We start from the raw sequence: 72,089 nt of genomic DNA on the forward strand, positions 1-72,089 counted from the left end.
AGCTTAACCAAAAATAAAGGATGTGTTTAGAAATAATGCCTATATTATTCATTCTGTCCACAAACATTGCTGAGTGACTAAAACATTCCAGGCACAGCAAATGCCAAAATGAGTGAAATCCCAAACACAAGGAACCCCCAGTGGACATTTCAAAGAAGACCAGAAAATCCTCTTGACTCAAGATTATCTTTGTTCCCCCACTGGCCTTGAGATTTGTTGATGGTATTATTACTTTTGACTGACTACTTTGGAAAGATTACCTTGTTGGCAGTAGCTGGTTTGTTGTCTTTTCTAGGACCTTCCGAAATGGTAAAAATGACAATATTGTGATAGCATTATTTCCACCTGGCTTTGTGCCGCTTTGTACTCTCAGGCTCTCCTTCAAAGAGCAAACACCCAGGATAGGGACCATCAAGCTCCCATCCTCAGCTTTGATGCATTCATCAGTTTATCAGATTGATTTTTCTTGTGCCCCCCCAATAAAAACTGGACAGGGATATGATGAGGAATAAAATTTTTCTTTTTAAAAAAAAGGATTACTAGGGTCAGATAGGGAAAGTGGCAGGAAACAGGGAGGCCACGGCTGGAAAATACGACTCAGGGGTCACAAACAATGTTGACGCACTGAGATGAACTCGCATCCGACGTCACGGGCTTCTCTTTCTCAGTCTGCGTTTTCATGAATGAGTGGACTTTTCTTCTGCAGCTCTAATATGTTCAGCTGACTGTATCATACTGGCCTCAAATACTAAGTTCAGAGCAAATTAATTGTTTTTATCCAGCTATCCTATAATTAACACAAGTACACATTTATCAACTGGGCAGAATTTACAACTGGCTGGTTTCCCTTCAACGGTGCAGAACGGGACCAACGGGAGGCAAAGTAAATAGCCGGGCCTTCATGAGCACAGTCTGCAGCAAAGGGAGGGACTCAGGCAAAAAATGCGTGGCAGAAGACGGCCACGGCCAGCAGGATGATGCCGTTGATGTTCACAATTGTCCTCCACAGGGGCTTCTCGGACGTGTCTGTCAGCTTTAGCTTCATGGCTGCCTCCTCTTCCTTGGTCATCTTCGGGCCCTTCTGCTGGTCCAGGCCACAAAACAGGTCATAGGCTTTCCTGCAGCATCCTTTCTCCTCCTCGAGAACTTCTGTGTTGGGGAAAGGAATGAAAGAATTGTTGGATACAGAAGCAGGAGGGACTAAAGTAGGTTTTCAGGGGCCGGGGAAGTGCCATGCCATGACCAGCTGCCATTCTGCAGGGACTTCCTAAGTGTCTTATTCACAGGGATGGAGATGGTACAAAATGTTCATGTGAACTTAGTTAATTACAAGGTAATGTTAACAGATGGATTCTGTATCCTTATGATCAGCCAGCATACATTTTTATCTCTGTCAGACCAAATGCAAATACATTTTTGACTTAGAACCATCAGAAGCCAACAGGGAATAGTTCATGGGAGATAAATGTTAACAATGGGCTGGGAAGCTGCGACACCTCTGAAACATATAAACATATCTGTTTGCTACATCACTGAAATGCGATGAGAATTTCATGACTTGGGAGTTCATTGGTTACACCTGGAAATTCTAAGGCTTCACAACAGGTTCAGCCATGTAGTAAGAACTGGTCTGAACAGGGCAGCAGTGATCGACGCTTCCAGGGCTTAAAATCTGATGTTGCATATCAACACTGCTAAATTAAACCATCCAACTGGCCTGCCGTTCAAAGCGGATGCCCACCAAGGGAACTGATTCTCTCACCTGAGTCCAGGTATGGCATTGGAGATAGACGGACCAGAGTTAGAATGCCAGGTCTAAAACTCACTAAATAGGAAATGAAGCCAACTGTGTTTTCAGCACCATGATCAGGGACAGCTGCTCTCTACTCTCCCACCTTTACATCACAGAATTTTAGAACTGGAAAGAACCTCAGTAAGTGATCAACAACTGGAACCAAAACCCAGCGTTAGGACCTTATTGACTCACCTCTCATCTTCTGTATCTGTAAAACTGGGTAAATGATACCTCCTGCGTTATAAGTTTGAATGAGAGAGGGCCCAGTACCTAGTAGGTGTCAAGAAGTGTTAGTCTCCTGTCTCTCGTTTCACTATCACAAATATAAGAAAGAGAGACAAGCCTCCTTGTACTCCTACACTTTGGTCCACTTAACCAAAACAGGAGAATGGGAAAGGCTTGCTGACTAGCTCAAGTGAGAAACTCATGGTTGTTTGGGCCATTAAAGGGTTGGGTGGTCTTGAGAAAGTTGCCATGTCTCATTTGACTCATCTATAAAAGTGGAAGAATTATACTTGCATTGTCTGTTTTGAAAAGATGTTGTGGTGCCAAAATGAAACACTGCACTAGAGTAGGGATTCATAATTAAAATACACTGTGATTGTATTCTCTACCATGACAATGGTGGTGGTGATGACAATGATAAAGGAGCGAATTCTCACACTGCTGTTGCATGGGGAATGATGAGGGTGACACCCCTTGTCTATAAAAGCCCTCTAGAGGTCTTAGTTTATTTTACTTAAAGGGAAGGGTGTTCAGGATGGTTTCCACCATGATTTTGTCAAGAAACAATAGAATTCAAGTACTGCCACGAACTTCAGGAGTCACTAAGCCAATTCTCTAGCCGGTGTGGGAGTCTCTCCTGTGCATCTCTAATAGTTGCACACTTGCTGCTCACCCTTCTCCAGAGAAACTCAGAAAATTTTTCCTTAGTTGCAATCATAATGGTATAATTACAGCCAATTCTATTGTGGAGCATTATTTCATTCAGTGTTTCCAATGGTGATGTGAAGTATAGGCTACCATTTAGAATCCTTTTAAGTGATGAGCCTGCACTTTAGAAAAATGGAATCACTTGCCACTTCTCCAAGTGGCGAAGTCAGGATTCAATCTCAGTTCTTCCTGAATCTAAATCCTATATTCTCTCTCTACACTATCTTACCTCTTGAGTTAAAATTGGATGAGTTCTTTCCAACCATGTCTTAACTCTGCCCTCTGGTGGAAAAAAATAATAATCTCTTCTGACACATTAAAATATTCAAAATACTCCTTATGCATGTCCCTTTAAAATCTGTTATATTCTCACTCAATGTGGGGACATTTTTGGAGGTGGGAGAAGGAGGGGCATGCCTGCTCTGGTGAAGCAGGGAGGGGCTGCCTTCTTCAGTACCAGGCTCAGCTGCCTATGGCACCAGACTCCTTCAGCACCTGTGGAAGCACAGGCTTCGGAACTGAAAGGTCTTTAGAGATCAAAAACAGATTGTATCAGACCTGGGACCAAAGGCAAAACCTCTCCATTGCACGGTCTCAATTCATGTGATTTTAAAATGAGGTGATAAGACCAAATAATCTTCGTGCCCTTTCCAGAGCTAGGATTCTGTGATATTCCTGATGGCCAGATTCAGAACTTGTTCTGCTATATCTGTGCTCCCTTCAGATGGAGTGATGAGACCTTCTGCTCAACACCAGGTAGAGAACATACGACCCTGAGCTCCTACACCTCTGTACACCACACATCTCCACCACCATCCTCCACATAGGGAAGGAAAGTTGCAACATAGAAGTTGGGGCAAGTATCTCTCCATGATCAGGATGAGTCTCTGAACACTGACTAAGGATTATCTCACTGGACTTCCTGAGAAATTTGATTTTCTAAATCTGATGTGGTTAGCCAGTAAGACAAAAGACTCCTGAACCTCTATCCCATCCCTCTTATGTCATTAGGACTAACCATAGCTTTGATTCCATCTTTCAGTTCACAGGCTATGCCAGAAGAGCTCTGACTCTTCCCTTGTCCCTGGTCATGCCCCAAATCAAGTCAGGGTGGTAAATCCTTCAACCAGCCTTAATCACTGAGCACTGTAAACTATGAGGGGTGAGAGTGCTGAAATGGTTCTGTGCCTCCCTCCTCCCCTTTACCGAGCTTTGAGTGAATATCCCAAAACCCATTTATTCATCTCACCCCTCCCCACTCTGCTCCCCACTCTCCTCTAGGAGAGAGATCTGAGCTTTGATGAAGGCATTTAGGGAAGGTTTCAGTAAAATGGTCTTGCTGTTGTAGAGGTAATTTTTAGGGCTTAGGAATAGCCTCTGAATCATGAGTCACCTATTTCAAGGGTCTCCTCTGGTGCTTCATGGATGTCCTCCTCGCCTGCATCCAGGTCAATACGCTCCTCTTTGCTGTTGCGCAGGGTCCAACACAGGCGGTAGAGCTGTGGAGAAAGCAGGTCAGCAGAAAGATCCAAACAGTGTCTTGGGCCAAGAAGTTGGGAAAACAACAAGATATGCATCAAGAAAGAAAGAGGAATGTGGTCTCTCAGTACCAATAAGAACACAGATAACAGTTCCCATCCATAGCATCATATCTAAATATGTTGGGAACTTAGATGTAAATCATATACATGTAAACACTAGCCCCTATGATATATGCATATTCTGAGGCTAAGAGGCTGCCTTGAATACGGAAATGTTTTGAATGAATGAACTCTTGCTACATATGATAAATGAATTTGTTCCTTTTAGCACTCGTTCTGGGAAATAAGACTAGATACCCATCTGTCCAGACTAGCAGTATAAGATCATATTTTTGTACTATGTGTTTGTCATAATATGGGGAGAAAATCTGTAGAATCATGAGCCATTTAGAATAAGGAAGAACTGGAGGCACAGTCTCTATTGACGTGAAACCAGAAACTTGAAGAGGTCTGAAAATCAATGCAGTGTGTTCATCCCAACCATGCTGCAAGAAGAAGCATGAAGCCTAAATGTGTTTGGTGCTGCAATACTTCCAAAGACTGAGATGTCAAGAAGAATTAATACAACAGAAAGCTTGTGACAGACTCAGCAAATAAACACGGTGGTTCTGCTTCTAAAAAAAACAGTTTTTGTTTGACATTAAGGCTGCTCACGGCTTTGAAAATTTGGCAATGAGGTTGAAGGTCTCTTACGGATTTTTTAAGTCCCTGTATTTATGTATGTGTAATGGGTTAACAAAACCCTTTGTCTTTCTCTATGGGAAAATAAGACCTTGGGTTAACTCTCTAGCTCTGTTCCTTGGAAACCTGAAAAAGGTAGAATGCCAGCTTCATTGGGTTACAGACTACATTGCTTATGGTGAAAATGTCCTATAACTGGTCACCTTCACCTGCATTGGGAGGGCAACATCTAAAGCTAAAGAAGAGTACTTGCCATTTTTGAAGTCTTGAATCAAGACTTTGGTATTGTTTGAAATTTCTTGAATTCTATGGGCAACTACTTAGAGACCGTGCTTCAAAGGATATCCCCTGGATGGAGGTGTAGAGTGCTCAAGGACTCCTGCTGAAGACTCATGATTGATACTGCCTGGCTAGTACACCAAGCTTCCTACCCTGTATCCTTCTACAGGGCACCAAGGGCAATTTATAGTCATATGAGTGTGAGCTGTCTAACTGAGCCAAGGACAGCCAAGGTAGGTACTGCAGCCCGAATATGAAACACAGACAGGACAGGTCTTCCAAGTGGATACTCACATGCACATCTGGAATGGGCTTGGTGAAGAGGGAGACGATCAGGATGATGATGACAGAAATGACAAACAGGATGATCGCAAAGTACAGGTAGTGCACCCCACAGATAATCGTGGGACAGTCGCTAGGCTCCATGCAGCTCCCAGTCCCATAAGCAAACTCGGCAATCATACGGGACACCCCAATCAGAAATCCTAAGATCAGTCCCCAGAAGGCTCCCTGTGAAAGAGAACCTTGGGTTACCAAATGCTGAACACACTCCTGAGGGACAGAGGCAGAAGACTAAAGGTGAGAAAACTGATAGCTCCAGGTCTAGGAAGCCAGAACACTGGAGCTCAGAATATGGCTGGGAGCGTTGTCAGGCCTTCAGTGGGCACCATGGAAATGTACATCATTAGTCAGGAATTAGTTTGGAACCTGCAGTAAGGAGGAGAGGGGAGTCCAAGAGAATGTGAACCCATGAGAGTCCCATGGTCCCTGGAAGCATTCCCATACAAACCCTCGGCAACACATCCATTCCCACTTGAGATCTCTGGGGAACAGAATCCCTCCCACAGAGAACAGGCAAATCCAGGTGGGAATTTCTGTGCCAGAATGGGCTTTTCTGGCTGGACATGAACGATACCTACCGACTCATTGACTCTCTTGCAGAAAACAGCAAGCAGGAAGACAGCTGCGATGGGTGGTCCCAAATAACTGGTGATGGACTGGATGTAATCGAAGAGCTGCCCACTTTGTGCTGACTGTACCACTGGCACCCAAGCGATGCTGATGCCAATCAGCACCAGGATGAACAATCTGAAATCAAAGCCCCAACAACAGAGTGTCAATAATTGGCTCTACATAAATAAATAAATAAATAAATAAATAAATAAATAAATATACAGGAGTAGGCAAAAGTAGGTTCAATTACTAGCTATCATTACCTAAAAGATAAATCATTAGTAAGGATATAAAATAATAACAGTAAGAAGAAGGCAAATAATACAATAATTAGTAAATAGGTAATAATAATATAAGAACGTGAATAAACTCTGTTTTGTATACTCACAATTGTAAATCTAATTTTGCCCACCCCATATATATAAAACTAGCAAATATATATATTTATAGAGAGAGAGAGTGAGATATAGATATAGATATGTAGAAACAAAATATGACCATAACAAGGAAACATAATTAGCAAATTCATTCTTGAGGCTTTTTTCTCCCATGTTCTGCCTTCTCGGGAAAGTCTTCTATACCTATGAGTAAGTGAAACTCACTTGACTTTCACTAGTAACCTAAACCAGCCAGTACCATAAGAGTATCCCACTTGGAGAGGCAGAGGGGTGTAGAAACAAGGGTGTGAACTTTGGACCCAGGCAGTCCTGGATTCAGATTTTTCTTCTCTCTCTGTGACATAAGACACCTTGCTTTACCTCTCAGAGTCTCCATTTCTCCATCTGTAAACTGGGAATAATATGACTTATCTTGCAAGGTTGAAATAAGGATTAGCTATAGTAAAACAAATAGTAGGTAAATAGATACACAAGAAGTTAGCACTCAATAAATAGTAAAGGCTATAATAATTATCTTCTTCTCCTCTTTCTCCTTCATAATAAAGTTAAAATCATAAGCCAAGAAGAGTTTAAAAAGGAAAAGTCTAGATAGAAAGGGACACTTCCAGGTACTTCTTTCTCTCCTCCAACTCAGTTTCACTTCAAATCCTGAAAAGATTGGAGAGTTCCCTTATAAGTGCCCTTACTTGTGCTCTTGATTTATTAAGAAAGAGGCTGTGATTCCCTTGCCTCCCTTACCTAAGTTTAAGGCAAAAAAGTCTGAAACTAACCTTCACAATGCAGTGTTTTCACTCACATATTTCTCCCTCTGGAACACCCTTCCCACTGCCCCCTCTATTACCCAAATCCTACCCACCATTGCGGACTCAGCTAAGGGTCGCCCTCTCCCAGGAGCCCTTCCCAACTACGGCATGCCACACTCACCTCTCCTTTCTCTGAGCCCTTGATCACTCTTCCAGTCCCCACAGCAAAGTTTGTTTCAAATAACCGTAAGCTTATCTAGGACAGGGACAGTCCCCGGGGTGGCAGTCGTAGGATGCATAAAAATGCGAGCCCCAACATAATCTCAGGGCCATGGGTCCAGCCCTGAGCAAAGCAACAAAATGGTTCTCTTCCCATATTGCATATTGAGCCTTACAAATAACAGGAAAAGCTAGTAAACTCCTTTCTAAGGGAAAATTAGTCAGGGTGATGGTGTTGCTTCCTATGAAGGACAGTAGAGACTTTGGCCAGGTCAGACCTCTCCTGAATGCCAGATGTCTTGTCACCTGAGAGTGACCCTTCCTTTCCTTCCTTTGCCCTAATCTCGATCATGAAACCTATGAGGTGGAGCCCTTACCTTTCCTGCACTCACTGGGAACCTTTGGCTAACATCCGGGAACTTGTTCCACCTGCCCTAAGGAAGTTGACCTACCATAGCCCCATGGAGAGACACAGCAGAGCTCCTGCTAGTCCTCTATTCAGACCACCTGATCCATGGATAACCATGGTAATGAGCATGCCTGACCCATGTTTCAATGCTTACTGCTTTCCGTATCCTCTTGTGTCCATTAGTCCATTGATAATAACAAATGTGCACATAGACTCATATTTTAGATTTACAGGTTCCCAAGTATAGTACCACTTGACTCTCACAATGCTCCTGCAAATTTTACAGCAAAGGGTCCAGGCATCGGAGGCATCTGGACCTCAAAGATCTCCAGCGAGGAGAGCTGCAGTGTGGAGGCCTGAGGAGCACAGCATGGAGCAGTATAAAGAGCCTTGGACAAGGACTCAGTTGGCCGTGAGTTCCAGTGCTGGCTCTGCCATTGTCCCAGCTGCCTAGATTTAGACAGGACAAGCCTCATGTTGTTCATTGATAAATTGAGGGTTAGATTAGATGATCTCTGATGTCACTTCTCACTCGAGGGGCATTCTCTGATGATCTCCAGTTTAAAGTTGATGCCACTGGAGGGCAAATATAACTAGCCACAGAGATTACTCCTGTTCTACCCGAGCATCTACCAGTCTTCCCCAGCTTGAGGGAAATTGTAATTATTCAAGCTTCCCTGGTGCATGGCAGGTGGAAGCTGCACTTACCTTCCTGCAATCATGAGTTCTTTCTCGGTTGCTCTCTTCCGGATCTTGGTGTAGATGTCCATGGTGAATAGGGTGCTGGCGCTGTTGAAGATGGAGGTCAGGGAGCTCATGAGAGAGGCCAGCATGACTGACAGCATCAGGCCTCGCAGTCCTAGAAGAGAAGGAGGTTCTGAGTGGTACAGAGAGTAACTCAGCTCTTTTGCATTTGGAACATGTGAGGATTCAACATTTGTTTGCCTTCTGAAATTGTGCCATGGTTGGCCTTTGATTTATCTCTCCAGAAAGACTGGACATTTTAAGGAATTGACTGTGGCTTTACATTATATTGTAAACCCACAGCAGTCAACAAAGAGGTAGGGACAAAATATATATGAGGTTAACACTTTGTAGTTGGATTATGATGGTGGTGATGATGGTGGTGATGATGGTGGTGATGGTGACGGTGATGGTGATGGTGATGGTGTGTGTGTGTGTGTGGGTGTGTTTCCATTTGAGGGGACTTTTATAAGATCTCTCACCAAAAAATTCATGATATAGCATAAATATTTAAACTAGGATTCAAGAAAGTGAGAAGACAATCCACCATCGAACACACCATCTCAGAATAAAAAGTAAACTTAGGGCTCACCTGGGTCTACCATCCGTCTGATACATGAACCTCTGCCATGTTTTCTCTGCCCAAACCCTCCAGCAACAGGAAATTCACTACCCACAGGGAGTCTGCCTCCTCTTGGGCAGTCCTGACTAGTCTGATATCTGCCCCTCTATAGCCTCAGACACAGTTCTGCATGCCACGCCTCTTTCTGTCATATATAGTCCGCTCTAGCATGATGTGCAGAGCCACAGTCCTCACCTAGGGTCTGTCTGCTAATCTAAAGAAATGGCATAAACACCATACAGAGCCCAGTGTAATCCAAGCCAGAACTCTAGAAGAGCCATGTGACTCTTACTAATTGCAACCTTAATTAATAAGCAGCCCAGCTAAGTGGAGTAGTTAACTATTACTCCCATGTTTATAAAATTTGAATCCAAATGGTTTGCCCAAGGTCATGCATCCAGTCTGTGGTTTAAAAAAAAAAAAAAATTTAAGACCATCCCAAATTCCTCAATTCCAGCCTTGAGCAGAGTTAAACAAGCCAGACACTGAGTTGCTGTGTGACTTGGAAAAGTCACTTTCCTTCCGTGGGCCTCAGTTCCCCCACTATAAAATGAAGAGGTTCGACTAGATGATCTCTACATTGTCTTTCAGTAATAAAATTTTATAGAAGTTTATTCTAAATTTTCCTGATCAATACATCTTTGAATTTTTGATCTCCTGAGACCTCCTAACCTAACTAAATTTGCATCTCTCGAGCCAGAATTATAATTTTCTTCAATATGAAATATGATAAGTAACCCCACAGGTCTACCCCAAAACTCTAACTAATCTGGATTCTATGTCCTCAATCTTCTAGGATAACACATTCTCTATAGTGAGAAGCCCCCTTGTATCCCATCCATTGACTGTCTCAAATGTCCTCATTCTAGAGCTAAAATCACTCCTTGCCTTTCTCTGCAAATTTTTCCTTGGAACAGTCTAGAAATCAATTCATTCTCCAGGTGAAACTCCACTTAGTTCAAGCCGTCATGTCAATGTCTGCTGGAAAGCTTTGAAAGACCTTCATGGAAAAAGCCGTGTTTTCAGACCATCTCCTTTCTAAGCCTGACTGACAGACAAGTGCCAGGTCTGAGAACACAAATGAGTCCTATGTCTCCTTCCCATTAAGGAAAGACCTGTTCAAAAACTGAGGACACCTGGAACAAGGCTTTCCCTACTGACCTCCAGGCTGGGAGATGGCTTTGCCCAGAAGGTGCACAGAATCCATGGAAAGCCCAAGCCCATTCAGCCTCCCAGGAAAGACCCCACCAAGGGGGATGGATCTCACCATTGGGCATGAGCTCCACCACCAGGGTTGGGTAGGCGATGTTGGTACAGCCAACTTTGGTGCCGCAGTATTTCTCACATTCTGAGGGGAGGGCGCAGGCAATTTTTTCTGGAGAGAGATGCAGAGCCATGTCAGCAAGCAGACATCAGGGAAATACTTTCAAGATTCACTTTCTTTTAACAAGGCTTCAAACAAGACATTCCTGACCAGGGACCTGAAGTGGTTCCACAAAAGGGTGCAGCTCCTGGCTGAGCCCTTTGCCACCAGGCCCTTGCCCTGCTGATCCTGACCATCTCCAAGCTCTGACTGGGGAGAAGAGACAGTTCCTAGGCAGAGGAAGGGGAAGCAAAGAAATGCTCAGAGTGGGAAGGGAGGAGACACACTCCTTAGACTTTAGCAAGCTCCCCGGCAGCTCAGGGGAGCAATTGTCTTATTTGCCTGTAGAACACAGTGACTTGTGGCTCCTGGTTTTGAAGCTTATTTTAAGCAGCTCTTGAAAGTAGGGTTGAACGCCCACACAACTGAGGGAATTCCCCAGTGGGAAGGCTATTGGGTCATACTTCCAAAATGTAAAAAATCTAGGAGGCAAGGAGAAAGAAAGGAAGGAGCAGGGAGCTGCAGGGCTTTAGAAGTGACTCAGAGCCGGGAATGGAAGAGTGTGGCCACTGAGTCCAGCAGAAGGTATCATCACCTGTATACAGGATGCGGCTGATCATTCCTGGCATCACCATGAGGAACATGGGTAGCAGCTTCAGGTACCCACACATCACACAGCCGGCCTTCACGTGAGACATGTTTTTGGCTGAGAGGCAGCGCTGCACAATGACCTGCCAGGAAAAGCCCGGTGAGGTGCAGGTCATGACACCTTCTGGCCACCCCAGATCCCCTCCCCTGCATCCTGGGCCCTTGGCCTGGCACTCCCATGTTACCAAAGTTCAGTGACTCCCGGACCATGTGAGCCCTGCCCTACCTTTCCCAACCCTGCAAGCCACAGACAGACAGGAGTCCCTACAGCACCCTGGGAAAACCTTGTCCACCCTGCACCTCCAGCGTGGGTACCTGATCTGTGCACCAGTACCACAGGGCGAGGATGGACAACCCGAAAATGAGCCCAGGCCATGGCAGGTCTCCCTTGAGGGGATCTCGGAAGATGTGGAAGGAGTCGTTCCTTGGGGTGTAGCATTCACTTTTGATGGTGACGTTTCCATCAGAAACCACAGTTGGAATGGCTTTCATGTACTTTTCCATGAAGGCCTCATACCCTCCCACTTCATGAAAAGCTGAAAGACATAGGTAATAAAAATCAACATTCCTGAAACTCTCAACTCTTCACAGCAGTTTCCTCCTGTGGATGCCTGAGAAATTGAGAGGACCTGACCCGTAGCCAGAGCCCCTCCCTGCGTGGTCTTGGGCAAGTCACTTTCTGGGCCTCGGCTTTCTCATCCATAACATGGGATTACTAACCCTGCCTAGCCCCCTCAGGGGCTACTGAGGATCCAAAGCAATAACCTGTGAAAGGACTCGAACCATAAACATCTCTATTAAGGGAAGGTATTTAAATTACTAAAAGAAAGACCTTGGTTTTGAACCAGGTACAAAAACTCTGTTTTTCCCCTCAACCCCTCCTGCCAGCAGTGGCCTTTGGAACCCCAGACACAGACCTAGAAACACACACACTAGGCCCTACCACCCCTGGTCCCAGGCATGTGGACGGATGGACAGAGGATGGGTGAGGAGTCTGGAGCCCTGCCACCTGTCGACTCTGTCCTTGAATAAGGCATTCCAGTCCTTGCCCTGCTGACCCCCCTGGGGACTGCTGAGGAAAACCCAATGGAAGTTCTTGGAAAACAGAGTACAGAAAGCAGATAAGAGGCTTCACAGGACACACAGAGAGCCTGGGCACCTTCAAAATGAAATGTAATTTATATTCTCCCATAACAAATGCCTCTAGATCTAGGGTTTCTAGTCTTATCTGGAGGATTTCATAGACAGAAAAAATTTTACAAAATTAGGGGCTGGAGAGACCAACATAGAGTGGCTGGGTTTTAAAATTTTGTTAAATAGGGACATAAACAAGAAAATGATCACTTATTGTCATCAATTCATAAAAAGAAAGGACATTTAACACCAAAATGTAGACAAGATATAATCTGAGATTTAAGACACAACGTTCGAATATATTTAGCCTGATGGGTATTTAGTCTTATCCCTTTTTAGTCCAGTTTCTCTGTGGAGGAAAGACCACATCATCACAGGCCCACGGTGGGGACCACTGGCCCAGACTGTCTAGAGAAGGCAGCAGGGAATGCAGGTGTTGTCTGGGCCAGGGTCACCCTGAGACCTCCAGGGCTGAGGAAGGTGCCCCCTGCATACCCGCAGTCATGGCCAATCTTGGCTGGGCCACTCCCCTGGGGAAGGCAGGCAGAGAAACTGGACTCAATTTTCTCTCCCTGGGCCTCTACCTCTGCCTCCTCAGCCTGCCCCAGCCCCACTTACCAAACCCAGTCAGGATAAAAGACCCCACGAGCATGATCGCTGTCTGCAAGGTGTCCGTGTAGATCACAGCTGCCAGGCCCCCTAAGCAGATAAGGAGACAACATATCTGACCTCACGTGGGAGAGAAACCAGTCAGCCTGCCTCCTGTCCCCACTGCTGCCCCTCTCCCTGTGCACACCTTCTGAGCTTGCCCCTCCGTCATCTATCTGCCTGCACTTCCCTCCTTCCTTCTCTTATCCTATTACATTAGTCTGCCACCCAGCATGATCCAACATCTCCACTCTTTGCAGAAATGCTGGAAAGACCTTGAGGAAAGGAGAAATGTTTTTCCTTATTGAGAAGGGAGAGCTCAATGTGATCCTTTTCAGCCAGGAGATATCTCTTCTGTGGTAAGAAAAGGCACCTTCCACAAGTGAAGGCAAGGAAGAGCGAAGAGCTGACATCTCTACAAGATGTCTGGGGACATTACCAAATCAACACATTTAAAGGGCTACTTGTATGTTGACTCTGTTCTCAGATCATTCTACATACTTCCTGTCCCCAAAGCTCATATGAGGTTCCAGCTGAACAGCAAGTTCCGTCACTGACCCTGGCCCCTTGACTGGACAGAGTAATGCCTCCTCAAAGGTGCCCCCAACTGTTACTCATGTCATCAGCTTCTCCAGTCACCTCTTGAGTCTTCCTCTAAAATCTCTTCGTATGTGTTACTCACTTCTTTCTTCCCCATAGTGCCTCCCAGTCCCTGTTACATCAAATCCAAGGCTTCGGTCTGGCTTCCAAGGCCCTTGCCTTGTGGCCTCACTTGCATTATCAGGCCCTATCACCCACACATACACCCCCAACTACTTCCCATTGACCACCCTCCTCCAGCTAAAAGCACTGCTGCTCATCCTGCCTCTGCATCATGTCATGCCCATTTCTGCCCCATCCCTTACTCTTACCTGTTCCTGCACCTGGCACTCCCTCCCTTATTCTCCCAACTTAGCCAAGTTCCCTCCACAATCTGCAAGGCCAAGCCTTGCCCCACTTTCTGGAAGAAGCTGTCTTGACTATTCCAGCCAACACTGGAGTTTTCTGGGGCAACCTATATGACTTGTTGAGTCTGTGATTTGGGACCAAGCAAATACCTATCCTTGAACTGTTTCCTGGGTGTATCTCTCTTCCTCAAGAGAAGAAGCTTTGTTTCCTACTTCCATTCATCCTTCCCACTTGCCTAACACCTTCCCACTTGAGCCAAATCATGTGAGTGACTCACCTGTGATTGTGTAAATGCCAGTGATTGCCAATAAGAGAAAGATGGCCAAGTACAGATCCAAGCCCAAGGCCAAGTTGATGAATATGGCCCCAGAGAAAATGTCTGCCTGGAAGGAGTGGAAAGGAGAGGTGAGTTATGGGTGAGGGAAACCAGCTCGCCTCAGGGCCTGGAGGTGAACTAGAAGGCCTTAGCAGAAGCTGTCTTCTAGGTAGTGTCAATGCACTTGATTTCTAGAGTCCAGTGTTTGGCTTACACCCCCTGGCCCTTTAGCTGAAATACCACAATTAAAGATTCATATTTTTATCCCCAGTTAAGAATATGAAAGACAAGTACTGCACGATTCCATGTATATGAGTATCTAAAATAGTCAAATTCATAAAATCAAAGACTGGAACAGTAGTTACCAGGTGCTGGGGTGAGGGGGAAATGGGGCGTTGTTAATCAATAGGCAGAGAGTTTCAGTTAAGTAAGATGAACAAGCTCTAGGCATCTGCTGCGCAACATTGTACGGCAGGAGTCAACAATAATGTATGGTACATTTAAAATCTGTCAAGAGGGTAGGTCACACGCCAAGTGTTCCCCCCACAATAAAATAAAAATAAAAAGATTCAAATGCCTGAGAGTCATGCTCCATTCCTACAAGCTTTATTTAAGATGATAATAGATATTCCATGAAAAGAAGAGGATTCTGCAGTCAAAGAGGTCCGTGAAATGCCGGGTTAAACAAAGCTAAGGCAGTTTCCTTCTCACATGACTCCTCTGAGCCTCTAATATACAGCATGAACTGTGAATCCCCAGGAGGGGAGCATGGTAATGATTCTTCACGAACGTATTTCACTATGGAACGCTGTTTGCCAAGGAGCAGCTATTAATACCTGGAGGTTCCTCCCCGAGTACCTGTGGACTGCTGCTCTAAGCTGTTTACACCTTAGTGGGCAAAGGTTGATCAGATCTATTCCCAAAAGCAAGTCTGAGTGCTAGAGAGTCCAGTGGGAGGGAAACCCCAGCCCCGCCCTGGAGTGGAGAGAAACTTTAGCAACATCATAATTGTATCTCTCCAGCCCAGATGGAGTCCACCTTGACCCTGACACAGCTAGCACATCACCAAGAACCTCTTGCATGGCAGGCTTGGTGCCAGGTGGTTCTATCTAAATTAGCCCATATAACTTGAGGGAGAATTGACCCCTTTTCACCCCAATACAGTTCTTTTTCTCCTCCCTGCTTCATTTAGCCCCATAAAGAACATTTTATCTGGTGGGGTAGTGCAGTTGCTAATTTAAACCAAGAGAGAGTGCTAGAGTCACCCAAAATGAATTTTCATGGCATCTCCAAAACACTACCGGGAAGGGTAGGATTAAGGGATCAAGGTGAATCTTTTGTTTTCAAATCTCTAGGTAGGAAAGGAACTAGACTTCCCCTACATCCAATGGCCAAGATGTTTTATTGCATAAAGCCTAATACATTTCAGCGCGTGTAAAGGGTTACCCATTAAGAGCCCTGGGAAATGGTACCCTTGCATGTCCTCTCTCTTCTTATCTTCCCCTCTCTGCCTCCTTGCAGCTCCTCAGGGCCCTCCAGCAACTTGGGTCCCCACCAACCAAATCTCCTGTTCCCTGCCTCTTCATTGTCTGAGAGGCTGCCTCACACCAACTCCAAGCCTACGTGTTAATGCGTGACCTCCTCCCTCAAGACGGACCTCCTGAGGACCCTGTGCCGAGGGTCCCCTACAGATTCTCTAGCCCCGCGAGACTTTCCTGGTGGAATAGAAGAGGCAGAGCAGGGGATAGGGAGAGACATGGTGACTTAGAAAGAGAATCCCCAACCTCAGGGTTGGTGGTGAAAAGGCCTGGGTTTTAGCCTGAGGGCGGCCACTACAGGCCTGAGTTACTGGTTAAAACATTGCTCCTCTCCATGTCTGTGTTCTCGTATTCAAAGTGGGGCTTGTGAACCCTCTGTGCCCGGAAGTGGGAGAGTCCTGCCATCAAGGGAAGTATTTCCTTCCCAGGTCCTTGTTCCATCCTGCCCCCTGCAGCAGCCAAAAAAGGAGAGTCCCCAGCTGCACCTGAGCCATTGTTTCCTGGCTCTACACACTCGGCCACTTGAAATTGTGATGATTAATCCTGATGCCCGTCCCTCCCCTCCCATGTCTCTATATCGTCTCATAAAATTGCTTCAATTGAAGGGCCCTATTAGTTGATTACAATGGAATGTTGTTAAGTATGATTCAGTAGATTAGCTAATGAGCATAGTGAGCAAAAAATGTATATATTCCAAGGTTACTGCTGCCTTTAAAATGCCCTTGATTGGTTTACTTTCCAGAGTAGCCAATTTGTAATGCTTTATGACAGCACGTCATAGTAGACTGTGATAGCCTCATTAATATTTGCCTCACCGTTGTTAGTCACAAATAAGTAACACACAACTCCTAAAATAAGCTATAAACAAAGTCTAGAAACACTTATGAGAAGTGTTGGGCTAATAGATATCTTGTTTTTATAATACGTACTCTATTTCCAGCTATCAGGGCAGATAAAGAATTCTAAGAAAAACTCCCTCATGAATAGGGAAAAAAACTAAGATAAATTCTTCCTCCCATGAGTCGCTCCTAACTTCAGGGAGGAATATTTTCTGTCCTTGAGTCCCAAAAAGCTACCAGGAGTGCCTGGGGGTGCCATAGCCAAGCTTACGTTGGCCCAGGTGCTCTGACATTAGTCTTTGGATATCCTTGGTGCCCAAACTTTATTGTGCTTCCTAGGGTATGTTTTCCTCCATATCCAGGTGATTCTACAGTTTGTCAAGAACTTTTAGACACACACGCTGTTCAGATCCTCAAAATGAAGTGACGGAAGAAGTAAACTGGCTCCACTTTTCAGATGACAGAAACAAAGTCGCTGACTCGCTCAAGCACTAAAATCCAGGTTTTCTGTCTCCAAGTCCAATGACCTTGAACAACATTGAAAGATGAGGGTCCTCCTTTCTGGAATATTTTTTTCAGAGGTCAAGGTTTTTTTAATCCAAAAAATTTTTTTACTTACTTTTAAAATGAAAAGTAAAGTATATGTATACAGTTTAAAAACAAATAGCACAGAAAGTTCTACATTGAAAAGTAAAAGGGGCCCCACTTCCATCACTTGGCCCAGAGGTGACCACCATTAAGAGCTTTTTGTCCACCAGAGATTTTTAAGTGGCTTGCTGAAAATTATGTATCAATGATTATATTCCACAGCCTCTAAAAATAATCATTCTGAAGATGGAAATATGGAAAAATGTTTACAGTTTGATGCTGAGAGGAGGGAGAAAGACCACAAAATGGTATGGTTTCGCAACTCTATTATTATTTATTATTATTATTTATTATTATTATTATTATTATTATTATTATGGAGACTAAGTAGAGACTGGCATTGAATAGAGGGTAGCTATCATCCTTTCTGTGCATCATTCAAGAGATGGCTGGCTCTGGGAAAGAGGCAGAGCAGGTAGGACACCGGGCAAGGCCCCCAGTAAGGAGCATACAGGGAGAGAGCAGCCTACACCAACTATCATTTCAAAGCAGAATTCCGAAAAAGCCGACTGCTAGAGGATGGACTCCACCAGGACCTGAGCTGAGGGAGGCTGCCCCTCAGCTATGTGGGAGCTCCCGTGTCCAGGGAGGTTTAATCAGTAACCTGAGCAATAGGTGAGGTGACTGGGAAGTCAGGGAGTGAGGTTGGCCACTTCGTGTATTTATATGACAACCCCTATACTAGCTTTGAGGGCAAAAAGTGCCCTTTCCATGGCAACTGTAGCCAACAGACTTTCACCTGCTTGAACTGTGGACTTGGAGAAGTCTTGTTCTGAGAAGGGGAGTCCAAGTGCCATCCTCTACATGTTCATTAAGCAGGTGCCAGCTAACAAGCTGAAACAACTGTTCTCTTACCAACTGCCCACAAGTTCAGGGTGACCTCCCCACCCTTCCTGCTTACATTTCTTCTTCCCTTACATTGCTGCCCTTCCCTTCTAAGGAAGACTGATTTCTCCACCCCTCCCAATACTTCCCAATGCAGTCTCTGCACACTGATCTCTAATGAAATAAGACTGTAACTAAATACTAACCCTGAATGAGGAAAGGGAAAAGTGAGGGAGGTAGAATTATCACACGGACAGGGAAAGTACAAAACACCAATCAGGGGATGAGCCATTTGAAACAGGTAGCTGGGTAGGGAGGGAACAGTAATCCTGGGTGTCAGTCCCAACTCCAACACAAAGCCCTATTGGCCCTATGGGTGAAATCAGGTTTCATTGAGTTGTGTGAAAAACATATGTGCAAGACCATTCAATGGGGAAATGATAGTCTCTTCAAAAATGGTGCTGGTAGAACTGGATATACATATGCAAAGGAATAGAATTGGATCCCTACCTCACATCATACACAAAAATTAACTCAAAATGGGATAAAGACCTAAATGTAAGCGCTAAGACTATAAAACTAAGGAGCAGACATAGGAGTCAATCTTCACGACCTCTGCTGTTTCAATGTGTTTTTTTGGTGTCACAAAATCAGTTAATTTAATGACAACACAAGCATGAGCCTCAAAAGTAAAAGTAGATAAAATGAATTTCATCAAGATTTAAAACCCTTGTGCATCAAAGGACACTATCAAGAAAGTGAAAAGACAACCTACAGAATGGGAGAAAATATTTGCAAATCATACCTCTGATAGGGGTTTACTATCCAGAATATATAAAAACTCTTTCAACTCAACAGCAAAAAAGACAAATAACCTGTGAAGAAAAGGGAACCCTTGTGCACTCTTGGTAGGAATGCAGATTGGTGCAGCCACTGTGGAAAACAGTATGGAAGTTCCTCAAAAAATTTAAAATAGAACTTCCTTATGACCCAGCCATTCCACTCCTGGGTATATAATCAAAGAAACCCAAAACACCAGTTCAAAATAACATATGCACCCCTATGTCCATTGCAGTGTTATTTCCAAGAGCCAAAATACAGAAGCAACCCAAGTGTCCATCAGTAAACTATTGGATAAAGAAGATGTGGTGCATATACACAATAGAATATTACTTGGCCAAAAAAAATATAATGAAATATTGTATTTGTTGTATCAGCTTTAAATGATTGGAAAATAAAAGCACTGGTAGTTATTTTTTCAGCACCCTGCCTAGCAATAACAGAAGGCTCAATTCAGATTCAACCTGACCCAGAATTCAGCCAGGAAAGAACTTTTACAAGACTGTGAAATTGGTCCAATTTCCCCTTTGGTGCTGGATGAAGAAAGATAATAAAAAAGAGGAAAACTGACCATAGCCAGTGAAATAACCCCTCTGGGAGGGCAGTGGGCACTTTGTAACTGCTGGCTAAAGGGGAAAGCTGGAGCCACTCCCATGACATCTCAGAAAATGTCACTTCCCTCTCTGCCCTTGGATTTCACAGTGAATTCTTAGAAATGACACCAAAAGCATAAGCAACAAAAGAAAAGAAGGTAAATTGAACTTCAGTACGATCGCAATTTAAAACTTTTGCGCGTCAATGGACATTACCCAGAAAGTGAAAAGACAACCTACCAAATAAGAGAACATGTTTGCAAATCATATATCTGACAAGGGTCTAGTATCCAAAATACATAGCTTTCATCTCTAGCTAGGTTAGGGTGCTGAAGCAACCCAAGGAGCAAGGGTTCCCATCATCTGATCTTACATCCTGCTGACACTTCATGTTTTCAAATAAATCCATTTGAACTTCACCCCACCCAGTGAGGTAGGCAAGGCAGCATGTGTTATCCCCATCTTACCCATGGAGAAGCTAAGTAAGCTCTGGGGAGGTAAAGCAACATGCCGTTTGCCCCAGGTCACCTGCTAGGAGCCCAGGCTCCTCCACAACGTCTTACTTCCTCTAAGTGTTCTCCTAGGGAGTTTCCTTACCGAGGTCCTATTTTCTCTCTCTTATCCCTTATCACTCACATTGTCCCTTTTTTTGCACTGTTGTTTTAACTTTTTCAGACTGAAAATCGCCTTTGGAATGGGGGGAAAAAAAGGCCAGGCAAAACCTATTAGGAAAATGTTCTCTTCCTATCATGAGGAATATCTCAGAACTTCAGTGGTTTCCTGAGTCGTTTTGCTTTGTTTTGTTTTACCATCAAAAGAAGTTGACTTGCACACTTTTAAGGAAGAAAATATGAAGTGAAGATGGAATACAAGTCTTGCTCCAATGAGTCGGCCAAGAGCTCTGTGCAATTCTTAAACACACCCCCATTGCCAGTCAATCCCTGAGGAATCTCAGCTCTGCAAATTGGAGCCTGCAGCTCCAGGTCGGTAGGGAGACAGGCTAAATGTTAGGGGGAGCAGCCCCGGTGGTTGAGTTCACAGAGTAGAAATCCCTCAGAGGGCTATTGACTAAAGACCCAAGGAGCTGATTCCAAACAAGTACAAGAAGTCTTGTGAAATGAAAAGGACAGGGATCTGGAGTCAGAGGTCTGGGTTCTATTCCTGATTCAGGATCCTTAGCAAGTAATTTCCAATCCCAGGGTTTTTGTTTCTTCATCCATAAAGGAAGAGGGAGAAACTCTGAGGTCCCTTCAAGAGTTTCCACTGACTGCTCATGTTTAAGTGCATCAGAAACATCACCTCGAGCCAGATTCTGACCCTGAGAGAGCACAAAGGCCATGGCTACATCTCAGTTTGGGGCCAGCCCTCGGACATCCCTAACTCCCTTTAATCTTCTATTGAGAATGGCTTTCACCAAACCTTCTTGAATCTGTTTATGTTTTCAACCTTCCCCACAGTGGAGGAAAAGGAGTTCCATGTTTTGGCTCCTTGATGCATGAAATAGGACTTTACCTAAGTAGCAAGAAGGCTTAAGGGACTGAGTTAATAGAAACATATAGCGCTACCCCTTGGTGGGCCAGCATGTGCTGAGGAGTGAGAGCGGGCAGGTTCTGAGATAGCTAGTGCCCAGCCTCACAGGGCAATGGACTCACCGAGATCTTGGTGAAAATGTAGAGCAACAGGGACAGAATGGAGAGGTATATCTGGATCCGCTTGCCTCCAAATCGCTTCCTCAGATACTCTGGCATCGTCACCACCTGCATGGCATATAAAGGAGGTCAATGCCAGCCATAGTGACCAGAAGGCCCAGAGCAAGCAGAACAGTGGCATCCACCATGGTGTCAGATGTGTGATCAAGGCTTAACCCTTGTTGCTCAGAGAAGTCTGTGATATGGCCACGTGGCTGTTCTCCAGCTCATTTCAATCCCACATGCCTTACTGTAGAGGTAACTGTGTATTATCCCAGGACATAGAAGGTGCCCAATAAACACTTACTTAATGACAGATCTTTGCCCTGGAGGAGGTGGAGATAGATAATATATACCTATAGAAAGCACCTACTGTGAGCAAGACATCATAACAACAGAAGTATCTTTTCAACGCATCAAACAAGGTGGCCAAGCTGGGTGTGTGCTTCACCCTGCTCTGCACACAGGCCTTACCAAGGATTGTGGCTGCCAGCCTGCTCAACTGTTCTCCCAGTCCCTTTCTGCAAATTCCAACAACACTCTGTCTTGTTGCCTCAACCCTGAGCCTGCTGTCTCCTGGGATCAGACAGCGACCACCAACAGCCTCCAGAAGTTGCAGTCTGCCCTGTGTTTCTTCCATATTTCCTTTAGTAGACTTACACATAGTAGGTACTCATTATAGCTCGCTGAAGACATATACTAAGGTTGCCTTAGGTAAAATGTCAGAGAGCTTTCTTCAAGAGCTGGAGCATGCATTTGACAGTTGAATACCAGCTGCATGCTCAGCAAAGAAACCTGGGCATGTACATAAATGAGGGGGAAGTATGATCCTTTGCTCATACTGCTTCCCTTCCGGGGGCAGAGGCGCACAGTCATAGGTCATGAGCAAATGCAAGGCAGTGCCTTGTAAATACACACCCAGCCTGAGAGGACAGGATGCTGCAGAGGGCTCTGAATAGAATGAGATTGCTTAGGGGGATTTCTTATAAGGACATGTCATAGCTTAGTGGATCTAATTAATGTCCCTAAGAGCAATCAGGTACTTTATAGGCTGGAAAAGAAAGCCAAGCCACAGGCTTTCTCTGCCATTTATCCTGTAAAGTCTCCTCTGCCTTCCAGGAGGACCAAGCTCTTGTGTGTGCATGTGTGTGTGTGCGTGCGCTCATGAAGTAGATGGAATAACAGATACTCACCCCAGCCTTGATGTAAATAGGGACAAACACCCAGCCCAGCACAACCACTAAAATCAGAGCCTAAAACCAAAAAAGAAATGGAGTTAGATCATGCTGCCGGGAGGCCCCCCAGCCAAAGCAGAACAATCACACAGCAGTTTCTCTTTGGGCTCTGAGGACAACTCCCTTTGTGGCTATCAGAACTGGAGGGATCTTTGCTGCCTGACTGCCCCACAGGCATGGTAGTTGAGCAACAGTGGAGGGGATCCCTGGTGACTGCTCAGTGACATCACAACTCCTTTTCCTCTTCTCTGGTTTACAAGGAGTAAAATGCCATTTGGAGACCTTTTAAAAAATAAATAATAATAATAATAATGGGAATCTGATAATAAATATTTCCAAGCCTCCAATATGGTTGAAAGGGTAGAGGAGTTGCTTGGCTTTTTAAGAGAAGAAAGAAACACTCTTGCCATCATGAGTGGTTTTTCCATGCTACTCTGGTGGAAGGGGCATGGGACCCTGGGGCTGCTGAAGCTGGGCACCGCCTTCATCTGCACCGCAGGGTGGCCCGGAGAGGTTCCCTAGCACCTACAGCATCTACCTCTGAGCATAGACTGAACTGACTGATTGTTAAAGCTCCTTCCAGCGCCAGGTCACAGTGTCTCTGATGTTACTCACATTCCATTCAAAGCCCCCGGTGGCAATGCCCGCAGCTGCTCCCGTCCCGGCCAGCCCCACAAAGTGGCCACTTCCGATGTTACTGGCGAAGAGAGAAGCTCCAATCTGGAAACACAAAGATAAAGTAGGGTGAGGACTCTGTGCTCTATCAGGACACTCTGGGGTGAGCCAAGGAGAGAAGAGACACGCCAGCCAAGAGAAGGACAAGAAAGAGCAGAGACAGGCCAGGAACTTGACTGTGCTGGAGTCTGTCAGGGACTTTGGTTCTGCAGGTGGCTGTGAGGACTTGGGTAATATTAGTAAAGAAGAAAAGGAAAGGATTAAGGAAGGGCCAGTAGGCTGCATCCCCAAATCAGATCGCCTGTGAGCCCTTTGGGATCCCAGTGCACAATATTGAAGACATGGGAAGACCCACAGCCACCAGGCCTCCCCTAGAAGTCTCCCAAGAGGCTATGGGCTCAAGAACAGGGCCTATGCCAATCATCTCTGTGTTGTCCAGCACTCCTGGCTTGGGACTTTGAGCAATATAGGCTCCTAGTAGCAGTAGAGACAAAGATAATCGTAGAGATTAAGGTCTGTTTTAGAAACAAAGTTGAGGGGCCTGTTGATGGGTCAAATGTGGGAAATGACAGAAAGAGTAATCAAGGGTGACTCCTAGATTAAGGGCTTGAGTAACTGGGTGGACACCACTCATTAAGAAGGGGAAACTGTGTGCTTTGATTATTGACACTTAAGAGCTTTAATTCTTGGTCATCTGTACTTTAAAGTGTGTTGTACAACGTAAGCATGTTCGCCTTTGCTAGGAGCATAGGGCCCAGTAAAGTGTGCAAAAGAAGTAAATTACTATTGCCTCTGCCTGAGCGTGGAATTCTCATGGTGTGAAAAGTACTATGGGCCCAGGCTGCATCTTGTCCTCCTTATAAACATTAAAATGCTTTGTGTGTTCGAAGAAAAAGAAGGGGGGGCAGGAGAAGTGGAAGGAGAAACAGGGAGGAACACAGCCTGTTGAGAGATCCACTTTTTTCTCCTCAAACTTGATGGAGATAATAGTCCACTTTTAATCAAAATTCCCGTATGCATGCAACCTGCCTGTCCTGATCCATTATCTTTTCATTTATCATCTCTCACTTAATAAATTATTAAGCCTAATGTACTATTAAGGGTATAATTGCCAGTAATGATTAACTGCATTAGATTAATCTTAAGTTCAAGAAGTCCTCTCCAACATCCTCCCAAAGGGGCACATTGGACTCTAAGCAGTTGCAGGCTTTCTCGCAGTACCTCCTCACCACCTTATAGAACGGGGACCAGGAGAGCTTTGGGGGTACCAGATGAACTGGGCCCAGTTTCAGTTCATTTCCATCAGGGGCACTGCTGTCCTCCCAGTTGCTCATTTCGGCCTCACCCTGGACTCCCTTCCTTTGGCCCATGACCTGCACTCAATCAATTATCAAAACCTGACTCTCACAATGTCATGGGAATCTAGCACTTTTTATATTGCCTTTTCTGGCTGTCATTATCTCTCAACAGGACCGTGGCAATAGGCTTCTAGATGATTTCCAGTCACCCACATCCACACCCAAATGGCCAGTGACCTCCCCAAAGCACAACTCTGATCACATCACTTCCCTGTTCAGAGACCTTCCCAAACCCAAAAATAGACCTGCCAAGCAGCCTTCTTGACAACTCCAAGTTTAAAGACATAGTCCCTAGGAATTCAGCAAGGCTTCAATTAAAGTTCCTTCCCTGATATGGTAGCATGGAGAGTTTGCTCTTACTATCTGGGTGATCACAATATCTTTGAGCTTCAATCTTCTCTCATGACAGGGTTATGCAGGAGCCAAATAAGATCGTGAATCAGTAATAACGGACACTCAGTTGGTCCTCAATTAGTGTCCTTTCTCTCCTTCAAGAAGGCAATTTACAAGAACTATAATGAACACTATTTTGGTCTGAATTATGTTCCCCCAAATTTTTTATGTTGAAGCCCTAATCCCCAATGTGACTATGTTTGGAGATAAGGCCTTTAGGGGGGGACTTAAGGTTAAATTAAGTCATAAGGGTGGGTCTCTATTCTCATAGGACAGGTCCATGTGCACACAGAGAAGAGGCCATGTGAGTGTCCAGAGAGAAGGGAGCCATCTACAAGCCAGGAAGAGAGGTCTCACCAGAAACCCACCCTAACAGCACCTTGATCTTAGTTTATAGCCTCCAGACTGTGAAAAAAAGTGCATTTCCATTGTTTAGGCCACCCAGTCTGTGATATTTTGTTATGGCAGCGCATGCAAGCTTATATAGATAGACACCATTGCTTTATCACCACATCAAGTTTCCTCTCACTGGAGCTCATTAACAATGCTTTCATCACTCTGATTTCCGAAACACTCTCCCTGCCCACTCCTGACCCATGTTTGTGCCCATTTGGGTATCATTCCTCATCCAGGGAGTCACCCAGTGACATGTTCTTCTCTATAATTTTCTCCCACATTCCTTCTGAGCACAGGATTGTAGACTTTATCTAAAATTTCCACAGCTTGATCTTGCTTCTGACTAACTTCTCTGCAAGCCTTCCTTATCTTCTGTGGGGCTCAAGAAACCATTACAAATATTAAGGTGGTTTTACTGTCACAGTGCAAGATGAGCTGGGTCCAACCAAACCCAACAGGTTTGATAGCATGGTAACTGGTGAATAACATAATGTCACATCACAAAAGGTGAAAAAATATGTTTTCTTTTGATTTTAGGGAATTCACAATCACATTTTACTGCCTCCATTTCCTATCAGAACATATTTTTTTTAAAACCTTTAACAACAAAGGGCAACAATTCCAGAGCTGTCTCAGATTCACTCACACAGCCTAAGGCCTGAGAATAAAGCATGCAGTGAAGTTATCTGTTTGTCGGGGATGGGGAGGGTGTAGAAAAAGACATGAAAATGTCATTGAATGCTAACTAAAATTTTGTTTTGTGTGACAGGAAATAGAAAATAGACATCTTAGCCCAGGCATCTGATGTTAAAATTATCTTGGAAATTATTAAGATCAATGTTTCATTTTCAAATGAAAACAAAACTATAGTCCAGAGAAAGAAACTAATTCAAGTTTACACATTAATTTCATTTTTACTTCCATACCTTCAGGAAAGTAAGATAGCATGGGTACATTTGGGACAACTAACCCAGGAGACAAGAATTGCCTAAGTCATGGTGGCTGACCTTGCCTTGCACCTCCCAGAAGGCCCCAGGGCCAGCACACTGGGTGGATAGCTTCAAACCACCACCCAACCACCTCTACAAGCAATACACTCAAGGGGCAGACTCAGCAGGCACCAGAGCCCCGCCTAACTAAGTCCTGCTCCATGGGGTGGGCTCCTAAACAACTGATCCTCCACGGTGGTCACAGCCAGTCCTTGTAGTCAGTCAGCTTGGGGAGTAAATCCCATTGATGTGCCAACAGCAATCAAGGCTCAACTATAACAAGAGGGTGCACACAGCCCACATGGGGGAGGGAGAGCACACCTGGAGTGCCCAGTTCAGGTGAACAGAAAGTCTGTGTCAATGGACCCTACAGGACATCTACTATATAAGGCCACTCTAACAAGCCCAGGAGACGTAGCAGCTCTACCTAATACATAGAAACAAACACAGAGAGGCTGCCAAAATGAAGATACCAAGAAACATATCCCAAATGAAAGAACAAAACAAAACTCCAGAAAAAGAACTAAACAAAAGGGAGATAAGCAATCTCAAAACACTGGTTATAAAGATGCTCAATGATTTTAGGGGAAGAGTAGATGAACTTAGTGAGAACTTCAGTAAAGAGATAGGAAACATAAAAACAGAACTAGAAAGCCCTGGCCCATGTTACTCTGTTGGTGGGAGTGTCATCCTGTACACCAGAAGACTGCAAGTTTGATTCTCAGTCAGGTCACATACTCAGGTTACAGGTTTGATCCCTGGTCAGAGCACATGCAGGAGGCAACCAATCGATGTTCACTCTCACATCAATATTTCTCTCTCTATCTCTATCTTTATCTCTCTATCTCTATCTCTTTCTGTTCCTTTTCTCTAAAATCAATAAAAGCATACCCTCAGGTAAGGATTAAAAAAAAAACAGAACTAAAAAATATTAAAAAGAACCAGTCAGAAATTATTACATTAACTGAAATGAAAAATATGTTACAGGGAATCAACAGTGGAGTCAATGAAGCAGGGGATCAAATCAGAGATTTGGAAGACAAGGAAGCAAAAAACACTCAATCAGAACAGCAAAAAGAAAAAGAATCCCAAAAAATGAGGATAATATAAGGAGCCTTTGGGACAACTTCAAGCATACCAACATTCACATCATGGTGATGCCAGAAGGAGAAGAGAGAGAGCAAGAAATCAAAAACCTATGTGAAAACATAATGAGGGAAAGCTTCCCTAACCTGGTAAAGGAAATAGACACACAAGTCCAGGAAGCGCAGAAAGTCTCAAACAAGAGGAACCCAAAGAGGTCCACACCAAGACACATCATAATTAAAATGCCAAAGGTTAAAGACAAAGAGAATCTTAAAAGCAGCAAGAGAAAAACAGTTAATTAACTATAAGGGAGCTCCCATATGACTGTCAGCTGATTTTTCCATAGAAACTTTGCAGGCCAGAAGGGACTGACAAGAAACATTCAAAGTGATGAAAAGCAAGGACTTAATCCAAGATTACTCTACCCAGCAAAGCTATCGTTTAGAATCACATTGAAAGAGCTTCCTAGACAAGAAAAAACTCAAGGGGGTCATCACCACCAAACCAGTATTACATGAAATGTTAAAGGGTCTTCCTGAAGAAGAAGAAAAGATTAAAAATATGAATAATAAAATGGCCATAAATACATTTCTATCAACAACTGAATCTAAAAAACAAAATATGTGAACAAGCATAACAGAAGCAGACTCAAAGGTACAGAGAACATTTTGACATTTGCCAGATGAGAAGGAAGTTGGGCGGATGGGTAAAAAAGGTGAAGGGATTATAAGAAGTACAGAGTAGTCACGGGGATGTAAAGTACAGCACAGGTAACATAGTCAATAATATCGTAATAATTATGTATCGTGTCAGATGGGTGCAAGATTTACCGGATGATCACACAGTAAGTTGTATAATATCTGATCGCTGGATTGTACACTTGAAACTAATATAATATTGTATGTCAACTGTAATTGAAAAATAAAAAATTATTTAAAGTAAAAAAAAAAAAAAAAAGAATTGCCTAAGTCAATGGGCAACTGCTGTGTGTGTGTCTTCCTAGCTTCACAGTCAGAGGCTACCAATGGATTTGATAAAAGCACCCTATATCACATTTGAAAACATAATTAAATTAATGGTATGGACCCCCTTCTTCTTCCCCTTCTTCTAAGTACACTGGGAGGCTTCTGACGTGGTTCTAATCTTGGTTCTGCCAGAGCAAATTATGTGACTGTGAACCAATCACTTTACTGCCTTGACCCTCAGTTTCCTCTACTATAAAACCAAGATAAGAATCCTTCTTAACCTACCTCACGATGGTGTTCCCAGGCTTACATGAGGTGACAATATGAGAAACTTTTAAGAAAGTTTTGCACACATATGCGTATGATGCTGAAGAAATATTGATGATGCTTTTACACAGCCCATGTTTTTATGGAGTACCCTGAACTTCCTAAAAGAGCCAGAATGGTAATTTTCTCTTGGAGAGAGTAAGATCTTCACAGTTCAGATTTCAAATGCACTCAGCTAATTTTAGACAACAGCTTTCTTTGTTCATGAGCTAGAGCTCTGGAGATGACTTCTGCTCCCTCTTCTCTTCCCTTTTAAGAAAGGGAAAGAAGTGACTTTAAGCCAAGTGTGGGGCCAGACACTTTATCTTATTTAAATCTCACAACAGCCTGTGAGTATTATTCTCATCTTAATTTGACAGGTGAGAAAACTAAGGTAAAGAGCAGTGACATGATTTCCACAAGTTCTTACAGCCCAACATGACAGACACCCAATGGACAGAAGGGGAGGCCAAAGGACTGTGTTGACTTTCACCCTTCCCCAGGCATTCTCCTCTGGACTTCCATGAAGGGGCACAGTAGACTCACACCCCCTAACCCTCTCCCTGTAAACTCAGGAACAGCATGTGCATGTCTGCATCACATTTGTATTTCAGATTCCTCCCTTCTCTGGAGAACTGGTCTTTAGTCTGAATAAGTATTTTTTATTCCCTTCCTAAGGTATCTTTTTATAGGGGAATTTTGACACTTGCCATCTCTCAGGGAATCACACTTCCTGGACGGGGACAGAGAAGAAGGTAAGGCTTGTATTTCAGACTATTTAATTTCTGGGACTCTGGTAAATATTTAGACACAGGCCTTGTTCCAGAGTCATCATAATTTCTGTTTACTCTACATCAGCTCACGTCCCCCCCACGGACAATGGGTGCCTTTCATTCATTATCTTCACCAACACCTTTCCTTGTCTCCAAAAACTAAAGAGGCAAGAAATCAGGAAACCACTGCCAAAGCTGGTTTTTTCCCACAGGTTATTTTCACAAAAGGCAGATAAGGTTTTCTGTTGGCATTTATAGGTCAAGGAGGCTGGAGACCATCCTTCTTACCAATTCAGATGAGCTCATCTTTGCAATCATCAACAACTTGGGGCTCCTGATGGATATGCACAATCTCTCCCCAACACTGGCCCCTTTCATTTCCTCAAGTATGCCAAACTCCTTTTTACCTCAGGCCTTTGACCATTCTGTTCCGTTTGATTAGATTGCTCTTTCTCCAGTCTTCACATGGCTGCGTCCTTCTGGTCCTTCAGATCTCAGTCTAAATGCTCAATCCTCAGGAAGGCCTTCCCTGACCTTCTTATGTAGGTTAAAAAAGACCCTTCTTCTTCCCTCTCACCCTCGACTCAAATACATTCCCTTCTTAACACTTATCATTATTTGTAATTTTGGATATATTTTTCAAATGTGTGTGTCACACACATACACACAGAGAAACACACACACACCAGCACCTAACACAGAATGTGGCACATGGTAGAAAATCAACATGCAGATGTAGAATGAAAGAGTAGCAATGCATAAATGGATAAATGATTGAATTCCCAGTTTAAGAAGAAAGATCTAGAGATGAGATACAATAACAATGAGGGTGATGATAGTAAGAATAGCCACCTTGGGTAGCACTAACTACATACTGTTCTAATAGATTTACATGTATTAACTAATTTAACTTTCAAAACAACTCTATGAGGTAGGTGCTATGATCTCTATTTTGCAGTTAAGAAAACTGAGGCACAGAGAGGTTAAGTAACTTGCCCAAGGCCACAAAGCTAGGAATGGGTGGAGTTGGAACTCAAACCAAGGCAGCCTGGCTTCAGAGTCCATGCTCTTAACCCCAGCTCTAAAACACCTCCCTAATAAAAAATTCATCCAAAAAATACAAATAGCTGCAGCTGACTCAAAATATGCCATGCCAATCAATGGTAGACAGGAAAAGTCTAGATGCATTTCTTACATGACTCATCCAAAGACTTCACCTTAGTTGATAGTTTCAGCACTCTCTGACTTCAACCAACTAGAAATATTTATTGCACAGTTCTGTGCTGCATAACAATGTCCGGTCAGTGATGGACCTCATGTAAGTCAGTGGTCCAAGACGATAACGGAGCTGAAAAATTCCTATTGCCTAGTGACATTGTAGCTGTCTTAATGTCACAGCACAATGCATTACCCACGTGTTTGTGGTGACACTGGTGTAAACAAACCTACTGTGCTGCCAGTCATAAAAGTATAGCACAGACAGTACATAATACTTGATCATTACAATAAATGACTATGTTTCTGGTTTATATATTCACCACACTATACTTTTATCATTAGAGTATTCTTTCTACATATTACAAAAAAAGTTTGCTGTGAAACAGTGTGCCGTGTTATGCCGGCAGCAGCCTCATACATCTTGTGTTTACTGCGTCTCTTGATTGCATCATTTCTTTTGTGCTTGATTTAAATCTCGTGTTGTTTTATAAATTCAGTGTAGCTTAAGTGTACAGTGTGTATGGTGTGCAGTAATGCCCTAGGTCTTCACATTCACTCACCACTTACTTACTGATTCACCCAGAGCAACTTCCAGTCCTAAAAGCTCCATTCATAGTAAGTGCCCTACACAGGTGGTCCATTCTTTATCTTTTATACTATATTTTTAGTGTACCTTTTCTATGTTTAGATACACAAATACTTACCATTGTATTATAGTTGCCTCCAGTATTCAGTATAGTAAAATGCTCTACAGGCTTACAGCCTAGGAGCAATAGGCTACACCATATAGCCTAGGCATGTAGTAGACTATACCATCCAGGTTTGTGTAAGTGCATTCTATGATCTTCACACAATGATGAAATCGCCCAGTGACGAATTTCTCAGAACACATCGACCTAGTCAAGTGACCTGAGTGACTGTGATTCACTTTTTCCTTTCTCTGTCTGTGGAAGTGCTAATGTGTTAAAAGATAATGGCAGGAGGCCAGCCAGAGGGAAAGGAGAAGGCAGGAGCTTAGGTACGAACTGGATGACAGGAACTTGGCAACACACTAGTCAGCTGATGCCTAGAAACACAAAGGCTACATGGGGTGGTGAGTGACTGTGTATTAGTTAGAGAAACTCTGGGGAGGCTAAGCCATAAAAAATGGAAGGGAAATGACCTCACTGGAGAGAGGGAGGGAGGGAGGGAGGGAGGGAGGGAGGGAGGGAGGGAGGGAGGGAGGGAGGGAGGGAGGGAGGGAGGGAGGGAGGGAGATGAGGTGGTAGAAGAAGAGGAAAAGGAAGAGACTGGAGGGAGCAGGTCATTCAAGAGCAAGGCAGCAACTCTCTTACTAAGCAAAGACCTCACCCCAAAAGAGATGCATATCTATGGGAACTGCCAAGCTGTGTAAAAGCTTGACTCAAATTGAAAAAAATCAAATGTTTTAGACAGTGAAAAGGTATGGTCACGCCAGACTTTATCAAGGGGTCCAATGTGGGCTGAAATTGGGCACTCTGGTTCAGGCCAGGCTTGCATTTCCAGTTTCACTAACACAAGCCAAAAAAAAAAAGGAACAGAGATGTAGAACACTGCTGGAGGCCAGCAACCTTCTAACCCCCTGAATTCTTACCACAGCCTATGTATGTCTGCTGCACCAGAGAACAGAATGCAGGCTGGGATTTCAGGTGACATCAACAAGGGGGTCCGGCATGAGGATCTGAGGACAAGTGCCTCTCCTCCCTCCCCATTTATTTAATTCAGAATATATTTGTCAAGTTCCTACTAGATGCCCTGGACTAGGTGTTGGAAGAGATTTAAAAAGAGAGAGAAATTAAGAAAAGCACAGGCTCGGTCCTGGGGTAAAGGAAAGCCCACATAGCTAAATGCAAGTAGAAAGCAAGCAGAGCAGGAAGAGAAGGCCACCTGGACTTGGCAGCCACCTCCACCCAGGCTCATGAATGCCAAGTGCTTGTCTGTCTTTTATCTTATGCCTTCCTGAGCCTTGCTCCTTTGGTGAGCTCTCTGCTTCTTCTGCATCCATTTACCTTATTTCTGTTCTTCCTCTCGCCTTCGTGAGGTCTCAGGCCTGCTAGGCAATTCCGGGACACCCAGTGGCCACTCCGGTAGCATCCTACATGGCTGAACTTTGACTGAATCACTTAGGTTTTAGAGACTTAAAGATCCAATCAGATATAGTTTACTCAAGAGAGTCTAAGAAGTGTGAGAAGCTGTCCTCATTCCTCAGGGAAAATTTTCATGAGGGTCTTAGGTGAGTCCTAAATGACAGAATTTCCTGGTTTTCAGATAAACATTTAGACCATGCCTATTGGTCTCATAGATTTCCATCTCAAAAGATAAGAAGAGACCTGAATAACCAGAAGAACAGAGAGAGTCCTAGCTCTGACACTATCTTGTATGAACTTGGGCAACCCGTGGGGTTAATCATCATTCTCGATTGGATCACTGAGGATTCAATCAGATAGGTGATGTTACAGTCCTTCAAAAACTTCTGGTTGAACAAACACAAGAGCTAAACTGGAAAGTTTACTGTATGCCAGGCACTATTTTGAGACTGTGCATGTGTCCTTCAAGTAGGTACTATTATCCCTGTTATAGAGATAATACATGTAAGGCACAGAGATGTTTAGTAACTCACCCAGGTTCACATAGCTAGTAAGGGGCAGAGGTTGGATTTGAACCTAAGAAGCTTGACTCCAGAGCCCAGAACTAAACAAATGAGGGTCTACAGGCCAAATCTGGCCCTCCACCTGTTTTCGTAAATAAAGTTTTATTCGAACATCGCCCACACCTATCCATTTATGTATTATCATGGCTGCCTTCAGGCTAGCAGTAGGGTTGAGTAGTTGTGATAGAAATCACATAGCCTCCAAAAATATTTACAGTCTGGCCCTTTACAGAGAAAGTATTTAATTCTTACCCTAAACCACTTTGATACACTCCTCTACCATGATTATCTAATAATAAAGGAAGGAAAGAAACTGTGGCTATGGGAAGACACAGGCATTCCATTTTCAAGACCCTCACTGGTGATGGATGGACCAGTATGCCCACACCAATTCCCCTCATGCCTGGTCCCTCCTCTGTGGTGTGGAATCTTAGAATTTTATTTCTGGGAGAGTCTTTGAGACCCTCAATCTGACAGTCTCCTATTACAGAGGAGACTCTCTGAGGTTCAGAATGGTTAATGTTTTGCCTGATGTCACAAAGCTGGGGCAAGCCAAGTCCTTTGGTTCCGGCAAGGCTCCCCACTCCCTTTGGAGTGCTACTTACGTGTTGAAGGGGCGTGGAAGGGTTGGGTCAGCCCCATTGCTCCTGCCACTCCCATGGAGCTGCCTCTGGTATGTATGACCAAACTCTTCCCCAAAACAAGAGTCCTCCACTGGGCTGTGAACCTGGGGCCCTGCCTCTGTGAGTAATTTCTGGTACATTAGCCAAGGAGTGGGGAATTCCCGCTTCCAAGCTCACACTCTGCTTCCGTATCTCTCACATGCCCAGATCATTGTTACCACACAGCTGTTTGTTAAATGTGCCAAACCATGGTGCCATCGAAAAGGAAATCCTGGGTCACAAGCCAGCCCACAGTTACAAAAGGTATAGCTCCATGGTTTTATGCTATTCAGTTGGCTTGGCAAGTCCTAGAGTGTTGCTCAGGCTGCTGTGGGCCTACCTGGCTGGCTCCCGGTGTGAGCTGGTTCCCCTAGTAACCCAGCCCTAGAGTTCTGCTCTTTCTCTCCCATTGTCCTCACTTCTATCCCCAGGCCAAGGCCTAAGCCATTTCTCTCTCTGGGCCTTATTAACTTTTTTAGGAACAGGGTCTTTTTCCAGAGCTCCTGGATCTTCACCTGTTCCAGGGTATAATGGCTCCTTTCAAAGTCCCGAAAGCCCCCAGGAGTGCCCTCAACTGGCCTCTCCTCTGTCCAATCTCTTTTTAGACTTTACAAGCTCTGATTTCCTCCTGCCTTTTTTCATGGGTGACTACCCAAGCCCTCCAGACCTGGGACGTACCAACCCAAGGTCAACTCAAGTCTTCCCCTCCTAAAATCCCTTAGGACTCTCTTTCCAAGGCTCCTCTGGTTGCTCACCTCTCCTATAGCAGAAAGTAGGGGCAAATGCAGATGAAGGGGACAGTGTCCCATTGGAGGGTTTCTGCCTCAGCCAACCACCTGAGGGAGATGTCAGCTCCGGAAGCCCCATGGCCCTGTGGTGTTCTCCTTGGGCCAGCACATGTGAGAACTGATATTCCAGCTACAAACTTCTAGGCCAACAGACAGGCTTAAACTGACTTTGTAATTTGATACCAAGGGGAATTTAGAAATATATGTTTAACACAGTTTAAACTACTTTTCAATTGTGGAGAGAAAGTACTTAGATTTGCATTTTCTTGCATACCATGTTTCCCTTTCAAGGACATATCATCATAATGTTTTTAAACCATTTTAAAATTTAGACTAGAAATCACCATGCTTACTGTTCTTCTAAACTAGCAGTTTTTCAACTTTGTAAGTCAGCAGAACCTTGTCCTCAAAGTCTTAACAGATTACTCTTTTATAAAATAGATAAACGCTGGGTTGCTGGGAAAGAGAGGGAGGGCTGTCCCGAGGCATTTCTGCAACACCTGAAGGTTGCAGTGAACATATTTTTAAAAACTACTACTTGAGAACATAACCGTCCTTCACTGAATCTAAAACACCAACTATGGTAAGACATACTGTGTAGTATGAAGAAAGAAATCACATTGCCACTTAAATCACAATGCCAATGACTAATTATAACACACAAGCTAACTTCAAAGATGTAAAAATGTGGTCCGTGTGTAGCTGGAATTGATGATTTACAATAGTATAAATAAATATACACATAAATCATGTTCATTTAGTCACACAGTCAATCTGAAGTTAAATTTCAGTGAAACAGCAACAATAGCCTCACATAAATGCCAACTTCCGTCTACAGCACACAACTGCGTGCTGTGCACCAGGCAAATGCCCACTGGGGAGTCGCCTTGGCACTCCTGGCCTTTCTTCCATATCATAATGCTCCCGTTTATTGAGCACTTGCCAAGCATAATGCTGAGTGCTGTACGTGCATTGTCTCATTTAATCCTGATATTATTCCCCTCTTTTTAAATATATACATTTTTTATTGATTTTTAGAGAGAGAGGAAGGGAGATGGAGAGAAAAGCATCGATGTGAGAGGGCTGCCTCCCACACATACCCCGACCGGGGATCAAACCCTCAGCCTGGATATGTGCCCTGACTGGGAATCAAACCAGCAACCTTTCGGTGCACAGGACTCCACTCAGTGTAGAAATTGAAGTTCAGGGAAGTTCAGCAACTTGCCCAAAGTCACGCAATAGTAAATGTGGCAGGTCGGAAATGCTGACTTCAAAGTCTATGTCATTCTACTTTCTAGAATATTGTAGAAAATTCTAGAGTTAGGAGAGACTTAGAGGTCACTGCTTCCCCATTTAAGAATTTCCCTTCCCAGCATCCCTAACAGATGGTGGTGTTTTGGAAAGTCTGACCAGATAGAGAAGAGTCTACTCAAACAAGTGATTATCAAACCTGCCCAATAGTCAAAAGTGTCTAGGAAGATTTTTTTAAATGCAGATTCCTGGGACCTTCTTGTAAGATGTTTTAAATTTCTAAGTAGGTCTGGAAGGCAGACCAAGAATCTGCATCTTCAGAAAGCACACCCAGGCGATTCTGATACATGGGCAGGTTTAAAAACCATTAATGCAACCACATGAAGCTTTAGATGGAAATTATTATTGGAGAAAGGAAAGTTGAATTTCAGCCTCATCAAGGAAGCAGTGACTTCTGCACAAAAGAATGATGCCATGTTTTTCTGTTGATGAGAATAATTCAATACTGAGACAGGAGTAAGGAAAACACCACTCACAGGAAAGCCCAAGTGAACCATTGAACCCTGCCTGCCTTGGGTGGGGCTAAACCCTCTTACCAGACAATTCTCAGCCCAGACCCACACTTGGGCACAATCAGGAAGAGAAACATCATTGCTGGTTAAGGTGTGAGGTGGTCCCAGGCCTAGCCCAAAACGCATGTCTCCTAAGGGTGGTTCTGCCCCATTCTTTGCCCCTCATTGGCTTCCCCAAGACCCACAGACTGGAAGCTAGGATCTTATCCCCAGTAAATCAGCACTAGAAATTTTACATGAAGAGGCATAAGTTTTCCATCATCATGGGGGGGAGGAGAAAAGGGGGCAATCTGAGGTTGGATGAGCACTTAGCAGGTTTACTGTTAAGCATTAGAAGGGGTGGGGTGCACTGTTTCCAAAATAATTAAAGTAAACTTCAAGGTCCTAATTAACTATCTATTCAGCAAATCTCAAGATTTCATGCCAGCCTTGGCTCTGAAACCTGTAGAGCGACACAGTCAACAGAACTTTCTACCACGATGGAAATGTCCAAGAGCTGCACTGTCCAATATGGTAGCCACTGTCCACATGCACCTATTAAGCACTTGAAATATGGCTAGTGTGATTTAGGGGGGAAAAAGTGTTTAATTTTATCTAATTGTAATTTCAACTTAAATAGCCAATGTGATTAGCAGCTACCATATTGAACAGCGCAGTTCCAGAGGGACTACCCCAGGCTTGTCTTGAACTTTGTGATCTGAGCTGCCTAAAAACACCAGCATTTGGAAATCACCAAAGTCCAAAGCATGAGAATACAAAAGCCCTGACAAAGAACAGAAAGGAGGCATCAGAATATGTATGTCTCTACCCACACGTGTATTAGGAGAGACCACCATGGGGGACCCACTGCGGGTATCAGCCTCTGCCCAGTATTCTTGGCCACCTTAGGGACAAAGCAGAAATGACTTCAGGGGTAACCCAAGCAATAGTGATAATGCCAGTGATTAAAATCCACCTCAAAACAACAAAATCAAAGGCCGAATGTGGCATGATTTCCTCGTAACTTCTCTCTGTGCTATGCACGACAGTGGCTGCTTTCTTTCTTGTTTCTCTGTCCCCCATCGACTCATAGCTGTCCCTCTCTTCTCATTGTATGTGTGCTTCATTATCCCCTCTTTCACCAACCACTCTTGCTTGCATCCTACGCCCAAGGAATTGCACAATTTAGCTGATTTGGTCAACCAGTGGTTTTGGTGAGAACTCTGGATCGAAATGGTCATTGGGCTGAACTGATAAACCAGCCAGAGCCCCATGCTGATAAGATGAAGGGACCTCCCAGTTTCTCTTCGGTCCATGCACATGTCCTTTGATTGAGATAGGTCTACCCATGCCTAAATGTCAGGGAAAGCACCTGTTAAATATACAAAATCCACTGCCATCGGGAACAATTGGGGGCTCCTCTTCCATCCATTCAACAAGTGTGTCCCGAGGCCTCCTGTGCATCAGGCACTGCACTAGGTTTCCACGGTAGGACAGAGAAAGTCTTTCTTCCATGGGGCTTACAGTAGCAAGAAGGTAGCAAAAAAGCTACTATTTATTAAGTTTCCACCTCATAAGAGGCTTCTACTTCTCATAACGCTCCTGGAAGGTAAATATTACTGTCCTTATTTTATAGACACAGAAGTGGAAGCTCAGATTTGCCCCAAATCTCCTCAGTCTGTGAGCTCTTTTTGCTTTTCTTCGCTGCCTGCTTGTGAATTCTATTCCTCTCTCTTGAAGGATTCCAAACATTTTTTTAAGGCTATTACCTGACCACAAGAGAGTAAGGGTGCCCAGAAACCTGGTGAGCCTGAGACCCATTATCAGGGGCCCAAGGCAGGAAGTAGGAATTACTGCCACCCCAACCCAAGAAGAATATGGTCTCCTACAGGGAATATCTTAATTAAACAAAAAGTATTTCAGAGAAAACTTACCGGCCACCACACCATACTTCGACCTGCCAGGAAGAAGCCTCCAACGGTCCCACGATTAGTGGAAAACATAGCCTGAGGAGGAAACGGTCAAAAGTTTAATAGAAAACTAGAACAGAGTGACCTTGCCAGCCAAAAGGACCTGCTTCCCCACATCCTCGTGCTTTCTCCTACCCACTTCACTTTCTGAAGCACCTCCATATTCCTCACTCCCCTGGGGCTCCGTGTACTCAGACGGAGGAGGCAGGGACCCACATTTGACAGACAGGCTCACAAGGTGTACAAAGCTCACCCAAGCGCTAACTCTGCAGTGAGCTTATGGTGTGGCTTCGAGCAATTCTCTCCACCTGGATCGGTTTGTTTCTCCATTAGGTAAGGGAAAATGGAAATGTTTATGGCTTTTTTACAAGCATACTCAAGGGGTGTGATGAGGTACTATAGTTTTTTAAAGCACCATTCAGTGTGTGAATTAAATCTCAATAATGCTGAAGGGAGAGAGAGGGAGAGAGAGAGAGAGGGAGAGAAGAAGGAGGGATGATGGAAGGGAGGAAGGAAGGAGAATGAAGCTATAAGAATGCACGGTGTTTATACTTAACATTACACTCAAATTCAATTCAAAACTTTCTTCTTTGGGGCTGTAAGTAGGAGCTTGCTGGAAACATTACTTTTCAATATATTATGAATACTGTGGAATGATTATTATGAATACAGTTAAGAAAGAGGAGATCCCTTCTGACAGGGTGTCAGGAAAGCTTCAGGTGTCTCCTCCTCCCCTCCCTGAAAAAAATAATCTCTCTCCTGAGAACATCTAAAGAACTCCATCTATACCTTGTGCACACCTCTTATAGTTGTTTTTCTTTTACTTTATATTACAAATTTTCTTTCCAGCTTTATTGAGTCATTTAATCAAATAAAAATTGCATATATTTAGGTGTACAAATGATGTTTTGATATGCATGTTCATTTCCAGAAGTCGGGGCATGGGGGGAATGGAGAGGTGTTGGTCAAAGGCACAAAGTCTCAGTTATAAGATGATTAAGTTCTGGAGAGCTAAGGTACAGCATGGTGACTGTAGTTCATAACACTGTATGGTATCGTTAAATTTGCTAAGAGAGTACATTTTAAATGTCCTCACCACACACAAAAATTATTGTAACCAGATGAAGGGATGGATGTGTTAATTTAGCTTGATTGCGGTAATCATTTTACTTTAATCCCCCACAGTGCTTAATATAATGCCTTGTGCATGGTGCACATTCAGTAAAAAGTTAAATGAATGGGATTCTCAGTTCCCTCAGGCTGCACTCCTCCCCCTTCTCCCACCCTTAACGCTCTTTACGCAAATGAGCAACACCCCTCAACCCCAGGCTGACATTCTGCAAACAGCAGCCTTCAGTAGGTGCTTCTCAGCGCATGCATGGGAGCTTATGTACCCTGCCTCCTTTCTCCCCGATGTTCACTCCCTACAAATAGGAAGGCACTGTCTCTAGGAGCACAGGACGCTCAAAGGAAAGCTATAAGGTTCCAGACCCCACTTTGTAAACCATGGTATTAAATTTGCCTATGTACCCTGCAACTAGAAGAGAATGAAATCACTATTGCAAGCCACAGGAGCCAAAGAAGCACAATCACTGGCCCACATGTTTTTTTCTCAATGAAATAAAAATATCATTGAGCAAAAGGAAAGCACTTCAGACCTTCGAAACTTAAGAAACTGGGGATGCCCTGGCCAGTGTGGTTCAGTTGGTTGGGTGTCGTTCCATGCACCAAAACATTGCCGGTTCAATTCCCAGTCAGGGCACATGCCCAGGTCTTGGGCTCAGTCCCTGGTGGGGGTATGCAGGAGGCAGCCGATCAATGTTCTACTCTCACATCAATGTTTCTCTCTCTCTCTCTCTCCCTTTCTTTCTCTCTAAAATTCAGTAAAAATATTTTTTAAAGAAACTGGGGGTGTTGTTCTTGGAGAAGAGACGACTCAGGTGTGGCCTACCATCTTCTGATGTAAAGTGGGACATACTCACTCAGTGTGGCCTGCATAAGGCACAACCAGACACAATGGGAGAAGCTCCGGGACATCAGGTCTGAGCTCAGAACAAGGAAGAATTTTCTTGCTATCAGAAATGTCCAGAGATGGAAATGGTGCCCTGGGGAGAGTTTTTGCTGCAAGTATTCTAGTGAAGTGTTGACAACTTGTCAAGATGATTTTGTTAAGTGGTTTAAAGAACAGGCTCGAGCATAGAATGAAGATAAACTGTAGGTCCCCACTTTATGAAAAGATGTGAGAAAAGAAGGAATTTGGTACCCCCAGGACACTGCCATAGTAATGCAAGTAGTAGTAAGGACCCTGGAGAGGATATTCCCAGAAAAAAAATTGTGTCTTGGAAAGGGGAAAAGGTGAGACAATGCAAAGAGCATTGCCTTTGGAATCTTAAGACCTGAGTTCTAATCCCAGCTCTGATGCTGATTCATCTGAGTGACTCCTGGTCACCCTCTCTAACTCTCATCTGTAAAATAGAAATGTTGGGGTCCCCCAGGGGCCATTGCTACCCAGGCATCCAATGATGCTATTAGTGCAAACGATCACATAAGACAGGGGTCAGTAAATGTTTTCTGTTAATAAAATGGGCCAGATAGTAAATAGGTTTTGTGGGATACATATGATCTCCACCACATGCTCTTGTTTTATTTTGGTTGGTTTTTTTTTACAACCTCTTAAAGGCGTAAAAAACATTCTTAACTTGTGGGCCACACAGCACAGGCTGTGAGCCAGATTTGGCCCATGGTATAAAGGGTTTAAGGATAGCTTCATGAAATCTTCCAGAAAGAATAAGGTAAGAGACTCAGCCTAAAAGGATACAAAATCCCCCAAGAAACAAAACGAGATATAGTGAAAGAAAAATGGAAATATACAGTTGACCCTTGAGCAATGAGAAGGTTAGGGGTGCCAACTCCATGAAATTGAAAATCCACATACAACTTTTGACTCCTCAAACACTTAACTACAGTTGTTCCTTGGTATCCATGAGGGATTGGTCCCAGGACTCCTGTGGATACCAAATCCACAGATGCTCAAGTCTCTTTACAAAATGGCATAGAACAATTTACAGTCAGCCCTCTGTATTTGTGAACTCCCGACCCAGGATTGAAAATAGTTTTCTATCTGCAGTCAGTTGAATCCACAGAAACCCCAGGATACAGAGGGTCAACCAAATATTTATTGAAAAAAATCCAAGTATAAGTGGACCCACAAGAGTTTGCATACGTGTTGTTCAAGGGTCAACTGGACACTAAAGAATAAGCTCAAGCCCCAATATGATTGGGTGAGGCAGCGCTGAAAGAAGATAAAACAGAACAAAATAATGTTGGAAGAGATGGGGATGGTGACAGAGGGACAGTAGCTGTGCCTTTTCTAAGTTGAGGAAGCACAGCAGGACTGGCCAGCTCTGTCTCTGCAGACCCGGGATCATGCAGGAGTCAGAACGCCTGTCCCTGAACCAAGCCACTCTTGACACTCCAAGAGAAAAAAGAGGAATGTAAACTGGAAGAAATCCAGCATGTTCAATGATCAGGATTCAGAGGCACTGACTAATGGGGGAAGAGTAAACTCGGACAAATGCTAGGAGGCTCATTAAATAGCATTTAACGGGACAAGTGATTCTGATTCACAGATATTTGAAAAGTGTAAACACCATAACCATCAGGACTGGCAGGGCTAAAGAAGATGAGATTGCTTAAGGGAACGGAGGTTGTCGGTGATTGTCTGGGAAACAGGCAATACGACACAGCTAGCAAATGATGGATTCACGTCTTGGCTCCAGCACTTATAAGCTGTGGAGGGGTGGGAGGCGGAAGGCAGGCAAGGTAGCAAAGTCCCTGGTGCCGTGGAAAAGAAACCCGAGTTCCAGGAATAATTCCATGTATTGCAGCCTCAGCCAAATCACAACCATGTGGGGCTTCCATTTCCTCTTCTGTGAAATGGGCACTAACATTCCTGCCCTCTCTGTCTCGTGGTTTTTTGTCAAGATGTCCTACCCCGCTGACCACTTTTGTCCATTTTAGTTAAAAGAACAAAAATAATTCAGGATCTGGGTCAGACCCTCGAAGGCAAATAATAATAGTACTTTTAAACATTTCTAGCATCTATAATGAGCTTTCAGATTCATCTCTGCAGAGCCTCACAACAGCCTGGGGGAGCCATAAGGATAGGTAAGATTGTGTCCATTTTACACTCAAGTTAACTGAGGCTGAGGCGGGTTACCCAAGGTCACATGTCTGAAACCAGGACACAGCCATTACTAACTTGAGAATCCTAGCTCCTAGTTGGACACGTCTGGGAAGCTGGAGGCTGAGAGGAAGAGTCAACCATACCAACCCCTTTTGACTCTTTGGGAGCCTTTCAGTCACATCTGGTTTCTACGATTGTTTTTTTTTTTTAAAAAAAAAAAAAAAAAAAAAAAAGACTTCCTTTTATCCCTAAAAAAATCTCTGTGGCCATGGAACGGTTAATGTCCACCCTCCTCTCCTCCTGGCCTGCCACCCCCGTGAAAACCTTTGAGTGGCTGAAATATTTGCACATTTGAAACACCTCCTCTCCTGGGCGCTGGGTGTGCCAGAGTCCGTCACAAGTGAAATCTCCATATTCCAGGCTGGTAAGAACAAGTTTCTCTGGTTTGGTGTGTCCCCAGAGTCCCAAAGGGGAGCCACAGACATTTCCCTCTTCCCGGTGCCAAGCTACCCTCCGGTCTTCCTCCTGCTCCTCCTCACCCAGCTCTCCCAACCCTCACTCACTCCAGCCCCTGGGATTCCATGGCACAAGGCCTCCAGGCCAGCCTGTCCCAGGAGGTGGCCACCAGGCAGCCCCCCTTCCTTAGGCTGCCCCACAGCACCTGCAGCTGGCAGAGGCTCTTGTCCTTGCCCACTACTGCTTCTTTTCCATCCGAAACTGGGTGACTAGGAGGCAGGACAGTAGTCACCTCCTCCCAAGCCTGGGGACGGACACTCCCTGCAGCTACGGACTAGCCCTCTCCTGCCCCTCACACTGCCGGCCCCTGTCTTCCACCCCCCTTCTCTGTCCCAGATGTCCATCCTCTGTGCTGGCCAGCACCCCTCTCACTTCTGCCCATCCTCGTCTGCCCTCCTCACCTCGTACTGTGCCCCCTGACCTCCTCTGACCTCCTCTTAAGCGCTTCCAAGTCATATCCACTCCGTTCCACACACCCTTAAGGCCATCTTCCCTGCCCTCCTCGCAGTTCACCCCAAGCCCTTTGCTGTGCCCCCTGTTTTTGTCCCTCCTGGTGGCGCTCGCTCTGTCCCAGGGCCTCCACATACCCACAGCCCGACAGCCATCACCACCACGAAGTAGACGACGATGACAGAGATGTCAGCTGCATTGCGGATGCGCTCGTGGGGCGGGATGGGCGCAGGAGTCCCGGCGGTCACGGGGCTCCAGGTGGTACTGTCCATGGCGGCGGTGGCAAAGGGGAGTTCCTCTCGCCGAGGCCACTCGTTCCTTATAAGGCCTCGGGTTAATGATCAGCCCCGGAGGAAGGCACCCGCCAAGTCGTGAAGTCGCGGCAGCGGGGCGGTGGTGCAGGATCCCGGTGGTGCAGGATCCCGGTGCTGCGCCGTCGGGGAGCAGCTCCGGAGGCAGAGCGCGGAATGGGGAGCGCGCTGAGCTGCTGGCGGGGCAGCTGTGGGCCGGCAGGTAAAGGTAACGCCAGCGGGGAGGGGCCGGCCAGCGGGTGGTGCCCTCTTGGCACAACGGCCCTGCTGTGCTCCCGCAGCGGGCTCCTGGACTGCCTCTGGGCCACTCCCCAGCGGAGCATGAGCGGCTCCATTGAGGAATCAGGCTGCCTGGGATCAAGTGCCTAGAGGTTTCAGGTCACCTGTCACCTGCCCTTGGACCACTCCCATGCCCTCTGTGGGCCTGGCTTCTCCACATGTAAAATGGGCGCAGGACTGACTGTTCCCAGGATCGGTCAAATTCTTGATCTCTGAGAAGAACCTTCTGGGGGGAACCTGCAGTTGTTGGATGTTGCTGGTTCAGCACAATTGCAATCTCTTGGCCACCCACCCACCCACATTTCTGACTCTCCTTCCACAGCCTGCAGCCCTCAAGGGCACTGTTACCACCACCGTATAGAGGAAGAAACTGACACTAGGAAAGAGAATCCCAGTAGGAGCTATTTCCTTGCCCTATGCTTCACCCAATAATGCGATTTGAGGTCCTTCTTGGGCAGACAGGAGGAAAAATACTAGAGAATCCTTTCCAAGGTGCTCACCAAACCCTGACCCTTCCTAGGGATTCAGCCCATCTAGAAACACATGTCTAAACTGAAAGTCAGGGCTCAGAACAGAGACAGCTGAGAGAGGAAACATGACTCACCCAAGGTCACACAGTGAGCCAGTGATAAAGATGGCCCTGTGGCCCAGGCCTGGGCAGGCCTAGTTCAGAGGATGGTTGGGGGATGCTCTCAGGGGCTGGTGCTGGAGGCACAGAGCAGCCACTTTTGGATGGGAGGCAGGGGAGCCTTGCTGGGTGATGAGGTACAGGAAGGGGAAAGACCGCACTGCCCTGCCAGGATGCTGTTCTGCCTCAGGCTCTCCCTGCCCACCAGCAGACAACCACCCAGAGCCCAAATGCCAGAGCCTGTTCCTTTGCACCTTTGCCTCTGAGGTCCACTCCCCTCCTCCCTCATCAGTGCTCAATCTTCCTACTGAGGCTGCAGCCTTCCCCGTTTCTCTCCATTCACCCCCAAGACTGTAAACTATATGAGGCAATGTCCAGGGCCCATCATAATGCCTGACCACAGGCAGCAGGAATTTTCCTTCCAGGGAACCTGGCAGCAGGGGCTCTTCTCCGAGGATGACTTCCAGGCTCCTCTACCATTGATTCCTTCATAGCTTGGAGCAACTCGCCTTTGATGATGTCCATTCATTCCTGCATTCAGTAAAGTTGTTTTTACCTGGCTCTGTGCAAAGCAGAGGCCCTGCCCTCAGGGAACTTCTGGTCTGATCTGGAAGTGAGCCCATCCACAGGGAAAATTCAGCTCTGTGCTCCCAGCTGCTGGCAGCCAGCCCCTGACAAGTTCCAAAAGTGAAATCTGTGGAAATGAGCAAATCCAAAAACATGAGCAGGGGTGAGGATTGGAAGTGCTAACAGACCTCAAAGGGGGGGAGGGGGTATCCTTTGATCTTTCTAGGACAGCAGAGCATGGGTGACCGAAGAAAGAATAGGATGGTGGCCAGGGGAGACCAGAAAGGGCCAATCATGCATTCATTCATTCACACTTGCAATAAAAGAGCAGCTTCTGTGTGCCAGGCAATGTGAGCCAACCCCAGGGCTACAGTTGTGAATAAGGCTCACAGGGTTCCTGCCCTCACAGGGCTTTCAGCCCAGTGGGGGAGACAGACCATCTTCAAAGATGAGACAAATACCTATAAAATTAGCATTATAATATGTGCTTTAAAAGAGAAGCACTAATGCTCCAAATGCCTAGCAAGGATTTTGACCTGAGGATGAGTGAGGTTGGAGGAAGGCCTGGGGAACTCTGGTTTGAGCAGGGCCCTGAAAGAGAAGGAGTGAGCCAGGTAAGGTGGGAGTGAGGGATGTACCAGGAGAGGACAGGTATGTGTGGAGGGGTGTTATCCACATTGTGTAGGGAGGGGCCCACTGAGGTAAAAAATAAAAAATCAAGGCATGTTGTCAACAAGTAACTTCCCACCGTGTTCATCCTCAGGTTGTGTGAGGCCCTTTTGCAATTTCTTTTCCTCAGTGGCCTCTTCTAAAAGGACAATTTAAACTCAAGAAACAGTGTGGAGCCTGGCTGGGCATGGCTCAGCGGTTGAGCACCGGCCTAGGATCCAGGAGATTGCAGTTTGATTCCCTGTCAGGGCACTTGCCCGGGTTGCGGGCTCAATCCCCAGTCCAGGGTGTGCAGGAGGCAGCCAATCAATGACTCTCTCATCATTGATGTTTCTATCTCAATCTCTCCCTTCCTCTCTCTGAAATCAATAAAGATATATTTTTTGAAAAAAGATACTGACTTCATTTCTTTCAGATATATACTCAGAAGTGACATTGCTGGGTATAATAGTTCTATTTTTAATTTTTTGAGCACCCTCTATACTACTTTCCATGGTGACTGCACCAATTTACATTCCCACCAATAGTGCACAAGGTTCCCTTTTCTCCACATCCTGGCCAGCACCTGGTATCTTTTGTCTTTTTAATAACAAGTGTAAGCTGATAGTTCCTTGTGGTTTTGATTTGCATTTCCCTGAGAATTAGTAACCTTGAGAACATTTTCATGTGCCCATTAGTTTCTCACATATTGTTTGAGTTCCTTATATATTTTTTTTATATTTAAAAAATGGGCACGGTCAGCATGGCTCAGTGGTTCAGCGTCGACCCATGAACCAAGAGGTCACTGGTTCAGTTCCCGGTCAGGGCACTTGCCCAGGTTGCGGGCTTGATTCCCAGTAGGAGGCGTACAGGAAGCAGCCGAGATATTTCTCTCTCTCTATCCTTCTCCCTTCCTCTCTCTCTAAAAAATAAACAAAAACATATTTTTTTAAATGGTAAGCACGTGAGTTAATCAATGCATTGATTAACTTGATTGTGATAGTCATTTTACAATGTATATGCATATCAAATCATCAATTGTATACCTTAAACATATACAATTTTGTCAATTATACCTCAATAAAGTAAGGAGGGTGGAGAAAATGCATACCAGCAAAAAAGAGAAAAAGACACAATCTGTACCTTGGGGCCTGATATGCATGTGCTGCTCCTTATGCAAAAGCACTTGTTCCCCTCTTCATCTGGCTGACACTCACAGTCCTTTCATTTCAGCTTAAATTCCCTCCAAGAGATCTCCTTACCTGTACTTCACCCCTCACCTAAAAACTCTGAGAACCCTGTTCTTGAGCCCTCTTCTCATCCTTCCTATACTTGTCTCAATATTTAATCCACATTTAGTCATTTAACTATATGTTTAATGTCTATAGCCCCCACTAGACTATAAACCTGAGGGTGTTACCAGTGTCTGTTGGCCATCACTGCACCTAGAACTGGGGCAGGCATATAGTAGATGCTCAATAAATACCAGCTAGGCAAGTAAATAAATGATGGTGAAGCAAAGTGAGGCAGAACATGCCTAACTTTGTCTCACTAAGGGAGAGAGGCAAAAGAAATAATCATTAGGAGAGGATATTTGGTCATGTATACCTCAATTTAAAAAAAAAAAAGAGGGAAGCCCTGGCTGGTCTGGCTCAGTGGTTAGAACGTCGGCTTGTGGACTGAAGGGTCCCGGGTTTGATTCCAGCCAAGGGCACGTACCTCGGTTGCAGGCTCGATTCCTGGCCCCACTCGGGGCACGTGCAGGAGGCAACTAATAGACTTGTCTCTCTCACATCAATGTTTCTCTCTCTCTTTGTCTCCTTCCCAATCTCTCTGAAAAACAATGGGGGGAAAAATATCCTCAGGTGAGGGAAAATTTTTTTAAAAAAGAGGGGATATTTGCACTGAGTCTTAAGGGATAAGTAGGAATTCCTGAGGCAACACAGTTAGGGAAATGTTTAGAGATGTGAGAGCATACAGTATGCACATTCAAGGGATGCTAGGTACTTGTGGTCTGCATGGCTAAGCAGAGGAGCAGGAAATAAGGTCAGAGATGTGGGCAGGAAATGGAACTCAGGGAACCTGGTGTGTCATACTAAGTATCCTGGAATTCACCCCACAGAACACTGGGGAGCCAGCAAAGCATAGGTTCCTAACTTCAGGCTGATAGAACCCTCAGAGATGGGTTTTGAACATCCACGGACTTTATAAAATTGTATGCACAATTATGGCCAGATTTGTGTCTTCTTGGAGAGAAGAACAATGGCTTTCATCAGATCCTTAGAAAGATCGACAACCCAAAGGTTAAGATCCACCGCTTTCCCTGACCACCCTAACTAAAACAGCTCCACTCCCAGTTTCATAGTACTCATGACAAAATTTAAACATGTTGTTGATTAATTGTTTACTTGTTTATTGTCAGTCTTCCCCTCTGTGAGGGCAGGGATTTTGTCTTTCTTCTTGGAGGGTCTCTCTCCAGTGCCTAGCCCACATGCCCTGGAACATATAGAGCTCAATAAATATCTGTTGACTAAATAAATCTTATTGGCAGTGTTCTTTTTAATTGTGGTAAAGTACACATAACATAAAAATTTACCATCTTAATCATTTTCAAGTGTTACAGTGCAGTGGCATTAAGCACATTCACATTGTTTTGCAACTATCACCACCATCCATCCACAGAACTTCCTTCATCCTGCAAAACTAAGCCTGTGGACCCACTGAACAATATCTCCACATCTTCCCACCCCCGCCCAGCCCATGGCAGCTGACATTCTACCTTCTGTCTTTACGACTTTGACTACTCTAAGTACCTCATGTAAGTGGACTCATACAGTGTTTGTATGATTTTGTGACTGGCTTAGTTCACTTAGCATAATGTTCTCAAGGTTCATCCATGTTGTAGCATGTGTCAGAATTTCCTCCATTTTCAAAGCTGAGCAATTCCATTTATGCCACATTTTCTTTATCCATTCGTTCATTGATGGACACTTGGATAGCTTCCACCTTTTAGCCATTGTGAATAATGCTGCTATGAACATGGGTGTGTATTTTTCAGCCCTTTTTGAAATACAAGTAGTCAAAAATTGGATGGATGGATGGATGGATGGATGGATGGATGGATGGATGGATGGATGATGGCTGGGTGGCTGGGTGAATGATAGACAGCTAGATAGATAAATGAAAGAGTTCTGAACTGAGAGTTAGATCTGTTTCCTGTCCTGGCTGTCACACTTTCCATCTGCATGACACACCAGACATCGCAGATACTGTGAAGTAACAAGTGATGCTATTGTAACAATGACAGTAGTATTGAGTTAAAGGCAATTTCAAAATACTTATAAGGATGAGTAACTCTGCTATGTCATGATCACAGTTGGCATGGGTCAGTAAAAGGATTATGTATGAGGCGTTAAGGTATTGCTGACTAAGAAGAATGGGATTAAAAAAAAGAAGAAGAAGAAGAATGGGGCTTTCTGGAGTAGTAACCCTGGGAAGGAAGGGAATGATTCATGTTGGGAAAACCACACTCAGTGTCAAATATGAAACAAACAAAACATCTGCCAAAACAACAGAAACAGAGTCACTGGAATTTCAAGAACTTGAGCCATAGAGGCTGCTGGCAGTGAATGGTCCCAAATGTCAAAGAGGTAGGTGTAAATGAAAAGCACAGAGAAAGGAGATTTTGAGGATATTGAGCTCTGCTCTGAACCGGCCCAGAGGATTTGCTCATCCATAGTCTCACCATCTATAGCCAACCACAATAGAAAAATATATATAAATAAATAAATAGTTCATGCAAAAGGAAATACAAGTTGCACATAAATATATTAAAAGATACTCCAATCTCTCTCTAATAAGAAAAATGCAAATTAAAATGACAGTGAGATACTATTTTTTACCTCCAAGACTGGAAAAGATCATAAACAAATTGATGATATATTATGCTGTAAGAGAAATATGTACTCTCACACCACACTGGTGGCAGCGTAAATCAGCACCACCTCTAACAGTATTTTGAGAACATCTATCAAAATTATATCAAGAGAATGGCAAGACAAGCCACAGACTGAGGGGAAAATTGCAAAGACACATCTGATAGAAGACTGTTAACTAAAATATTTTGTATATAAAATATACAAAGAACTCTTAAAATTCAACAAGAAAGTGAACACCTAATTTTAAAATGGGCAAAAGGCCCGGCCAGGCGTGGCTCAGCGGTTCAGCATCGACCTAGGATCCAGGGGATCACGGTTTGATTCTCGGTCAGGGCACATGCCCGGGTTGCGGGCTCGATCCCCACTGTGGGGCGTGCAAGAGGCAGCCGATCAATGACTCTCTCATCATTGATGTTTCTATCTCTCTTTTTCCCTCTCCCTTCCTCTCTCTGAAACCAATAAAGATATACTTTAGGGGGAAAAAAAATGGGCCAAAGATCTGAACAGACACTTCATCAAAGAAGATATACAGATATTTTCTGATATGCAAATAAAGATATGCAAATAAGCATATGAAAAGATGCTCAGCATCTTGTGTCATTAGGGAATTGCAAATTAAGACAGGATATCACTACACACCTATTAAAATGGCCAAAATTCAAAACACTGACACCACCAAATGCTGGCAAGGATGTGGAACAACAGGAACTCTCATTTATTGCCAGTGGGAATGCAAAATGGTAATAGCCACTTTAGAAGACAGTTTGGTAATTTCTTACAAAACTAAACATATTTTTACTATATGATCCAGCAATTGTATTCCTTAGTATTACCCAAAGGAATTAAAAACACATTTCCACAAAAACCTGCACACAGATGTTTATCGCAGCTTTAGTCATAATTGCTAAAACTTGGAAGCAAACCAAGCTGTCCTCCAGTACATGAATGGATAAATAAAATGTGGTACATTCAGACAATGGACTATTATTCAGTGATTAAAATAAATAAGCTATCAAACCACAAAAAGACGTGAAACAATGTTAAATGTAAATTAATAAGTGAAAGAAGCTAATCTGAAAAGGCTATATACTCTTTCAATTCCAACTATATGACACTTGGGAAAAGGCAAAACTATGGAAAGAGTAAAAAGATCAGTTGTTGCCAGAAGGTAGAGAGAAGAGGGGGATTAGCAGGTGAGCTCAGAGAATGTGAAATTTTAGAGCAGTGAAACTATTCCATATGCTACTATAATCGTGGATATTGGGAAGCTTTCTCTATACAGTGGTACCTCAGTTTTCGAACATCTCCATTGACGAACGTTTTGGTTTACAAGGCCCCTAAACCGGAAGGAAATGCTTCGGTTTTGGAACACGCCTCGGAAGTCAAACACGTCCCGCGGCTTCCACTGAGGGCAAGATTCTGAGGCCCAGCTGTCGGCTGTTGATCCCTTGGTTTTCGAATGTTTCAGAACTCGAACGGTCTTGCGAAAGGGATTACATTTGAAAACCTAGGTACCAGTGTATATGCATATGTACTTTATGAACCATGAGAATGTATTATTTACTAGGTCAATAGACAGTAGGAGGAAGGGAGGGAGAGAGATAAAGAGAGAGAGAAGGAAGATAAATACTACACTAGGATCACCAGAAATCCAAGCAAGCAGGGGCCTCAGAGATCTGCAAACTTGACTCCATGAAGTATTCACTGATGCATTCAACAAATATAACCTGAGTGTCCTATGTATGCTTGGCACTGTTCCAGGTGCTGTAGATAGCAAGATGCAAAGATGTGGGAGTACACAATCTAATGGGGAAAGGCCTTACAGTTTACCAGTAAGAAACTGAGGCCCAGAGAATAGACGGGCCTTGGTCAAGGTCACCCAGGTTGCTGGTGGGAGAGCTAGGGCTGAAATCCAGGTCTACAGGCTCCTGTTTGGCTTTATTATCTGCCCTGGGCTTAAAATACAGTGAAGGAAATGGACTTGATTACACACACAATGTTAGTAAGTGTAACAGTAAATGAACCACAAAACTGACTTCCCCAGAAAGAGCTTTCCTGTCCTACACGATTTCAAATAGTCATTGTCCCTGCTGAGACACCAAGAATACTAAGACAAAGCAGTAAGGCAGAGACTCAACTAAAGAATAACCTTCTGTCTGAGCAAGAGGGGGAAAAAATCCTAATTTACTGTCAAGTGTCCCTGATCCCTTGGATTTTCTAAGGATCTTAAGCAAACTCTTCAACAGGGTTTTTCCAAGTTTGGGCAATCCTACCAAGAAATAAGAAAAGAGGAGTGTCAGTCTCACTACCTTGAATGACAAAGATGCAACAATCAACAGCTTGGGGCTTAGCCTTATGTTTTAGGTTGACTTTGATTGAAGTATTAGAGCATGTACAAAAATGAAACTATATGTACCCAAACACATGTAAACATCCCCACAAATATATACCCATATAGACATACACGCAAATGTCAACCCCAAAGCCTAGAATAAAAGTCTAAGATGAAGAACCATCCATTCTAAATTGGCTACACTTAGCAAAGGAACCACTGTGATGCTCCAAAATGCAAAATCCTAAAATCCCTGTTTGTCTTCAGAGTGATTCTATGATTGGAGGAAGACCTGCTGGTTGATCTTCCCGCTTCTATTTGGCTCTGACAAGTACATAAAATAAGGAATTGATCCTTGCAATTGGTGATGGGTAAGAGATGGTTCAGGGTTCTGTTTGAAAAGAGTTGGGAAGCCAAAGCAAGATTTTCTTGTGTGGGCTTACACTGTGGATCTCACCATAGGGCCTCATTTTTAATGGAGAGCCACTGCAATGCCCATTTGCCCTGCTCTCCAACCAGCAGTCATCCCAGATCCCAGTTTAATCTCATTTTGAATCATCCTGAGTCACTCACTCTTCCCTTGTTTCCCACTTCCACTCCTTAAGAAAGCACCTGGGCTGGGAGAGCTTCCTTCAGTATCTCCAAAGTCATTCACTGTTCATGTGAAAGAGCTGTGAACTCTTTGGGGCAAAGGCCTCTTTAAACTACAACTGTCATTAATATTGGCACTCCGTCCACATAGCCCTGATATGGGAGGACTGCTTGTGCCTTCTTGAGCCCTTGGTGAGTAACCTTGAGGGATAGTTCTTTTAATGCCTGAATCAGGCATGTGTCAGGTTGTTTATTTCCACAACCCCTAAGAATGATAGACTCTTTGGGCTGAAGAGTTCAGACATTCACTCCACGCCCTCATTTTATAGTGGAAATTGAGACCCGAAGAGGAAGGGTGACTTGTCCAAGGTCATGGCCTGGTCTCTGCTCTCCTAATCCACTGCTCAGACCTCTCCAAAATTATTGTTCAAAATAAACTCATAGGATTTCTTATAAAGTTAAACCTATGTCTATCCTATGACCCCCCACAATTCCACTTCTAAGTATTTACTTGAGAGAAATGAAACTTATGCTATGGTCTGAATGTGTCCCCCTAAAATTCATATGTTGAATCTTAACCCCCAAAGGTGATGGTAGTAGGAGGTGGGACTTTGGGGAAATAATTATGTCATGAATGGCATTAGTGCCTTATAAAAAAGGCTCCACAGAGATCCCTAGCCCTTTCCACCAGGTAAGAATACAGCGAAAAGATGCCATATGAACCAGGAAGAGAGCCCTCACCAAAACTTGAGCATGCTGGCTCCTTGATCTTGGATGTTTCAGCATCTGAAACTGGGAAATAAATTTCTTTTTTTAATAAGCTACCACGTCTGTGGTATTTTATTATAGCATATCAACCAGACTAAGACAACATACAGGGGTTGGCAAAAGTAAGTTAACAGTTGTGAGCACATGAAACACAGAGTTTATTCTTGTATTATTATTTACTAATTATTGTGTTATTTTCCATACAAACAACTGTAAACCTACTTTTGCCCACGTCTGTATATCTACAAAAGTAATTGTACATGAATGTTCATAGCAGCTTTTTTTTTTAGCCAGAAACTAGATACAACCCAAATGTCCATTAACAGGTAAATGGATTAACAAATTGTGGTATATTCATTTATTGGACTACTACTCATCAATAAAAAGGAACAAACTACTGGTACACAGAGAAACATGAATGAATCTCAATAGATATTGAATTGAGAGGAAAAAAGAGGGCAAACAAAAAAAGTACATACCACATTACTCCATTTGTATGGATTCTATGGTGACAGAAAACAGAACGTGATTGTCTGGGGCATGAGAGAGGTGATTGGTTGCATGGGGGTGTGAGAGAACTTTTCGGGATATTGGCAATGCTCTATATCTTGATTGAGATAGTGGTTACATGGGTGTACACATTTGTCAAAATTCACCAAACTGTACACTTAAAATTTGTATATTTTATTGTATATAAATTGTACCTTAATCAAGTTAATGAATAAAAAAGAGAAAGACACGCCCTTACACTTGCATTGCTCTTTCCTGTTCACAGAGCACTTTCCCACCTCTCATTTCACAACCACCTCACAACAAGAACCTTGTGAAGTCAGTGAGTTAAGGCAAGGGGACACTGTCTCCAGTCTAGAAGAGAAAACTGAGGCTGAGAGGCAGCAGCCTCCACCACCTGGGGCAGGTACTAGGTGCGTGTCTCTGTGGTCACAGGACCTGGAAGGCATACAGTCCACCTCTCACTTTTCAGAAAGACACACTGTGGCTCAGACAGGCAGGGACTTGGGACTGCTACCATGGATCAGTGGCAGGACTGGGACTAAGGCCCTGGAGCTCTGGCTCCTGGTTCAATGAGCTCCCCCACCCAAGGCCAGAGTGCAAAAAACAGGGAATATGCGGGGGGACTGTCTTTAGAAACCACCTGCAAAATAAAAATGCCTACATGACCTAGAGGTGGCCTAGAGCCTTCTAGATTTCCTACATTGTGTGTGTGTGTGTGTACACATGCGCGTGTGTGTGTCCGAGCTCATTCGGAGATGGTCACAGCCAGGACAAGTTCTAAGCTGTAGGAGAAAGGAGAGAAAGCATACAGGACAGGGGAGCAAGGGTAGAGAAGAAGGTGAAGTTCAAAGCCTTGCACCAAACCTCCATTCCCTTAGACCCACGAAATGATTCTCCATAGACCATTGTTATAATAATAGCAAAAAAAATCTATTGTTAAGCAAAGGCTTGCTATCACTTATTGAGCACTATAGGAAGTGCTTTACAAACATTATCTCTTTTAATCCTCACAACATCCCTATAAGTGCTATTAGCCTCAAGTTGTAGATAAGAAAACTGAGAATTATGGAGATCAAGTAATTCATGAAAAACAGACTGGAATTTGAACCCACTTCTCTTATCCACACATTAAAAATATGTGCCCACAAATCATACATATACCAAATCATCGCATTGTACACTAAGTATATACAATTTTATTTGTCAATTATATCTAAAAAAGCTGTAAAGAAAAGGAAAAAAATATGCCTGGAGAGAATGTCCTGGGAGAAAAAAAGCCCTGAGGAGAAACTCAGAATGCAGGCTTCCAGTCCCTGCTCCACCCCTGACTCATCATGTTACCCTGACAAATCCCTTCCCCTCTCTCACCTGCTGCTTCTCTGGGAAACCCTGAGATCTAGCAGCACACCTCCTCCAACACCTCCCTGGTCCCTCAGCCCATTGGCCTCCTTCACTCTTTCGGGGATCCTGGCATCATGCTACTGACCCCCCTTTCCCACATTGTCAGATGTACCAGGCTCAGTTTCTGACTGGGGCCGAAGTCTTGATGGCCTGCGGGTGGAGGGATAGAGAGGAGATTCCAGGGAGCTCTGCTGGCTCAGCCCCTTGGCACTTTCTCGGTGACCTTTAGTAAGACCCATAACTGAGCCTTATCACACTGTAAGTCTTGTACTTTCAGAGGCCAATAAACCACACACTCCCCTTTCAGAAGTTACACAATTTAGGTGATAACCTAAGTCATGCCAACATATCCCACTGTAAAAATGCTTAAGGGAGCAGAGTATTTATCTAATACTGTTATCACAGCTCTCCAATTACACACATGTCACAAAGCCATCAGAGCTTCTCAGCTACCCCACCCGGGAGCCCAGAGCTGAAGTCTTGTGGAAGCCAGCTCACTGCCCCCAGGAAGCCAACTGGTCTGTGGTTCCAAATCTGCCCACCTCAGTTGCAACTCGCTCAGCTTCTTTCAAAGGCCTGGAAATTACGTGGCTTGAATGTGAGCCCTGGAAAGGCCACTAGAGATATAATTCATCTTCCACCTTTCAAAATGGGACACTGAGGCCCAGTGAGGCTGTGTGGCTCAGCTGGAGCCAGAACTCAGGCCTTCTACCCCAACACTGCATCCTTCATACTTGCCCCCATTTCACCCTCAGCTAGTTTCTAGACCCCACGAACTCTTCCTATCTCCCCGTAAAGCCTCCCCATACTCCTCCTCTCAATGCTATGACGGGTGGATTCACCTTAGACCTTCGGTATTTATGTACCTGTTTTCTCTCCGAGCAGGATACAAACCTTTTTAAAAGCAGAATACATATTGATTTGTCTGTATGTTTCTCACAGGCCCATCATGGTGCCTTTTACTCACTGATTCTTTTTTTCATTACTATTTTAATGAACAGAGTTTTGGAGTCTAAGAGACCTGAGTATAATTCCAAGCTCTGCCACTTGCTAGTGGTATGACTTTGAGCAAAGTACTTAACCATTCTGAGCCTCAGTGTCCTCCTCTGCAAAATGGGGATGATAACACCCATTGTAATGATCAATGAGCTAACAAAGGGTATATGCTTAGCACAATGTCTGCACATAGTAAGTGTTCAATTAATAGAGGTGATGCTACTGATATTAAAAACAAACATAGTTCCTGCTTGCACCTGGAATTGTGAAGATTGCCAGGGATACAGAGATAAACAAAGCTAGGCCTGTTGCTCTGAAGATTCAGACTAGTGGGGAAACAGACAACAAGGAAATAGGTGACCTCCATATCATACAGGGTGAGAAGGGCTATGACAAAGACACCCACACAGTGCTCCAGAGCTTCCAGAAAGAGCACTGAAGAGTCTGTGTCCTTCACAAGGAAACAGGTAATCCATGAGGCCAACCCCATTCCATGACGCTGAGATTTGGGAAGGAACCCTGGGCCTTAGGATGGTGCTCCTCCACCCCTCCAGCTGAGTCAAGCAGGGGCATGTTTTCACCTGCTCTATTCAAAATGTCTTTGGTTTAAGAGGCTGATGCCATCCTCTTCAGGTCACACCTGTCTCTGAAGCAAGAAATACTAATCATTTTACATCCTTTGTCACACCCTCTCCCTGGGAAATTTTCCTTTTCACGGGTGGGTGGGAAGGGCAGACACTCCAGGGAGCTACTTGGCTTCAGAGTCTATCGGCAGAATACCTGGGGTGAATTGGGGACAATCACAGAATTCAGAGCAAAAATAAGAAATTTCAGTGAGTGTAAATTTGGTTAATCTGATGAGAAACAAATCAATTACATTTTAAAACAATCATTTTGAAGGAAGAATACTAAATTACATAAAACTAGTCAACTTTGTCAGTTCAGTATTTTTCCAGCTTTGTTGAAGTATAATTGACATATAACAATGTAAAAGTTTAAGGTGTACAATATGATGATTTGATACATATATGTATTACAAAATGACTACCACAATAAGGTTAAACACCTCCATCACTCACAATCTAATTCACATTTTTTGTGGATGGCGAGAACATTTAAAATCTACTCTCTTGGTTAACCAAAGAATTTATATGCATATATGCACAACCCAAGGACACGGACAATGGTAGGGAGAGGGACTGGGGAGGGGGATGGGACAGGTAAAATGGGTCATTGGGGAGAAAAAGGTACATCTGTAATATTTTTAAATAAATAAATAAATAAATAAATAAATAATAAAATTTACCTTCTTAGCCACTTTCCAAGTATATACTAATACAGTATTGTTAACTAGAGCTCAATTCAGTGTTAAACTAGCTGCTTGGGGGTTTTTTTAAGTCATTGTATTTGGTGAAAAAATCCATTGGAAACATTTGCATCATTTAACCCAAAACACCTGGCTCATTCTTTCATTTTTCAATTGTTTCAGTATTGTGTATGGTTCTAGAGAAGAGGTGATACTAATGGGGACCATGAGCCCAGAGAAAAGAGACTGGCCCATGATTATCCAGTGTCAAAACCAGTGTGAAACCCTGGTCTCCTGGCTCCTGGTCCAAGGCTCTTTCTACTTCTCCACAGTTTCTCATTAGGTCCTGCCCTAATGTTTTCCTGGAGGAACAGAGGAGGGAAAGAAAAGGGGCATCACAGAGGTGAGAAAAGGAAGTTGGGAGGAGAGGAAGGGGGAGGGAAGGGAAAGGAGGAAGAGAGAACTGATTCAAGAGTGCTCATTTATATAATGAATTATAATTTACACCTGAAACCTATATAGTTTTATGTACCAATTTTACCTTTAAAAAAAAAAAAGAATGCTCATCTAGACTTTGTCTAAACCCATACTGACTCTCCTTGGTTTTCTGGCTATAGCACCACTTTTTGAGATAATGTTCTCCATGTGAACCCTTTGCCTGGTAAAAGAAGACATCTTTCTGGCCTTTTGTTCATCTTAAAGCTGTTCTTTCTAATTCTGATACATGCTACAACACGGGTGAGTCTTGAAAACATTCAACATTACATGAGGTACCTAGAATAGGCAAATTTATAGAGACAAAAGGTATAATAGTGGCTACCAATGGGTTGGAGAGGGGGAGTTTAATTGTTTAATGGGTACAAAGATGAAGAAATTCTGGGAATAGTGGAGATGGTTGCACAACATTATGAATGTACTTAATACCATTGAATTGTATACTTAAAATGATTGAATATGTAAATTGTATGTTGTGTATATTTTACCACAATTTAAAAAAATAGCTGTTCCTTCTAAGCTGAGGATAATGGCCATGGAACATGTCTCATGCTGCTGTTCAGTAAAAATTAAATCCATGTTTCTTCTCTCTGTGTCCCTGCCATGGAAATACAGACAGGTAAGATCTTAGTGGTTAAGAACAAATGTTTTTGCCCGGCCAGGCATGGCTCAGCGGTTGACCTATGATCCAGGAGATCATGGTTCGATTCCCAGTCAGGGCACATGCGCAGGTTGCGGGCTCAATCCCCAGTAGGGGACGTGCAGGAGGCAGCCAATCAATGACTCTCTCATCGTTGATGTTTCTATCTCTGTCTCCGTCTCTCTTTTCCTCTCTCTGAAATCAATAAAGATATATTTAAAAAAAAAAAAAAAGAAGAACAAATATTTTCTAGTCAGAACACAGGTGCATTCAAAGTTTGCTTCTGTGATTTACTAGTATGTGACCTATACCACAAGGCCTCCAAACTTTGATGTGCATGCAATCCCCTGGGGCATCTGGACTTCACCATAGCTTCAGTCTCCCTGTGGGAAGGGAGAGGATGCTAATATCTACTTGGTAGAATTGCTATGGCGATTAGGTGAGACAGTATATGTAAAGTGCTTAATTAGCACTTCGTGATAATTAATACTGATCATTTATTACTGTTTTCACTCAGTTTCTGCCCTTCCAAACTTAAGAGTCATCTAAGGGTGTGTGTGTGATTTTATTTTGGTTTGGTTTGGTTTTTGCTACGTATGCACAATTGGGTAGATAAGATCTCTTGCACATGCGGCAAGTTTCTAGGAGTATGTGAGCCAGTGTAGACAGATGCCCTGGGAGGCGCATATTTGCAGCTGAGCAGTGTGTTTGCATGTATATCTGTGTATATATAAAACACTGTTTCCTTAGAAGACTTTGCTATCAATGAAATAATTCAAAAGTCATTTCTTCTTATCAACCAAGCTTAGTGAGTGGAAATATAATTAAAAATTGATTGGTCAAAGGGGAAGATTATATTTTAATTGACGTCTCTTATCCTACCCAAAGGTTCTAGATATTGAAGAGAATTGAAATGACTAATTATAAACATTCTGTTCTATTGTTGGTTTGGGTTACCAGGCTGTAAATGCCACAAGGCTCTGAGGTCCCTTGCCCAGCCCTCTCAGTCAGAGGTAGAAAGACAGATCTTGGGGTCTCCTTTCTGCTGCTCTTCCACAGAGGCCCTCGGCAGGCTCAGAAAGACTAAAGTCCAGAAGCAGGATCCCTGAGTTCTGATCAGCCTCTGTGGCAAGCTCCCTTGGCTTCACCAGAACTCCAGGGTTACCCCAGCAGAGGGATTGCAGTGTGGTGCAATGGTTAAGTGCACTGGCATTAAAATCAGGCAAACCTGGGCTTAACTCCCAGTGCCTCCATCTCCCAGCTAGTAAATGTGTGACTCAGTGACTTCCTCTTGCTGAGATTCCATTTCCTCGATTATGAAACATGGATTTTTTTTTTAAATTCTATCTCACTCATTATTGGGAAAATTAATTAAGAACTTGCACCAAAAGTCCTTAGCATAATGCCTGGCATAAGTGAACGTTCATATAATAATACTGATAGCTAACATTTATTGAACACTTATTCTGTGCCTGTCTACACAAACATCATCTCATTTAATCTTCACAACAACCCAAAGTGGTAGATACTGTTATCATCCCCATTTTTCAGATGAGGAAACTGAGACACTGGCTCAAGGACACACAGCTAATAAGAGGAGAATTTGAACCCAGGCACTCTGACTCTTACACTGTCATTTTCAATAGTACTGTTATCAACAAAAATAATAACAGAAAGGATTCCAGTGCCTCCACTCCAGCTGTGGCGGGAATTGCTCTACCCTCTGATTCTCCCAGATTCCTTTAATGTCTATATGCATATTTCCCCCTGCTTCATTGCCGGACCTCAGCTCCCCTTCGCTTATTCATTCAGCATTCACTGAGCAGCTACCAGGCACCAGGCACTGTGCTTGGCCCTAAGGATTCAGCACTGAACAAAACCATCAAGGGCCCTGCTCATGGCGCTGAGAACTAAAAGATGAGAAGAGTCAGTCGTGCAGAAAACCAGACTCCCTGAGGTGGAAATGAGCTTGGCTGGCAGGATCTTGAAGTGACAGAGGGCGGTGTGGCTGGGACAGTGAGCAAGAGAAGATGGCATGTGATGACCAGATCAATACATTTTCTCCAAGAGAATTATAAGGGGCCAGGAGATGTTGAAGTTGACCCGACCTGCTCCAGCGTGCTCCTCTCAGCCCCTGCCCTCCTCCCTCTATGCTCCGCCTTGCTTAGCGTTGAGGACAGACAGGAGAAAGCTTTGCATTCTGGGCAAGCATCCCAGCGCACAACTGGGAGATGGGCTTCTCAGCAGAAATATCATCTTTGCCCTGTCCTGTGTCCACAGAGCCATTCTCTCATCATAGCCACCACCCTTGCAGTTTAGCAGGGTCACCTGGGAACCTGTAAATATAGACACATATTCATATGCATATAACTAGCAGGTGCAGGTGTGTATGGACCAGTGCACTGATGCTATTGTGTTTAGTTTGAGTGTGTGTGTGTGTGTGTGTGTGTGTGTGTTATAGGCATACCCTGACCATCCATGGGTATCTATAGGTACCCTCCTCAAAATGTATACACTTGTGGATGAGTATGTGGGAGAACATAAACATCTTCCCCTCGTTATTTATCCATCAATCCAAGGAAGATGTCCTGATGTCGCAGGCACCATGCAAGGGTCTAGGAATAAGAGACAGCATATGGGTGGGTGGATGTACTCCAGGGCACATGAGTGGTGGGCCTGGTTTTCAGTACTAGGTAAATGTCTATGAAATCACTGTACATCTGTATGTGTACATCAGGGCCCACAGCAAACTAGAGAAGCTCCTGACTGCATAAGTGAGGGCACATCTTCCGCTGTTGCTGAAAGTTGCTGCTATGTTCTCTCCCCAAACCCCTACGACTGGATTCTAAACAGTCCTCGGGCAATAGAGGCATCCTCTGACCACTGCTGGAAGCCCAGAGTGCTGGGTCTCCTTCATCGTTCCAGCCACTCCACCCTCCCCACCCGTAGGGAGCCGAGCCAGCGTTTTCTGATAACAGGGCACCAAGAGTCCAGGCCGCTGCGAGCCACCTGAGCTTCACATGGTTTTATGGTTTCACAGTTAATGTTTGGCCCTGGGTTATTTCTACTCTAGGAGGTAAGCCAGAAGAGGCAGGAAGAGATGGGGGCAGGGGAGATAAGGTGCCAGGTCACCTGTAGGAGGCACCTGCCCTGGCACCACAATGCCAGCAGGATTCCAGGTCCTACCGAAGGAGGGAGCCACCCAAACAAAAGAGGACAAGGGCTTCTGGGAACAGGGATGGAAAAGAGAGCCCTTCCAAAATGCCCCTCAGGAGCCCAGCATCCCTTCTGCAGCCTTCTAAGGGATCCTGGAAGCTCCTCTACCAATATGTCAGCCAGTCTCTGCTTGGTCACCTCTGAGGACGCGAGGAGTTCGCCACCTCCAAATGCTCTCAAATTTCTTTTTCATACTGGAACAAAAATCTACTTCCTGGCAGATTTTTGGTCCCACTTTCCTTCTCAAAAAAATTAATCTTCCTGGGAATAGCCACCCTTTGGTTAATGTATCCAGAAAGTCCCTGTTTCAGATGCTAATATACAACCTGGGGAAGTACAATATTACTTTATAGCTTATTTGAATAGCTTCCTTTCCCCCTTGAAGTCTTTAAATTCCTTAAGAGTAGGGAGATTACATATACAGTTGACCCTTGAACAACACAGGCTTGAACTGCATGGGTTCACTTATACATGGACTTTTTTTTTTAATGAATATTTTAAGTGTATTTTCTCTTATGATTTTCTTAACAACATTTTCTTTTCTTTAGCATACTTTATTGTAAGGATACAGTATATAATACATGTAACTTACAAAATATGTATTAATCGACTGTATGTGTTATTGGCACGGTGTCAGGTCAACAGTAGGCTATTAGTAGTTAAGTTTGAGGGAGTTAAAAGTTATACCTGGATTTTCAACTGTGTTGGGGGTCAGTGCTCCTAACCTCGAGTTGTTGAAGGGCCAACTATATGCATATATATATGTGTGTGTATATATATATATAATGTATATATTTTATGTATGTATATAGTATGTATATCCTTTATACATATTTTATATGTGTATACTATGTGTATATATAATACATTTTAACTATAAACATGTTTGTGTGTACTTTTGTATGTACTGGATATACCACCATTTAATTAATGTTTACCATATCAAGCACCATGCTCAGAGTTCACACTATCTCATTTAATCTCCACAACACTATAGAGTATTAGTATTATTTCCATTTTACTGAGAGGTAAATACTTTGAGTGAAGTGTCTCTACCAATGAGTAGAATTCAAACCCAGGTTATTCTGATTTTAGACCCGTCCTATTAAGCACCACTATAATCTTTCATATGGCTTGTATAGAGTAAACTGAAATAAATGCTAGATAAGTTATTTATTTAATTAATCAACTAACCCATCCATTACCAATAACACTTAGTATGGGCGAGTTTCCACATCAGTTGGCTGCATCTGGAATGCATGAGATGTAGGAAAAATGAATTTACATGGGAGGAAAAGAGACAGTATGGGTCCTGGGCCACTTCCCTAGAACACTGAATCTCTTGACTTCAAGGCCTCCCCAGCATAGTTAGGGAGGGAGACACATGAAAAGAAATGTAACGCATCCCCCAAAATCACTCTTCATCTGAGTCTATGAAAAGAATCCAAGTCCTTTATCTAGAATACCTTTCTCCCCTGTGTCAGCCTCTCCCCCTTCAAGACCCAGCTCAAAAGCCACCTTTTCCCAGGAGCTCAAACTACCCATTCTTTCTCTCCAAGCAGAATCATTCCTCCTTTAGCTATGTTCCCAACACCCTTTGCCTTAGGGGGACCAGCCAGCCAGTCTCCCACCCTTCCTCTAGCTGTGATAGAACAGGAGGGATCCCATGTTGGAAAGTTTGCCAACCCAGTCTACCCAGAACTAAGAGAGAAAGTCTAGGAAACTTTGGAGGCTGAGAAATCTAAGGTAACTTGGAATGAGTAGTCAGTGGAGAGAAGAATTCAGTGAGGCCAAAGTGGACAGAGGTTATGGTGGGTAAGCTCCAAATAAACAAACAATTAGGAATCTGTCAGGGCAAAGGAGAAGTGCTCCCCAAGACACAATTGTTATCCTTGGGAATGATGCAGCCAGAAGAAAAGGCCCAAAGCCTGAGGCAAGGACTGGGATGTAGAGCAGGGGTCACCAGGACACATGAGGGAAAAAGGGCTCTTAGACTGCACATTAAACATATAAGTCTACCTGTTTCCCAGAGCCCTTTAGTGACCTCCCACAGGGCAAGGTTTTCGTACAGCACCTGGGGGAGAATTCAGCAAGCTCAGATCAAGAGAATCTCAAAATATGCCACAGGCACATCTAGGAAACTACCCTGGATGATACAGGTCTTCCCATTAGGACTTGATTCTATCCAAACAGGGTTTCATTCGGCCCAAGAAAAGAGTGGAGTACATGACAAACACATGAAATAAAAGAAGCTCAGCATCACTTGCCATTAGGGAAATGCAAATCAAAACCACAATGATATACCACTTTATACCCACTAGGATGACTATAATCAATCAATCAATCAATCAATCAATCAGTAACAAGTGTTGGCGAGGATGTGAAGAAATCAGAACGCTCATACATTGCTCGTGGGGATGTAAAATGGTGCAGCCAGTGTTTGGTGGTTCCTTAAAGAGTCAAAAATAGAATTACCACATGATCCAGCAATTCCACTCCTTGGTGTATACCCAAAGGGTTGAAAACACATCAACACGAAAACTTGTACATGAATATTCATAGAAGCACCATTCACAACAGTCAAAAGGTGAAAACAACCCTAACGTGCATCAATTGATGAAAGGGTAAACTAAATGTGGCCTATCCACACAACAGAATGTTATTCAGCTATAAAAAGAAATCAAAGTATTGATAACGTACTGCAACATGAATACACCTTGCAAACATTATGCTGAGTGAAAGAAGACACACAAAAGGCCATGTATGCCCGGAAGGCATGGCTCAGCAGTTGAGCACTGACCTAGGATCCAGGAGATCAAGATTCGATTCCCGGTCAGGGCACATGCCCCGGTTGCAGGCTCGATCCCCAGTTGGGGGCAAGCAGGAGGCCGCCTATCAATGACTCTCTTATCATTGATGTTTCTCTCTCTCTCTCTCTTCCTCTCTCTGAAATCAATAAAGATATATATATTTTTTAAAAGCCATGTATTATGATCCTCTATATATGAAATGTCCAGAATAGGTAAACCCATAGAGACAGCGAGCAGATTAGTGGCTGTCAGGGACTGAGGGAGAAAGAAATAGGGCATGACCACTAATGGGTACATGTTTCCTTCTAGGGTGATAAAAGTGTTTTGGAACTAGATAGAGGTGATGATTGCACAACAATATAAGTGTATTAAATGCCACTAAATTATACACCATAAATAATTAATTTTATGTTGTGTGAATTTCACCTCAATTAAAAAAAAAAAAAGCCTGAGCTATCAAGGCCTCTTAAATAACTCTGCATAGGCATTTCCTTCTCCACCAAGGTGGCCATCAGGCCTCTGCCTAACAAAGTCAGAGAGTCATAGCTAGGGACCTTTACCAAACGGGCCAACCACTGAGGCAGAGCACCCCTCATGGCTCCCCTCCTCTTCACCTCAGCAATTCTCTCTCTGCTTAGTGAGGCCACAGGTGCCCCCAAAGCCCACAGAGGTGTCAAAGCAAGAAATCAGGAAAAAGGGGCAGCTCCTTAGAGCTGACCTTCCTTTGAACTCACTGGGTAGTTCCTTCACGGGTTTGCACATTCAATAATTTACCAGCTTGCCAAGGCACTGGTCCTACTAAAAGGGCCTAAGCTGGTGAGGGAAACTCTCTCTGCTCCCCCAAAAATTACCATTTACTGATTGTCTATTATGGGCCAGCACAGTACGTGGTATTTGACTTAATTATCATATTTAAGCCTCACAATAACCCTATAAAGTAGATACTATCAGGATCACAGTAGGGCTTTTGTCGATGCAAAATACTGTTGCCTCATGGGTCCCTTCCTTAACAAAAAAATGTTAAACATTATATTTCATCACTACATTTGTATAAAGATATTATTTTGTCTTAATCTTGTATATTAGACATTTTCCTTGATCTAAATGTTCACTTTTGTTCTAATTTGAAAAGAAACTAAACCACTTTCATGGGCCTCCTAAAAGATCATGGTCCCTAGACATTGAGCCTCCTGTGCCTGATGACTAAGTCTATCTAAATATTATTGTCACCATTTCACAGATTACAAAACTGAGACTTAAATCACAGAGTTAAAAAGTGGTAGGAACATATGGATGGTCAACTGACTTCTGACAAGGGTACCAAAAACAGCAAATGGTTCTGAGAAAACTGGATATCCACATACAAAAGAATAAATGAGGTGAACCCCCTACCTCACACCTTATACTAACACTAACTCAAAATGGATCAAATGACTAACTGTAAGAGCTACAACTATAAAACTCTTAGAAGAAAACAAAAATGACCTATAGTTCCTTAGATATGAAAACTAAAATACAAGCAACCAAACAAAAAATAGGTAAATCAGGCTTCAAAAAAAAAAAAATTTAATTTTGTTCTTCAAAGGACACTTTCAAGGAAATAAAAAAGACAATCTACAGAATGGGAGAAAACATATATTTTAAGAGCTCTTAACAATTCAAAAATTAAAAAAATAAATAACCAAGTATAAAATTAGCCATAGGTCTTTAATAGAAATTTCTCCAAAAAAGATATACAAATGGCCAACAAACACATGAAATGATGCATAACAACATTAGTTATTAGGAAAATGCAGATCGAAACTATAGTAAAATACCACTTCACACGCTAGGCTGGCTTTTTATTTTTTAAACAGAAGTAACAAGTGTTGGTGAGGATTTGTGGAAATTAGAAACCTCATTCATTACTGGTAGGACTGTAAAGTGGTGCAGCCTCTTTGGGAAACAGCCTAGCAGTTCCTTGAAAAGTTAAACATTGAATATGACCCAGAAATTCTACTCTTAGGGATATGTCCAAGATAAATGAAAATCTATATCCACACCAAAACTTGTACACAAATGGTCACAGCAGCATTTTTCATAATAGCCAAAAGGTGGAAATGACTCAAATGTCCATCAACAATGAGTGGATAAACAAAATGTGGTTTCCAACTGATGAATGAATAAACAAAATTCATACAATGGAATATTATGCAGCCATAAAAAGGAATGAGTATTAACACCAACTGCAACATGGATTCACCGTGTAAACATTATGCTTATTAAAAGAAGCCAGACACAAAAGATCACATATTATATGAGTTCATATATATTAAATGCCCAGAATAAGCAAATCCATAGAGATAGAAAGTAGATTAGCTGTTGTCAAGGCCTAGGGGAGGGGAGAATGGGAGTGACTGCTAACAGGTACTGGGTTTCTTTCTGGAGTGATGAAAATATTCTGGAATTAGACAGTGGTGTTGTTTGCACAACTTTGTGAATTTACTAAAAACCAATGAAATTTACATTTCAAAATGGCCACTTTTTTGGTATATGAATTATATCTCAATTTTTAAAAAGAAAAATTGATTGTGGTTATGGTTGTATAACTCTGTGAATATACTAAATGTTATCAAATTGTACATTTTACATGAGTGAATTGTATGGTATGTGAATTGTATCTCAATAAAGCTATTGCAAAAAAAAAAAAATGGCAAGACTACAGTTCAATTCCAGGTTTTTCCATTTCCAAAACAAATGCTTTTAACCACTACACCACACTGCAGCATGATCCCAGAAGGGCTCTTTACCTCCCTCCTCTCCTCATACAAGTTCCTTTTCCTCTCCCTGCTTTGTGCGGCCCTCTGAGCACCAAACACTCCAGGCAAGTGTTTGTTTTTTTCTAAGCACATGTTGTCCAGATCGGTTCCTCTTCAACAGTTCCCAAGAGACTACACTCTAAAAACAAATCTCTCTAACCTGGAAATCCAGGCCTCTCAAGATGGCACCAACTTTCTTTTCCAGGGACTTCGATCCACATGCCCAACATCCTAACCAAACAGTTCTGTCTGCACTTACCTGAATCATGTCTCTTCCTGCTATCCCATGTACCTGGAAAATCCTCTCTCTACACCCTCAGCTGCAAGGCCAAATCCTACCCTCTGCTCTGATGCCCCTTCTCTGGGTTGAAATTTACACACACACAAACACACGCACACACACACTGGCATTAATTGTGCTCTCATAGGTCTTTATTTATACCTCCATGCATTTTTTCCTGTATTAAGATATTTGAACATCCATTAATTGAAGACAGCTCAGTAAACAACCCAAAGCACCCAGCATAGTGTCTGGCACACAATGGTGCTCACAAAAGTCACACCAAACCAACTGAAGTCAGTTTGATCTCACCCCCAGTCATCTCACTGCTCTTTTGCTACTAATGGCAGTTTTCCTGCCAACTAGAAACACTACAGGCAGTTTGAACAAGGTGTTTAGAATGTTAATGGATGAAAATAGGTTACTGCCACATCTATTTCAGGTAAATTATGAGCTTTATGGCCTTGGTTGCCTTGACTACCCAGCTGTTGGTTGGCACACCCTGCTCAGTCCAAGGGGTGGAAATGTTCCCCTGGCAGGGTGATGTCAGCCAGGGGTGATATGAAGGGGATGAGAATTGAGCATCTAAGGTTCCAGCACTTTTCTGAGTCCTTCATACTGTTGTTATATTGGGACCCTTCCTGACCCTTCCTCAATTCCAACTGAGATAGCCAATGGGTTGGAAAGTCCAGAGGGGTGTGCTGCAGTTCAGCTATGAGAAGATCTCAGGAAGGAAAGCAAGGGAGAGCCAGGTCAACAACCCGCACTCTGGGTGTGATATAAGATTGCCCTCATTGAAGTGCCCTTCAAATTCCTAGCCACTGCTACCCCCTGGTGTCCTGACATGTCATATCTTACAATGTTCCATGAACCCTACCCACTAGGGCAGCGTGTCCCAATAGAAATACTACAATGTGAGCCACAGATGTAATTTTTAAATTTTTAGTAGACACATTTTAAAAGGTAAAAAGAAACCTATGAAATTAATTTTGATAATATATTTTATTTAACCCAATATATCCATAATATTAGCACTTCAACATGTAATCACTATAAAAAACTATTGAGATAGTCTGTATTTTTTTTTCCCATGCTAAATCTTCAAAATCTGGTGTGTATTCTACCTCACCTCAGTTCAGACAAGCCATATGTAAAGTGCCTGCCAGCCACACGTGGCTAGTAAAATCCAAACTCCTCACCTAACTTTGCCACACCCTTCATGACTTGCTCCCTGCAATTCACTGCCCATCATTCTCCCACCAGCCATATGGCTCAAACCTGCTAAACTCATTCCCACTCCCTGCTCCCCCCATCTGGCATATTCTTCCTCCAGAGAGTTGCATGGCTGGTTCCTTTGCATCAATCAGCTCACTCACCAGCCTCTCTGCCATAGTCCCCTCATTCTTAATCATTTTCTATACTATACTCTTGTTTTTACTTTCTTCACAGCATTCATATTCACGGAAATTTGTTTGTTTTGTTTCATTTTCTGTCTCCTTCCATTAAAACATAAGCTCCATGGGAGAAAGGATTTCCCTTCTATTGTTCATCGATGTTCTTGTGGCAACTAGAATAGCACCTGACACACAGTAACATCTGAGTGAGTGAGTGAGTGAGTGAGTGAGTGAGTGAGTGAGTGAGTGAGTGAGTGAGTTTCCCTCACTCTGAAAGTCTCTCCAGTCAATGGCTGGCTCCCTCTCTTTGGGGTCTTAGGCTAAGTGTGACCTACCCAGAGAGCCTTCCCAGACTTCCCTCCATTATTTTCTACCTCGGCATCCTCTTTGCTACCTTCACGGCACAATTTTTTTACTTCCAACAACAAATTTACTAACTTTCTTTTTTTTGTTTTCCTTTGACTGCTCTTGATCACCACTCTATACTCTGCACTCCTTTAACAGGGGCAACATCTGTACAGTTCATTCCTGTCACCCACTGCCTAGGGCATGTCATGGATGTCCAATATATAAATATATATATTTGTGGAATGAATAACCAACTCTTCCTGGAACCTTCCAGCTCCTTCAAGGAGCCTGCCTTGCCCTGGTCTCCCCCAGCCTCCAGGAACTGCAGCTCCCACCTCGCTGGACCACTGAGGGGAGCCAGACATGACATGAGCTGGGTACCCAACTTCAAAGAAGAGGGAGGAACTGAGGCAGAAAGAGAGAAGGCCATTGTCCTCAGGGTATGGCTGAGGCTTGTCCATTCCCTTCCCTCCTTCCCTCCCTCAGGATCAGCAGGGCCTTTCTCTCAGCAAAGGTCCCACGAGCCAACCAAGGTTGGGCTGAGGGAGAGTTTCTGACTCCAGAGACCCAGCTACCACCCTCCCTCCTCAGTCCCTGCTCCTGTCCCCACCGGGCTGGGCACAAGGCCAGGCACTTTAACCCTCCCAATTACCACCAGGTCAAACCCTCGCCACCAGGTCAAAAAAGCAACAGGGTCCATTGCCAATCCCCATACTGTGGCCAGTCAGGGTTCCACGATGTCCTTGGGAGGAATTCTCCACTCAGGAATTTTCCTTCCACTCAAGTCTCAGACCTTAGAGATCATGGAGTTCAAGTTCCTCACTGTTCCAGGAGCCTAGAGAGGCGCAGGGACTTGCCCAGGGTCACCAGCCAAGGCCAGAACCCCAGGCTCCTGTGGGTGGAGATAACAGGCCATGGTCTCCCCCCAGCCATGTCTGCCTCTTTTTTCTTCCACCCCCTCCCCGACCACCTCAGGAAAACAAGAAATATGACTATACACCCTTCATACCTGGGCTCTCACCTCTGTGGTCTCATTTTCAACCCACAGTATAAGGCAGGGCGGGGGGGTGGGGGTTGGGTTACAGAGATTGTTTCTGCACCTGAGAGAGGTGCAGGGTACACTGAGGCCCAGAATAGTTTCACAGCTCCCACAAGGACACACAGAGAGGTAGAAGCCACACCAAGAACAGAGCCCAGGAGTCCTATCTCCCGCTCAGAGCCAGGATGCACTGTGCCCTGAGCCACCACTGTGGTCCCGATGGTCCAGGAGGGGGACAGATTAGGCCAAATGCACAGCCTCTCTCTGGTCAGGTTCCCACTTGCCAACAAAGGGTTGAATTTGGAAGCATCTCCCAGCTCAGCTGCCTGCGGGCATTGCCCTCCCTGGCCCTTTCCTCCGCAGCTCTTTGAGCTCCTGGGACACCTGGGCTGCCCCCAGAGCACCATGGCACTCAGGTTCCTGTCCGTGTCATTGTCACTTTTCCCCAAGTACCTGAAAGATCCCAAGTGGGCGGGTCCCCTCAGGAGGCCTGGGTACCGCTTATTCCCTCCCCTCACCAACCCTCCTGGCCCTGGAGGTGTGCAGGCCCAGCACACCAGGACGGAGGTGACAAGGGCACCGCGATGGCCCGCGGGGAGGCCCACAAGAAACTGAACGACTAAGGGACTGAATGAAGAAACTGTGGGACCAGTGGCCGTGCAACTTGACTACCTGTTGATGGAGGGACAGGCTGGTCGTTCTGGCTGACAGGCTGACAGGCCGACTGACGGGATTGGCTGACAGGCTGACAGGCCGACTGACGGGATTGGCTGACAGGCTGGTTGTACAGGCTGACAGGCCGACTGACGGGATTGGCTGACAGGCTGACAGGCCGACTGACGGGATTGGCTAACAGGCTGGTTGTACTGGCTGACAGGCTGACAGGCCGACTGACGGGATTGGCTGACAGGCTGACAGGCCGACTGACGGGATTGGCTAACAGGCTGGTTGTACTGGCTGACAGGCTGACAGGCCGACTGACGGGATTGGCTGACAGGCTGACAGGCCG

At 44.1% G+C, this 72,089-nt stretch overlaps 1 protein-coding gene across 3 annotated transcripts; it reads right to left on the bottom strand.

Moving 5' to 3' along the window:
• Positions 1–931: 931 nt before the first annotated feature.
• Positions 932–44,054, bottom strand: LOC107526234 (sodium/glucose cotransporter 1). 3 transcript variants are annotated; one of them, XM_016198649.2, is made up of 15 exons: positions 43,920–44,054; positions 38,595–38,666; positions 23,197–23,301; positions 22,540–22,599; positions 21,311–21,415; positions 14,337–14,442; positions 13,082–13,162; positions 11,645–11,865; positions 11,277–11,412; positions 10,586–10,693; positions 8,661–8,811; positions 6,150–6,318; positions 5,524–5,739; positions 4,122–4,227; positions 932–1,149 (listed from the first exon to the last, which is right to left on the bottom strand). In XM_016198649.2, the coding sequence occupies exons 1-15, from the start codon at positions 44,052–44,054 to the stop codon at positions 932–934; spliced, it is 1,989 nt and encodes a 662-aa protein (XP_016054135.2). The 3 variants fall into 3 exon arrangements, with proteins under 3 accessions (XP_016054135.2, XP_016054134.2, XP_087684676.1); XM_016198648.2 differs by having other exon boundaries at positions 932–1,155; XM_087828550.1 differs by lacking the exons at positions 22,540–22,599; positions 23,197–23,301; positions 38,595–38,666; positions 43,920–44,054 and having other exon boundaries at positions 14,337–14,438; positions 21,307–21,415.
• Positions 44,055–72,089: the final 28,035 nt, after the last annotated feature.

Source organism: Miniopterus natalensis, chromosome 20 (genome assembly GCF_054644295.1).
Source record: "Miniopterus natalensis isolate mMinNat1 chromosome 20, mMinNat1.hap1, whole genome shotgun sequence".
NCBI classification, from domain to species: domain Eukaryota; kingdom Metazoa; phylum Chordata; class Mammalia; order Chiroptera; family Miniopteridae; genus Miniopterus; species Miniopterus natalensis.

Coding starts and splice junctions, on each gene's coding strand:
- LOC107526234 (XM_016198648.2), bottom strand. CDS start 44,054: ATGGACAGTACCACCTGGAGCCCCGTGACCGCCGGGACTCCTGCGCCC. Junction 21,416..22,539: donor CTATTTACATCAAGGCTGGG/GTGAGTATCTGT, acceptor TATGCCATGCAG/GTGGTGACGATGCCAGAGTA. Junction 8,812..10,585: donor GGTGGAGCTCATGCCCAATG/GTGAGATCCATC, acceptor CTTCTCTTCTAG/GACTGCGAGGCCTGATGCTG.